At 46.9% G+C, this 72,089-nt stretch overlaps 1 long non-coding RNA gene across 1 annotated transcript; it reads right to left on the bottom strand.

Moving 5' to 3' along the window:
- Positions 1-12,003: 12,003 nt before the first annotated feature.
- On the bottom strand, positions 12,004-50,861 carry LOC142491129 (uncharacterized). The gene is made up of 3 exons (XR_012800294.1): positions 50,705-50,861; positions 49,062-49,180; positions 12,004-12,073 (listed from the first exon to the last, which is right to left on the bottom strand). It is a non-coding gene; the product is annotated as an uncharacterized LOC142491129 (long non-coding RNA).
- Positions 50,862-72,089: the final 21,228 nt, after the last annotated feature.

Below are 72,089 nucleotides of genomic sequence, written 5' to 3'. Positions count from 1 at the left end.
TATACAACCTTTCCACCAAATACTCAACCTATTCTTACCCTATTTAGAAATACTACCTATTACGGATTTACACGCCGGGTATATCAGCTAGTATATATATATATATATATATATATATATATATATATATATATATATATATATATATATATATATATATATATATAGTATATATATACACATGCAGATGAGCATACAGTTGTATTTACATTTGCATATTTGCTTTGCTGTGGAGGGTTTTTGTCACTTTTTTTACTCACCATAACTTAACTCAGTATTATGGTTGGCCCATCCTTTAGCTTCTTTGCATACCCAGTTAATCAACCCCACACTGATGAGACCAATTAAGGTCGAAACAGCTGTCTGTGGGTGTTTTTCTGGGTATGCACCTTAACCCCGGCTGTGCTCAAAGCTGTGACCATGCAGCAAGCTTAAGCCTATAGGGAACCATGTTAAAAATGGTTTTTGAAGCAAAAAGTGGCACTGTGTGCTCATTTGCATGTCATTTCCCAGAATCCCTTGCTGCAGTGGAAGTGCTGTGTGCTGGGTGATAATGGGGAAAGGCGGGGTTGCAGACCTGCCTAAGACATGCAGATGAGCATACAGTTGTATTTACATTTGTATATATATATATATATATATATATATATATATATATATATATATATATATATATATATATATATATGTTAGGTATCACCTAATACTGAAGAACACACACACACATATATATATATATGTGTGTGTGTGTGTGTGTGTTCTTCAGTATTAAGTGATACCCAACTCATTTATTCTGCACTGGACTAACACGGCAATTTTCGTTTTATACATATACCGTATATATATATATATTTTTTACAAACATTACAATACAGGAAATATTAACACAGGTGGGATGTGTGTCAAGACAAAAATGAAACATTGGGAGAAAGGAGTCCCTTTCCCAAAGAGCTTACAATCTAATCAGTATGTGGGGAGACTAACAGAAACAGCAGGAGTAAATCTGAGTGCAGTGGTTAGTGTGTGTACAAGAGCACATTGAAGTTTAGTGAGCAGTGTCACCAAGGACTATTTAAACACTTGTTGAACAGGTGAGTTTGCAGGTGGGTTATGACGTTAGGAGAGAAGGTGCTTGGCAGACATTGGGAGGGAGTTGCAGAGGAAGGCTGCGTTCCCGCTGGCGCTGACCGCGCTCATGCTTGAGAGTTGGTGACGTCACCAACTCTCAAGCATGAGTGCAGGGAGTCCTGCCTAATTTTGTAATGTGTGTATATGGGTGTGTGTGCCTGTGTTCTGTGTGCACTTACCTCTGCTGAGCGCGCTTCAATCTCACATTTTTTGCCTGTGCACGAGCACGCGCGCGCACCGCGTGAGCGGGGACGTCCGAATTCACATTGGAAGAAGGAACCTCTGCAAGCACCGTGCGCTCAGCGCCAGCGGGGAAGCAGCCTAAGCCTGACACGGGTAGGGAAAAGGCCGTCCGAGGCAGAGAATAGAGAGTGAGTGGGGTTGGGGGTGGGGATATAGTGAGAGATTAAAGTTGAGATAACAATAGGGCAGAAGAAGTGGAGAACTTTGAAAAAAAGAGAGGAAGAATGTTCTAGTAAATGTAGTAACAAGAGTTTTATAGGAAGCCAACAGAGATTTCAGGGGGAGAGAAGCAGACTGAAGGAGAGAGAGTAGGGTTACCCTCACTGCAGCATTTTGGATAGATGCAAATACTTTGTTACAGAATTCTATTGATTTTGCCGAATAAAGGACCTTGGTTTCCTCTTACATGTATATTATGGTACATACAAAACAGACCTATAATCAAATGAAAGCAGTCAATTAATGTACGAATTAAGTTGGCGTATAAATAAAATAATATGTACAATGCCAAAATAATTGATTTTTAAAATCTGGAATAGTAAAAGAGACAAAGAAAATGGGTTAAAAAACGGCAAAAATGCAAAGTCTAGCCTAGGTGGGAGATACATTCGCACCACCCTGCTCAAAATAGTGTGTTTTCCAAATTGGTGACTGAAACATGGGATGATTCAAGGTGTCCAAGTTGTTCGTAACTACAGTAAATACAAATTGAGGCTATTTTTTTCAATGAAAAAGATCACTCCGGATAGGTAGGGTCAGCAGCACAGTCTGATTCAGGTTTTGTTAATGTTTTGATTAATTTCTCAAAGAATCATGGTATTTGTATCATTTCCATTCAATGAGAAGTCTAAAAACTGGACTGGGTTAACCTGGGCTGCTGACCTGAGTTAAGTTGCCAAATCTCATTGCATCTTTAACCTTTTGGCATCCTGAGAATGGCATAACGCGAAACAGCCAATAGAGCTGGCAGGATTCCCTGCACCAGAATAGATACAATTGGCGCGCTCTGCACACCACGCCAGCGGAAGGGGAGCTGAGAGAGAAAGGCAGTGTGCTTCCCTGGACTAGGCCTAGCTTGCCCCCTTAGGCCCCAGGTAGGCCTTTAGACACCATAAGATTGTGGATGCTTCAAGGACAGCCCCTCTAGATAGGGACATTGCCTCTGTAGTGTGTATAGTGTCAGGGACAGAGCAGCAAGGCCGCGCAGTGATTGCAGCCTGTGGTCTGGGACCAGCCTACCACTGCAAGACAAAGAGACTCTCTTTACGGTGGGACACTCCAGCCGGAGTCCAACCCGTGTAGAGGCAGACGCCACCACTGACAGCGTGGGACCAGACGGGCCCTTTCATCAGCTGGTGGTACCAGAGCATCCAGCAGGTATCCCTATCAACAAGTGCACCAACTATAACACACAATTCCTGTTGGTAGCACAACAGCACACTTGGGGTGGGATTGCTCCTGTGGCCACCAGGGTGGTTAGGTGCCCTGGGCATCTCTGTACGTTGAGGAAACCTCACCAGGGTATGGACAAGGTGGTGGGACAGTGGGGCACTGTGTGTGGGTACGGCCATGCGAGGTCTGCATAATATATATGTTATTGTGTTATATTGTTACATACGTTCAGTAAATTAGTTACTATATACAAATGTGTGTTCATTATATTGGGTCCTGTGAAAGGGTTATACAGTGCTGCTAGGATCCCTCACAGGTGGAGGCGCTGTCACCGAACGAATCAGGTACAACACAGGCTCCCTGCAGCGGAGGATCAAGCCTCCTGTGAGCCTATCTGGTAAAGCGCACCACACGTAGTGACCCTAGACACGTGGAAAAGGGGGCTACATCTGTATGGCATGACTTAAGGATGCCTCATTAATCCCCCCACCCATCCCCCTAGTCCTCTAAACCAATAATAGACACCAACACAATGATACGCATCACTTTCTGGGGTTTAACGGCCACAGTTTATTTATATAACAACCATCAGAACGCAACCATTAAACACCATCCTGTGCCGGACTGCCCCGTTCCGATGTCTTGAGTCCACAGATACATGTGGCCAGATAATCAGCTCACATGATATATATTACCTTGTGAGACCACCCATTCCATTGGCCATACTGGCCATTTTACCACTTTCACCAAGGTATTAACCCACATGCTTCCCCAGGCACCAGTCTGGCAACCTCTAAAAGCCCCGCCAGCTGTGACAATAATTATACCGTCAATCCATATTTCACACTTATATTGAGAGAGTTCATATAATGCCATTAGGTCTACTGATAGATCTGAGTTACCGGCTAAGTCCAGAAATAAACTTATCATTGGAAAGTATAGGGTAATCAACAGCGTATCTGATAATAAATGTACTAAAAGCAGTGCAAAATTCAACACTAAATATAGTGGCTACTCTAATAAAATCTCCAGTGTCCTCAACCGACTTTGGAAAGTCCTCTTGTGTGATCCACATTTAAAAACGCACCTCACAGTCAGCTCCTGTTGTTTTTCGGAGAGCCATGACTATTAAGAATAAACTGGCACCGAGTAAACTTTGAGAACCGGGTACAAATGCCCTACAAAATGTGGTAATCATAAGTGTACTAGATTCAGATGTCTTATGTGCAAATTTAGCGCTCCCCTTAACTCTAGTGTTTCTTCATCCAATGGCTCTGTGCACCCCGTTAAGAGTTCTATCAATTGTTTGACAACACATGTTGTCTATGTTCTTTCTTGTCCCTGTATCCTTCAATATGTTGGATGTACTAAATGTCCTCTTCACGTTAGGTTTCTAGAACACAGGCGTGCAATTTTGAAAAAAGTACTCACACATAGTGTCCCTAGACACTTTTCAATTGCACATGCTGGCAATCCCGCTAGTGTTAATCTATCTCAATTTCCAAATTAGATGGGGATAGATTTAAGTTGCTTTGCATTCGGTAATCCTATTGGATATACTGTTTAGACACACTTGCTCCTTTAGGTCTCAATGAGTGTATAGACACTAGCACACTAGTCTGAAACACTCAATACTTGCCACTGCTGTTTCCTTTTGTTTTCCAGTCTATACCGGTCAATTAGTGACCGATGTTCTTTCATTTGTACAACTCTCTCATGTTTATTATGTTCACTCCATCAATTTAATATATTGGTTTTGTAATATATATACCAATTTTTTTTCTCTCCTTCCAGTTCTAGTTATACATGCCCCGTATATTTTTAATTAGCAAATACATCTGCTTTTGTAAAATGCAAGGAGTCGCCCCGTGACAAAACGCACTACGTCACTACGTAATTGGCGCTGCTCCATGAGGAACGGAGGTTCAGTGCTGAGTCTCTGCCGGATACCGCATACACTGCGGGCTATTGAGTGTCTTTTAAGAGACGGGACGTCTGCTGGGAAGTCTGCTGCCCCCCTTTGAGGTACTGTCAAGGGGAAGACTCCTGGAGTAGGTAGGACCTCGTGGCCGGAACAGCGGGGAGCAGGCAAGGATTTTTGGGGTCACAGACTGAGGTCGGAGGCAAGCAGCAAGCAGGATCGTTGGGGTCACAGGCAGGGTTCGGTGGCAGTCAGCAAGCAGGATCGTCGGGGTCCAGGCAGGGGTTGGCAACAGGAAGGCAGGGCAGAGGAGCAGGACCTGAGACCAGGGAGCCGGGACTGAGACCAGGGAACAGGGACTGAGACCAGGGAGCAGGGAACAACTGGGACAAGCCGGATCATAGGCAAGGGCCTTTAATAAGAACCAGACTCAATACAGAACAGAACTGGGCAGAAGCAGAAGCATGGGCATGGGACTCTGGACACAAAACAAAGGCAAGGGAGGAACAGGACACAGGAAACTATAAGGACAGAGGACAGGAGCACCAAGAGGAGACAGACATACAGAGGAACCCCAGAGCAGACTGAAAACAGCAGCACACCCGGTGGACAGAGAAAGGAACGGTGGCTGGGAGCAAGATGTCTAGGAGACCCTGACATTTCACCCCCCTCTCAAGAGCGTTCCCCGGATGATCCTCCAGGCTCTTCCCAGAGACCTTGATGAAAGGCAGACTCAGGTTGACCCACCTATGGTGGTTTGTTGATGGGCAAAATACTTGTCCCCACCACGACAGCGCAGGAACCAGTAACCGGTACATCGGACGTTGCAAGGAACTTCCTGATGGGTGCGTTTAACTTAATCGCAGGGGCAAGGACATCAGTAACATGGGCATCAGGAATGTGTGCATCAGGCTCTCCATACAAGTCAGTGGGGACATAGAGTTCACTTTCCGTGGTCTCTTTTTGTGACCAACATATCTGTTATAGTTTTGGAATCTCTTTCTCCAACTTCATATTTTCAGACTCCAATTTAGCACTAAATGTCTGTTCCTTGTAACTCTTGGTCAGGTCTAGCAAAGCCTCTGCCAGCTTGCTTTGAATTCTGTCTGATGTCTGGAATCTGTTTCGACTGTCGCAGTCTCCTGCTGTTTCGTGGTATCACTTAATGAGCATTTAAGACCAGCTATTTGAGTTTTTAGCTCATGAAGCTGTCCTTCTGCATTTCCTTTCCTACTCAATGCAGTTGCTAGTTCAGCTTCTTTGGAGTTGAGTCGCGATTCCACATCTCCCAGCTGACTAAGATAAAGGCTTAAATCTGTTTCCTTTTCTTTATTTCTGACCTGCAGCTGTTGGTACTCCTCCCGGACCTTGTCCAGCTCCAGCAGCAGCCGGGCCTTCTCACAGTCTGGGTGGTCCAGCAATTTGTAGGCATCGGCCATTTTGACCTCATAGCGCAGTGTCAGGCCGGCCACTTGACGGATGGACACCTCCTCTCTCTCTTCCTTTTTGGCGAGCTGTATCTTGAGCTCAGTGATCTGCGCCTGCAGCGCTGTGAGTTGCTGGGATGTGTGTTCAGCTGCCAGCTTTAGCTCTTCCACTTCTAGGCTTGGCTGCAAGTTCCACTCCTCAGCGAGAGACCCCTGTTTCTTGAGTGTATCTGCAATTCTCCTCTCAGGGCTTTCATCTCTTCACTGTGCTTGCTCTGAGTTGGCTTCCACGCATCCTTCATTACGTTTTGGACCTCTGCCAATTCCTTCGCTAGGGTCCCAGCCGCTTCCCTTTTCCAGGTTTCTTTCTCCTAGATATACTGACTGTTGGGGATGAAGCAGTGTCTCTGCTCTTCTAGTTCTTGCTTCAGTTTCTGGACCGCCTCGTGCTCCCTCTCATACAGAGTTACCTTGCCTCTAAGCTCCTCCTCCAGCGAGGCTCTGTTTATTCTCAGTGTTGCCCTCAGCTCCTCATGCTGCTCTTTGGGGACACACTGGATACTCAAATGCTCTTGCAGCATTATTACTTTGTTAGCAGTCTGGATACTTTCTTCATGCAGAACTCGCTGCTTCTCCTCAGCATTCACCTGTTTCTCCTTGGCGTCCTGCAGACTCACACACAGTTCTTGTAGCTGGCTCTGCAGAATATTCTCTGCTTGTGTGCACTGCTCCAGGGAGACACATTCTTCTTGCAGCAATCTCTCTGCATTTTGCAGTGCTGCCAGTACGTCTAACTTTTCCTGGGGCCAATTGTTTCTTCTCCTCTTCTAATTCATGGAGTCTCTTATCTCCTTTACTGGATTGTACAGGGAGGGTCTTGCACATTTGGTTTATAGTTTCAAACCAACTATTCATTTCTTCTAAGGCCTCTCTCATAGAACATCTCTCCTCCCGAGAGTGTATGCATCAGTGTATGCCTTCTCCAGCTTACTTGACATGATCACCATGTCACTCTCCAACTGATGCTTTTCTTTCTCCTGTAGTACGCATTTAGCAATTGCAGTGGACAGACACTTTTGTAGTGCAGCCTTGGCCTCTTGCTCTTTATATAGTCATCCATAGAGGCAATCAATGTCTTTCCCTGCGGATTGAAGTGCCTGAGTTAAGGCATCTTTACCTTGGTTAAGGGCATCCTCTTTCTTTTCCACTACTCCTGGAATAATTCTGCTGGTCACCAAAGGCTGCAGCATATCTCGGTCCCTTTCTAACACAGGCTTTCCTGATGTTGAAGGGTCATCCTTAATTCCTTCTGCAACTTCCACTATAAGTGAACAGACATCCTTCTTCTTTTTCTTTCTATTTGCCTTGAGAAACTCTGAAGAATCAGTGGTACTGTGTTCATATTTATTGCTCAAGACTTTTTTCAAAGTGGGAGCCATAGCTTCAGACATGGGGAACCAAACTTCCCAAGAAACCAGTAAAGAGGAAATGTGTCTTTAAAGCAGAAACATTGGAATGAACAACAGAAATATTAGGCACAACATGGAGACAAAGATAGGAGAGCTGACCTTTAGATTTTAGACCTTAGCATCAGTCACAGATATATCACAAATTGCAGGGAAACCCATAGACCGAAATTTGCATTTACATCTGAAACTTTTAGAATCAAGCGTAGGAATATCACAGATTACAGTGAAATCATGGCGTATAGCAACAAAACAATGGGAGTACTCTTGTTTTTGAAATGGGAACCCTGTGAACAGATGTGGTCCAACCAGGGAAAGCAGTAAATCAAGGTAACACAAGTCTGTTTTAGAAATACAAGTCTGAGAGTCTGAAGTGGTGACACCAGGTACTGCAGGGAAATACAAGATGATCTTTGGAAAAGGGAACGTGACGGTCAGAAGGGGTTAAACCTGGCACGGCAAAAATGTCAAAGAAAGGTGCACTGGTCTCTGCAGCAACTGTTCTAGCCTCAGCAGAAACGTTTATGAACACAATAAGTTCTTCCCTATCTGTACAGGGGTTGCAGTGGTGGGTTTGCTTTAGAAAAACGGAAAAAAAAAACCCTTTTAGCTGAAATTCCCACAAAAAAGAAAAAGGGAACTCTTCTCATGGACAAAAATCAGGATCAAAAATGCAGACTGGTTAACAATGTAGCCAGACTTACCTAACACCTCAATGATGCACAAGGGTTAAACCGAACCGCAGTCAATGCACTTCTTGTTGTGTAATCTACACAGTGATGGGTTAGTAGAACATTGATATCAAATTGATATAAAGCATAAGTACTCACACGGCCTTGTGTGAGTGCAGGATTATCAAAGGTTTCTTTTCTTCTGGATCGTGGGGTCTCTCCTTGTCCTCCAGTGTGGCTCCTTCTTGCCAAGTTTTGTTGAATACTCTCCCCAAGTACCAGTGAAATACAGAGAGAATGGAAGGAAACCACTTAAAATGTATTAACATACAAACAATAGTACACACTTACATATAAAACCTCCCGTTGGGTGCAGCAAAGTCCATGGGGCTGGTTACATCAGGGCGCTCTCTGCTTCCGTGTCCGGGCAGCAGTAGTTGAAACGCACCCACACTCTTCCGCTACGGTGGCCTCAGGGGGGAAAAAGGCTTTCGAATTAGAGCAACGCGTTAAGCTATTACAGCTTCCTCAGGCTCTCTGAGCGGAGGAGTGTGGGTGCTTGAGAAAGGGATGTATAGCCCGAAACGCGTGGGAGAATTTTTCCTGTCCTGTCCTTAGTGTGTTTTTTGTTTTTTAATGTAGTATAAAAAAAGTTTTTTTATTTTTGCAATTAACCTGGTGAGTTGATCAGTGCTTTTTCACTGGATTTGGCTGTTTGAACCAATCTTTTTCCTTATCATCTGAGATCTGACTTCAAAAGACTGTTCATGGTCCCAAGGCTCAACAAAGTATCCGGCCGCTCCTCCTCTTACCGTGCACCCTACAACTGGAACAAATAACCAGAGACTCTCACATCCACCACCAGTTTAAGTTCTTTCAAAACTAAGGCTTTCTCACATTTTAATCTGGTCTGTAACTGTTTCATACGCCCATAATATATATTATCTTTAACTGTGCATGCAATGTCTTGTACAGTATATAATGTATACCCTGTTCACTTATGTAACTGTATTTGTAACCATGTATTATTTGTCATCTTAACTCTATGCCCAGGACATACTTGAAAACGAGAGGTAACTCTCAATGCATTACTTACTGATAAAATATTTTATAAATAAATAAATATACACCAGATTCCAGTGAATAACTGGCAGAAACGCATGAAGCATAGAGCGTAAACACTGAGAAAAAATCCTAACCTGATGAGCTTACAGTCTAAAAGACATTAAATGGCTGGATGCTTTCACTCTATTCAGACTCTGTTTATGTTGTGAAGACCAAAAAGTCCTCATATGTTTATAGACAAGTAAGACAAATAGCTGTTTCTCTTCATTAAACCCCATTTGCTACCAGAGGGACAAGCATCAGTCAAAACGTAGAGATGATGTAAAAGCTTGGATGTGCTCTGAAATAATACCATATGTAACGGGTATTCCCCCACCCAATCGCATATAGAGTGCATGTGAGGGGGAACCTATATGTTACCAGGTGTGCTGCGTATACCTGCAGGTTCACAGGTCTGAGCCTCCGCTGATGGGAACCTGGGGTGCTTCTCTGGAACGTTCTCGTCGGTCAGCTCCTCCACCTATGTAGGATTCTATAGGAATGTAGAATGGCCCTAACATAGGAACCCACCCAGAAACCACATACACAGGGTTATGGCTAAAAGGTTTACTGGACAAGCAACACAACACAATAGTATCATATATAACAGTGCAACATCATCAGCATACACAACCATATATATGCCACCCTCTGCCACTAGCTGGCAGCTAGAACCTTGCCCCTTAACTGGGCTGTAACCTTCTTAGCCCCTAACTGGGCTATACCCTTACACCCCCTTCCCAACCCCGTGTCCAAAGAGTCCAAGCCCACCCAAGTGTGTGAACAGGCCTGTCACATGTGAGGAGCAAGTTAAAGTTGGTGCACGTGTGGAAGGTTGTAAATACCTGCCCAGGTGCTCCGGCACCTGGGTGTCTTCGCAAAGGGTCGACCGGCGCCGCTTGGTCCAGCGCTGATCTGTACCTCCGCATGGGGATGTGGTCCCGCCGGACGTCCCACCGTAAGGACAGTCTCTGGATCAGCAACACAGCTTACCGGAACATGCAGCAAACCCTTTCACTGGGTCCCTGCACTAAGGAACTACACAGCGGAAGGGGCACAGGGTCCTTACCTAAGGGCCTGTCCCTATGAACACCCACCCTCACTAGTGGGGAGTCAGGGCCTCAGCTCTAGCCTGGGGATTTCTGGCCTAGGGCAGAAGCTCGCAGCTCTCTGTCTCTGCTCTGCAGAGAATGATTCCTTGTACACTGACCCTTCTTGTCAGAGCACACAGCACTGCAGCTGTGTCACTGACTAAACTGACTGCTAACAGGGCAAAGTCCCTACCTAAGGGGCCTTCCTTAAAGCAGTCACAAGCTGAAGTGGAGTGGGGTCTAGCTGGGGCCTAAGGGGAGACTTCTGGCCTAGTGCAGTAGGCTACTTTCCTCCCTGCACAAACACACCCTCCCCTCTGTGTCCCAGCTCCTAACTGACAATCCCTGTCTGCACACAACATTGTATCTTCTCCAACAGGAGAAGCTGCAAGCTCTATTGGCTATCTGGCTGTCTGGCTGCCTGTGACCAGGGTGAAAGTGCAGTCCCCAGAGGCTGCTGGGAATTGTAGACCTTGGTACAGCTCTTTCCTATGGGGACTGCGTGCACGATCTTTACTGCGCATGTCTGAAGCTGTAATGGCCGCCCCTACTCTTAACTGAGCGTGCGCAACTTCCAAGAGCTCTTGCACACATGTAATGGCCACCTCTATGCTTGCCAACCTCTGTGCATTGCACTGCACAGGCGCGAACTCCCGCGCCAACCTCATCATGGCCGCCGCAACTGCTCTGCTTACGCGCAAGCCTCCGCACATGCGCGAACACATTAAACATGACGGCGTCCTGCCGCAACTGCCAACGGGAGCCCCTGGGAACACGCTCGCCCCCGCAGCAGCACACACGCAAGGGGGAAAGAAACCTGCAGACAGGGGGACCAGAGGAACCCTGGCTACACATACAATATGCATTTTCTGGGGATCCAATTTAAAATGTCAATCTCCAAAAATATATCATTGTATGCTACACGTTCTAATTTTTACTCCATACAGAGATGTCAACTTCAAAAGGTTAGTAAGATGTTAGGGGACAACATTTTTACATTTTATTGGAGAAGGGCTGACTTCTATCAGAGAAACTCCATTAAATGTATGATAAAAATCAGGTAGACTTCCAGAAAATCAGATAAGTCTCTCTGCAATTACTAAGGAGAGGCCCAAGCATAGGGCCGTCGCCTCCATAAGAGCTGCAATGGCCTGATCGGACTATCTGATCAGTCGCCCCCCCACCCCCTCCACAGTGACTCACCGCTCTAAGTGGGCCGCTAGGACAATGGGGCGTACGTAAGGGGGGAGGGATCAAAGGGGTATAAAGAAGGGGTCTCCACAAGCCTTCTGTTACAGAAATTCGACTTTTCTTCACCTCAAAAAGCTCTCTCTCCTCCTGCCTCACCCTAGCGGGCAGGGCTGGGTTTTTCCTGCTCTAATCACCAGTGGGCACCTTCCCATCTGCCCAGGACTATCGTTGAGACAGTTTTTGTCAGCGGTCACAACACCCCTAGCCATCCATAAGCCAGGATTGGTTTCCACAGGCCGGTGCACCTGAGCACAGCCACCGCCCACCACCAATACCACCCCCCCCCCCCCTGGCATCCAGGGTAACCTACGGGGATGACAATGTTACAGGCGATCCAGCGGTGTGGCCCAGCACCTGGTTGGTTTCCCCATCACGGAACCTGGTAAGGAAAAAAAAATCTTATGTCATCTTCTGATAGTTATTCTCATAGCAAGAGCGATAGTTCAGATTCAGAGATATTGTTAAAGGTGGAATGCTGGGATTTTAACCAGAAATTGTGCACAAGGGGAGAGGATTGCAACTTCTGCCATGCATACTCATTTTCCTGTGGGGGCACTCATCCAAAAAATGTTACAGAAAAGCAGGGGGCCCCCAGCCAGCAGGGTTACGGCACCCCTAACAATGGCATCAACGCCAATTAAAATCCAAAGCATGCTTCAAGCCTACCCCTAGCGGGAGAAGGCGGCTTTTCTAGAGAAGAGTTTTAGGGAGGGTTTCAGTATCCCAGTAAGGGGCAATTTGCAATCTGAAATCGGCCATTACATACAGGCACGTAGTATGGGAAATATTGACAAGGAGGTAAATTTAAGACTCATGTCACTCCCCACCCATACATAATCAGAGCCACCTTCAGGGGGTGGGTCCAAAAAACACCTGGGAAATTCAGGCTAATTTAGTTTCTATCGTATCCTATGGGCAAATCCATTATCAACATGATCGATCAGCAAACATAACATGTCCAGTATCAATCATTTGATAAAGCCATTGACATAATCAGGAAATATGGCAAAGGGGCATTGATGGCTATACTGGACATCGAGCCAGTTTCAGCTGTTGCCCCTACACCCAAGCAGCTTCAGACTCATCGGTTCCAAATTTGAAGGCTCCTATTTTGTAGATATGTGTCGCCCCATGGGGTGCGCCATTTCATGTGCCTATTTCGAGGTGCACTGGTGTATCGAGCAGAAAACAGGGATTGATACGATAGCCCACTACCTGGACGATTTCCCCCTGATGGGACCCCCAGTTCCACAGTGTCCAAGAGACTTTTGGAGCACAGCGCCAAGCTAATGGGGGACCTAGGAATACCCATAGCAGAGGATAAAACTGGGGGCCCGGTTAGCACCTTATCATTCATGGGTGTAGAGGTCGAAACAGTGGCCGAAGAGTCACGGCTACCCAGGGATAAGTTTGCGAAGCTGTAGGGCATCAGGAATGCAAGCGAGCTAAAAAAAAGTCACGCTCTGACAAATGCAGGTGCTGCTTGGTCTCCTAAACTTCACCTGTCGAGTCATACCTGTAACCCCCATTTGGGATTACTATGGCCTTAAGGCATTTACTGTGGGCCCACAGAGAGTAACGCCCCTTCCACCTTAACATGTTGCTGGGTGACTAGGCAGAATCATCGCTCCACCCTCGTCTGCCTAGTGATAGTGATGTCATTAGGCGCAGCATTTATAAGGATCAGGTGAAATATGTAGATGGGAATGTGGATAAGCGGGTTCACTTTGTGGGGGTAATATGGTCCACGGGTGGGAGGGGTAATATGGTCCAAAAGCCTGACCCTGTTCATTACTTATAGGCCTAATAATTCCAACTGAAGGTTCTCACCATGTTTTCACATATGGGTCAGATATGCTGATTCAGGTCAGTGGTAGACTCCTATGTTAATGGCCTCATATAGGCCCGGGAAAAGTTACCCTACACGGTAGCCCCGGTTAAGCGCAAGTTGAGATGTGCGTTCTTGTAAGGGACTCCAGGGGTTAAATTCCCGTTACAGGGCTGGAAACTGCACTGGTGTCGGGTTTCCTACCTGAACTGGGAGGTGGAGGTAATTAAACTCCTGATTGAACAGGTATAAAAGCCAGGAAATGAGAACCTGTCACTGTCCCTGTTTGGAGGATCACAGACAGAGCTCCCGCCCGCAGGGATCCAGGCTGGTTGACCAGAGGATTGTGCCCGGCAACCGTGAGGAACCCAAAGTCTCACACACCAGAGAAGCCTACACACAAAGAAGGGCAAAAGACTTCCTGGGAGCAGCAAGACTTCAAAACTTGCAGCTTGAGACGCCGGACCAGGAACGCCGGACCAGCATCATTGTCAGATAAGACTTTCAATATTGTTCCCTGTCTTGCTAATATTGTTTATATGTTTTGGAGTTGGTAACCAGTTTTGTTGGCCAGCTGCCGTTAGAAAGGGCTGCACGCAAAGTGTAGTTATTTTCCGTAACGAGAATAGGTATTTATTTTATGGTTTATGTTTTGCCTTAAAGGGGCTGTAGTCCCAATGTTTTTGTTATTTTTGTGGCCAACAAAATCACTTAACGTTTGGTTTACCCTGAAAATTGCATGTGTGGAATCTGATATGACCTCGCCTACAGGCCGCTCCATCACAGTTCTATATCACTGATTATATATATATATATATATATATATATATATATATTAGTGGGCACCCTACTTATAGCACTACCCACTACGGTTACCGTTATATGTGTGACCATGTTAAAATAAAACTATTGTGTTGGTATTAATGTCATGTTTTATGCCTTCACCATGTAATATTTCTGCTACACCCTGTGAACATTTACAGTAGATAAATGGCACGTTATAGGTTGTAACTGCCAAAGGTTTGGGTGCAGCATTGAGGCCCCTAAGTCCTGCATAGACTCAGAAATAGTACTGTGCTGATAAGGACTGTAATAGGGCATGACGGGTACGATGTCCATAGTGCCAGTATTCTAGTATTACTCGATATATATATATATATATATATATATATATATATATATATATATATATATATATCTATGTGTCTGTGAGGATACCTAGAGATCCAATGTACTGGCACAGCACAAGTGATAATCACATAAAATTGGTTTATTGGGTCCAAAATGCACACATATGCCCGATGTTTCAATCCCCAGGGGGACTGAAACGTCAGGCATATGTGTGCATATATATTTGTGTCAAAAGGAGTGCTGTTGGGTGTGACCAAATGTATACAACAAAAGACAAAAATTCCAAATGCTACATCCAGTATGACAAAAAATATATAGCTAAATACTTAACTGTATGTCTTCTCATAAGTAATGGTCATTTAGTTAAACTCTTTCACCAAAGCGTTACAAGCCTGCAGCCACGTCACAGCATGACCACTCTGTATGTCTTAACGCTACCTGTGAAAATTCTCATTTACCTCTGTAATTGAGGGAGCAATGTCTTGATAGACAAGTCTTCCACCGGTGCATAAAAAAAACTGCTACTTAAAATGTGGGAGAAGTGAGCTTAAACCCAATGTCAACTGGTAACACTTGTTTGGAGGTTAGTGACTCCTCCGTTTCATAGCTCACCCTTTCCACTTTTTAAGTTGCAGGTCTTTTTATGCGCCTGTGGAACATTGGTCTATTAAGACATTTCTCCCTCCATTACAGAGGTAAATGAGAATTTTCCCATGGTAGTGTTAAGACCTGCAGAGTGGTCATGCCGTGACGTGGCTGCAGGCTTGTAATGCTTTGGCCAAATAGTTTACCTAAATGACCATTACTTATGAGAAGACATACTGTTAAATATTGAGCTATATATTTTTTGTCATACTGGATGTAGCATTGGGAATTTTTGTCTTTTGTTGTATACATTTGGTCACACCCAATAGCACTCCTTTTGACACAAATATATATGATATGATGTAGTGGGTTTTGGGGTTAGAGCTTGCAGGGATTGGGTATGGATATAGGAGAGGGGCAGATGATTCAGTAGGGAGTTCCAGCATGGCAGCAGAAGCAAAGCTTCTGAGCTTAGAGGTAGGGAAGATGTTCCCCAAAGTGTAAGTTTATGTCAGGCTTCCCTTCAGTATTTCAGTCCTTACTTCATTAGTAAGGATCCTTTAGTATGGTCATATTAAGTAAGTACATGTCCCAACAGAAGGGAATACAGACATGCCTAAGTGGGTCAAGCAGAAGTGCCACCAGGATGTCTGGGGATCAGCCCTATAAATCCGATCCCCATCCACAGTGTTCAGTACACCCTGAGGAAGTGGCAGGTCCAAAGCAGGAGTAGGGAAGTAATAGTATTGTTCTACAGATTAGGCCAGGATCTCAGCAGGGGCCCACAGAAAAAGGGACTGCAAGGATGTTGATGAGAATGGAAGGGGGCCAGACCCACCAGATGAGTAGTACTGAAGTAACCAGAAGATGCACCTCCCATGTGTGTTAAGAGTGGGCCCTCAAGGAAGACTGTATAAGTATGAATATCAGTATGGATGAAAAGAAGTGCAACAATGTAAATCAATATGTATTACGACTGCAGTGTTCTCAAGTATGGGAACATTAGTAAAGATTGAGGGTGCCCTAGAAAAACTCCTGCACCCATTTTTTACACCGTCCAGCAGACCACCGACAGCCCCTGAGACAAGGTAAATGAATATGGATGCCTGCTATACCATTGCACTGATGTAACCTCCTTAGGGAGCCGGGAAAGGAGGGTTACAATTTACGCAATCCTCTCCTTTGCGGCCCTCTAATATTTGATTTAAGTGTACCTATGTTTATACTTTTACTTTTGCATCCTATCACGATAGCATTGTGTAGCTCAAAAGGGGGTGTGACTGCTTCCACTCTCATCTTGCACGGGGGGAAAATATTACATATTTACTGTTGATTTATTAGGTGCTATGTGATTACACAGAGTAGTCCTGTATAAGGAGACACGGGTATCTATATCTGTATAGATATTTTTCTACTGGGCCTATAATTTTTACCCTATATACACACACCATCGTTATACCTGTTGGACTGTTACACAGGGAATTATTCTCATGATCTATTATATATACCCCTCTACCTGAGATATGTGTGCATAGGGTGCCGGTGCACACCTTATATCATTACCTCTGCTCTCAGTACACTATTACCTCTCCCCTACATGGGCTTGGGTTACTCTCATATTTATGACAGACTATATGTCAGCTATCCTAGTGCCGAATTTTTATTATATGTTTGTATATCTCACATTTTATATTTATAACACGCGGTATGTCTTCCATTTGGATTAAAATAAGTATTTAAGACACTTTTTGTTTATGTGATTAGATATGTCACTGCTACTATTATAGCAGGAGGCATCAATTTGATCTAGCCATCTAGATTTTCTCCTTTTTTATAGCTATTCCAGCTGTGCTGTACATAGACAATAAGTCTCAGGACTACTTACGTTCCATCAATTACTGTCAGTTTGAGTGCAGTATTATGTGGGGGCTTTTTGTGGATCCCGTCCGAGAGGTCAACTTTTGTCTCTAACTCTCTCTCTCCCCCTTATGCACCCACCCATTATACACTTGAGATTGAGATTCAGGTTCACAGTGCCATTCACGTGAAGCGTACAACGCTACTTTCGGTGACGAGTATTGCTCCATTGACATCTTCTCTGGCAGAGGCTGGCGGGATCATTACTCCGTTAAGCCTTGTTCTGCTGAAGAGCCGAGTGGAGCACTGGTTGGCTAACTCTGCTCTCAAGTGATCTCTGTAAGTAACCCCTGCGTTATGAGGCTCTTCCGCTGTGCAGCCCTTAAGAACATTCCATTCTAAAGGTTTGCCTGCTGGAGAGCAGAGAGGAAACCTTGTTAGGTTGTGCTGTTGTCCAGGGGACAAGGAATGACACTTGTCAGTCAGCAGGTAGCAGCAGACAATGCACCAGTTAAGGGGGAGTCTCCTAGATGTGGCCAAGCTGTGGAACTGGCAGAGCAGGTTAGAGGAGGAGGCTCTGGTCACAGATCTGGTATTCATGCTGGTGTCAGACGGTGCTGCAGGATCATGCAATATATTGCATTTCATTGTCCTCCAGCATTGGAGGGTTAATATAAAATACTTGGATTGATACAAAGACATATATAAGGGAACAGTATGTATGTGTAGTCATGCCTAACAATGCCTACAATCATCTCTCCTGCTGACAGTAAAACCTGATAAGTTACAGGAATGCTAGCAGTAATCATGGAGGTTTGCCTTCACACCCTGGTGAGGTGCCCTATGTATGGATGGGAGTGGCTACATGTTCTGAGTCCATTATTAGTGACCTCAGAGATGTGCCTGCCTCCTGAGGTATATAAGGTACTGCACTGCCTAATGTTAGTGAGGAAGGTTGCAGCGTGTGGTTGCTGTGAGTTGATGGTGCAAGGTGAAGCAGCCAGTTAAAGGTGCCCACTAGTGCAGTAACTAGTGGCATCAATTTATATCAAGCCAGAGAAGGCCAACTGTGTCCAGGGACCTGGCACAGGGGTGATCTCCCTACGGGGAGAGGGAATCCCACTCCATTGGGAGGGCATACCTTTTAAAGGGAATCACGGAAGAATGTGCGGCTGAGACAAGGACTGTGAGGGGCAGCTGGCCCTTATCACCACGCACAATAAATATGGCTTGTTTACCAAGAACCCCATGGTGTGAGTCTGCAATTACTCTCTTGGGGCCCTCACCACCAAGAAGGAGTTCCTCATCAGGACCATCTACCTGCATACGCATAGATCCTAATGAGGTGGAGGCGCTGCACGTAATGTAAGTAGGACTCGTCACCCACTACTTCAGATACCTGTCTGGCTTGACATCCCCGAATACCATCATGCGGGAGACTCAGGAGTCCTGTTGCCTACAGGTGCACTACCATACACAGACATGTAACAGGGCTGGATAGACCACAGGGGCCAATGTGAGATTGGGTGGGTCAGACCAGACATGAACAAGCGTTACAGTTGGAGGCGCTGCTGAGAGACCTGTCAACAGGACAGGCTTTTGCTAGGCTCACCAGGAACGAGAAGAGTGTCTGCTGCCACTTTGTGCTGCGTGGAAGAGGAGCCAGGGGTAGTCAAGGGAGGCCGCGGAAGACGTGGAACGCATAGACGCCCTGGGATTCTTAGGTCTGGAGCCGGGTTATAGCTGTCCGAGTCCCTTGAGTTAGTGCTAGTGGTAAGACGCCTAAAGGGATAAACTGGTAACTTAGAGCAGGAATCCTGGAGAGGGTCTGCGCTAGACTAGCAACAGTAGGTAGACGCCAAAGTATTGCATGGACGAACCAGAGTACTCTAGCCATTCCAGACCAGTGGACAGGGAGCACAGACTGGGAGGAAGGAGATACAGCAGACACAGCAGGAGTGACCCTAGCCTGAGGTAGTGCAAACACGAGTCAGATTTACATTAGGTACACAAGGTGGTGCACAAGGCATTTTTATTGTATCGGTGTGGCAGCTGCCCCGCATAGTGGAGCTCCATGTACAATAATTCAAGACACAGTATTCTAATGTCGACCGACAGAATGGAGAATTTGCGCAGTGCGGAAGCTCAAGTATGGCTGATGGAGGCCGAAGAGAGAACGAATATGAGATGATGTATGAGGAAGAGGAGCCAGCTACAGAGGAGACTTTTGTGAGCCTGTTGTGGAATGGCGTGAAGACAGTAGTAGTGCCGTGTATGGCCTGCTTAGGACCTTGGGGTACTGACCCTGAGGATAGTGAAGGAGAAGGAGACAGTGTTGTGAAATGGGAGGCACGAAATGGACTTATTTGTCATACAACATACAAACAATCGAACGCTACCTCAACAATGAATCTGATTGACAGTGCAATCCAAGATGGTGGTTCCCGTGTCCCTGGGAAACCGCGTGGGCCAGTTGCAGAGAATATTGCAAATGCTAAATCTGCAGAAAGTTGGCCAGGTGTGGCGCCAACAGAGAGACCCCGCCCTATTGGGGGGTATGGCGCGAAAGCTGGAGCCGCGCCCACATGGACTGTGACTAGTTCCGCCCCTGTGCTGGGCCAGCCCCCAAGTTTCAACCAGGGGGAGTGGTTTCCTGTCTTGACGGATGCGGATGGAGAAAGCTGGAGGAAGGGTTGGTGACCCAGCCCATGCCCTTCAGTTGCGAGGAACCAGCAAGCCGTACAGACCACTAGTGCGAGCACCTCCATTAGTGACTATGGCTTGCAAACAAGAACAAGGGCCCTTGATAACAACGCATCCCTACTCGGCTCCAGGAGGCTTCCTGATTCTCCAAGTAGAGGGCGTAGAGCCTGTTGCATGCCTATGCTTGCAGTGTCGACTGCCGGGCGGAGTGGTGAGCTCTACCGCACGATGCGCCCAGTGTGGACTACAATATCTGCGGCCCATACCAACCTTTGTGCCGATTCAAGCAGTAGAGGCGGCGGAAGATGCCGCTATGCTGGCTGCGTAACTTCCTGGTGCGCTCTGGAGGGAGGCTACGAGTCCCAGTGAACAGGGACCCGCTCCGGTAATTAAAACAGAGCCGACCGAGAAAAACGGTCAATGACGCGGTGATAAGAGGGGCCCGTGCCGCAAATCACCAGGCGGAAGGCCCCGGCTAAATGCCAAATTGGAGTCCTCGGACGAGGAGTCCCTTAGTATTATTGCCGTTACTACCCGACCGCCGGCGTACCATAGTAGCAGTACGACTAAAAGAGTGCCACTTACCGGTGTTGGCGAAGAACGGAGCAGAGTGTCGCCCATTCCGCGGCGAAGTCCCACGGCCGTGGTGAGCAGCGGATCTGATGGCGGCAGGTCCACTCCAACGCCCCGGAGTGGTAAGCAGAGTCCATGCTTATCCCAGGCCTCCAAGATGGTGGTGGCGGAGGAAGGAAAGAGCCAGGCCCCGGCGGCGCCACGAAGGAAAAAGGCGTTGCCGGATATCGTGGTGGAGGAAGAGGTCCCGCTTGGGGACCCATCCCAAGATGGCGGCGGAACACGTGCGCGTCCGGACATCAGTTCCGGGGGAGTTGCGCAGGAGATGATCGTTCCCCGTCGCTCGAGCAGTGGAGGTCGGATGCCCAAGTCCAAGAGGAGTGGGTGATCGACACAGCGATCGAGGAGTCGGGAGACCGGAGAGACGGAGAGTCCCTGTGGCGGAACTGGACCAGGTAGCGGAGACGAGCGGGTCCTAGCCCCGCGGATACCGACTGTGCAGCCCTATCCCCAAACCCCAGTCCTAGCTAGACCCCAGGCCCTAGTTAAAGTTTTAGCCCCATTCACTTTCCATTTTGGGTCATCATCTAGTTTAGGGATGTCAGGGGATTCACGGGTCGCTTCCGATGAACGGACTGGGAGCCTGGACTATGGGACCTCTGATGATGGGTCAGTGGGAGGAGGGAGGATTACACGGCAGGTATCGGTGTTCAGTGACTGTCCCAGTAATGTGAGCGTGACTATTGGGAGCCAGAAAAAGGGTTCGGACAATCAAGCACCGTCCGAGTGTACGTCGGGTATATCGTCTGGGGGTGTACCAGAAGAGGGAGATCTAGAGGAGGAATCGCTAGAAGAAGTTAGGGAAACCCGATGGTGGGCCCCCTTATTTGAGGGATATGTGCCCTGGATTGATAGAACCCGGTTCATCATAGATCGGGATGGGGTGGTAGATCATTGGTGGGCTAAAGGGGAGTTTACGGAGGAGGATCACCTCATGGAGATTCAGGAGAGGTGGTACAAAATTGGGCGAAGATTAATAGAACCCCTGGGTCCCGATGGGTTGGATGATCCAGTGGATCCCGAGGAACCCCTGTCATTGGTGTTGCCGGGGAGAGCGGGCAGTGCTAAGCTGACCAGGGCCTGTCGAGCAGAACAGTCATCTCTCCTGCTGGCAGTAAAACCTGATAAGTTACAGGAATGCCAGCAGTAATCATGGAGGTTTGCCCTCACACCCTGGTGAGGTGCCCTATGTATGGATGGGAGTGGCTACATGTTCTGAGTCCATTATTAGTGACCTCAGAGATGTGCCTGCCTCCTGAGGTATATAAGTGTCATGTGACCCTGCTAGTTAAAAAAATAAACAAAAAAAATCTGCACATTTAATACAGTGAGATTTTTTTTCCCCAATTTTTTTTATTAAATCAAGGGTGCGTCTTAGAATTGATGGCGTCTTACAATCGAGGAAATAGGGTATATGTATATAAGCAGATAACCGCAATAATGATAATGGTAACACTACTGGTTACAGCTATACCTCCGCCACGCAGGGCCTTATCCCACCACCGTGTTACCCACACCGTGTCCACCGTACCTGAGGGGCCCTGGGGCACCCAACCCCCCTGGTGTCCACAAGGATAACTGCCCTAACCTTATATGTGGTCAGCGCTGCCACTATGGTGTGTGTATACTGTTAGTGCACTGTAGGATAAAGGTACCTGCCAGTTGCTCCATCCCTGGTGTCATGTGGTTAGCAGCCCCAGTGGCTGCTGGGTGTTGTAGTCCTTTGCGGAGCCCTTTCCGATTGCTGCCACGTGCGCTATCTGCACTGCGCATGAGCGATGTTGGGAAGGCCCTGAGCTACGGAGCGACACATATGCCAGTCCGCGATCCCTGTGATGGCCGCCGCAACCTTTCTGCGCATGCGCGAGCACCTTAAACATGGCAGTGCCCTGCAACGGGAGCCACCGGCCAGCCCGCCGCCCCCACAACAGCCCCTACAACAATGGAGGTGAGGGAGGGGGAAACGGAGAACCGGGGAGCCATGTAGCAGGGACCTCAGTTGTCCTGGGAGCTTGCATTCTTCTCTTAGTACACATTGTAATACTTCTAATTTAAATTAACTGTGCTTATGAATGTGCTAATCTATACTATGTCTTAAAGCAGGGGTGTGCAAACCTTTGGCCCTGCTCCCCCTGCCTGCTCTGCCCCAGTGCTCACGCACCCCCCACCCGGTATCCGGCGTCAAATGACACCGCAGGTCATGTGACGTCAGGTCACCTGACCCCACTGCGTCATTTGACACCGCATTACCATGGCGATGCGTCGACCGAAGCCGTCGGAGATCAGGTGAGTTACAGAGGCCTCACGCACTCCCCGGCTTTTAATTGAAATGCTTTGGGGAAGAACGCTGGACCCTGTAACCTGTAACCACCACGCCCCCCCCAAAAAAAAATTCTCACGCCCCCCAGTTTGCAAACCCCTGTCTTAAAGGTCACAATAAATAACCCTCCACAAGACTTTTTCATCCTGTCACCTTCCACCATTAGGCCCCCCAGATAATGTCAAGCTAAATCAACATCTCTCAACTGGAGAAGTATATTTTGTTATTAAATTCCTAAAAAACGATAACGTTCCAAGGCCCAGGCGGCTTCTCTGGATTATATTATAAAAAGTTCCAGAAAATCATTAACACCTCACTTAACCAAATTCCTTAATAGCCTATTGGTAACAAAAGTAAGGCTACGGCCCCGCTGTCTGTGCTGCACGCGAGCCTGCCGGGAGGCGCGTGCAGCCGAATTCCCCGGTCTGCAGCGAGGTGCAGGGGGAAAGACAGGGGGGCGTGATGGGGACACGGCCATAATGTCACCTGGCAGGTTCACCGGGGGGCGTGGCCTAGCGCTCCGTCGCCAGTGTTAATCTCAATTTTCGGGCCTTGCAGCGGGCCCGGCCCCATTGAGGGGCGGCTCTTGTCCCCGCAGCCAGTGGGGACCAAGCCTAATCCCCTTTGTGACATGCTTATGGCCACAATATCACTAACACATAAAGCAGGTAAAGACCACACTGATTGGAAATATTACCATCCAATATCCCTCACTCAAGGAAAATCACAATCCTGTTCCAGGACAGAGACAATGTTATTATTATTAGATGTCGAGAAATCGTTCAATAGGGTCGATTGGACCTATCTCTTCACAACCTTACTAACTTATGGATTTACAGGTAACTTCCTATATTGGATCAGATTGCTATATTGTTATCCTACTGTATTTCTTAAGACTTCTGGGGCATATAAGAAATGTTAACCATTCAAAAACAGCACCAGACAGGGTTGTCCTCCCCCAACCCTACGGTTTACCCTGACAATGAAACCTCTGGCAATTGCTATTCAAAATAACCCAGACAAGCTTATGCCTTATATCAGAGTCTAAAATGAAATCACTTGCTTGTCTAAAAGAGCATAAACTAATCCCAGACTCTGAATTGTTGCATTATGCTCAGATCATGCATTTTATCACCCACCTTAGAACCATGGCGGTGCGAAATCAGGAAATTGAATCGTGAAAAGAATAGAACCCACCGAGCTTGTCTGCAGACAGTCTTTTAGCTGATCGAAAAAACTCAAAGTTCCGATGATTAGTAAAGACGGTTACTAGGTGTGTGGCTCAATCTAAGAGGTGTCTTCATTAAGAAAAGGTGGACTTAATATCCAAGAGTTCTTTGTTCCCAATGTTATGGTTTTTCTCCGCTGATGACATTCGATAAGAATAAAATGCACAAGGGGGAAGAGCATCTTTGGTCCAACCCTTTTGGAAAGGATAGCTCTTGTGGAAGAGTCGGAAGCATCAACTTCCACTATGAATGGAAGTTCATGGTTCAGAAGAATGAGGACAGGAGCAGACGTCAAGAGAGACTTCAGTCGTTTAAAGGCTAAATGTAGTTCCGGTGACCACTGAAAAGGAACATCTTTTCGCTTGAGTTGGGTAACAGGAGCAAATAGACTGGAGACATTTTTAATGAAACATCTATAGAAATTGGAAAAGCCCACAAACCTCTGAACATCTTTTGTTTTTTTGGAATAGGCCATTCCACAACAGCCTGAACCTTACTGGGATTCATACTCAGCCCATCAGGGAAGATAATATACCCGAGAAATTGCATACAGGTCTTTTCAAATTCCCATTTCTCTAGTTTAAAAAAACTAGAAAATCAAGATATCATCCAAATAAGCGTTCACAAGTTGGTCCAGGAGATCTCGAAGGGCATCATTGATAAAATGCTGAAAAGTGACCGGAGCATTGCAGAGACCAAAAGGCATGACCGGGTATTCATAGTGCCAATAGTGGGTACAAAATTCAGTTTACCACTCATTCCCTGGTCGAATACAAATTAGATTGTAAGCTCCTCGGAGGTCAAGCTTTGTAAAGATCTTGGCAATTCTTAACCTCTCCAGAATTTCTGGGCTTAAAGGTACGGTAGTGGGTATCTATTTTTAATTGTGATGTTGTTTAGTTCCCAGAAATCAATGCAAGGGTGTAAAGAAGCTTCTTTTTTTCCAACAAAGAAGAGAGCGGCCCCTGCAGGGGAGGTAGAAAGTCAGATGAAACCTTTAGAAAGGTTTTATTGTGGGGCACGCAGGCAAGATGGCCGCTTAACTGAGGAGCTCCTCCGATCCGGGGCACAGCACTCCTCTAAAAGAAGCAACGCAGAACTCAGACCGGCGCCCAAACCACCTGCAGCACACTCGGAACACCCGGTTAGACAAAGCATAGACCGGAGACGAGGCAAAGGTCGCGGGTAGTCTTGCACATTTTTAAAAGGAGAGCACTTCCCAGACAGACAGAAATCCAAGATGGTGGCGCCACAGAGGCCCCCCTCAGAGGTAGAAGCTGAAGAAAAAGTTGATGACATTGTCAGACACACAACTAAAGGTGATCTAGATAACTTACTGTAAATTATGGTACAGAAAATGCGTCCATCAAGTTCAACCTATGCTAAATTTAGACGATATACTTTATCCTGTATCCGTACTTATAGTATATAGATCCAGAAGAAGGCAAACAAAAAACCCCAGTGAAATATCATCCAATGATGGTAGGGAGCCGGTATTGCTGTTCAGGACGTGCTGACAGGCGCATGCGCGCGTTGCCGTTGGCCTATTGGGCGAGGGGAATCAGCGCATCACTACTACGGCGGTCTGTAGGGCAGCCACAGCACGAAGAGGGACAACGACAACGGTCAGTCAGTGTGTGTGGGGGTCAGTCAATGTGTGTGGGGGTCTGGGGGGGTCAGTCAGTGTGTGTGGGGGTCTGGGGGGGGGGGTCAGTCAGTGTGTGTGGGGGTCTGGGGGGGGGGGGTCAGTCAGTGTGTGTGGAGGTCTGTGGGGGGTCAGTCAGTGTGTGTGTGGGGGTCTGGGGGGGTCAGTCAGTGTGTGTGGGGGTCTGGGGGGGTCAGTCAGTGTGTGGGGGGGTCTGGGGGGGGGGTCAGTCAGTGTCTAGGGGGGTCAGTCAGTGTGTGTGGGGGTCTGGGGGGGTCAGTCAGTGTGTGTATGGGTCTGGGGGGGGTCAATCAGTGTGTGTGGGGGTCTGGGGGTGTCAGTCAGTGTGTGTGGGGGGATCTGGGGGGGGGGGGTCAGTCAGTGTCTGGGGGGGTCAGTCAGTGTGTGTGGGGGTCTGGGGGGGTCAGTCAGTCAGTCAGTGTGTGTGGGGGTCTGGGGGGGTCAGTCAATGTGTGTGGGGGTCTGGGGGGTCAGTGTGTGTGGGGGTCTGGGGGGGTCAGTCAGTGTATGTGGGGGTCTCGGGGGGTCAGTCAATGTGTGTGGGGGTCTGGGGGGGTCAGTCAATGTGTGTGGGGGTCTGGGGGGGTCATTCAGTGTGTGTGGGGGTCTGGGGGGGTCATTCAGTGTGTGGGGGTCTGGGGGGGTCATTCAGTGTGTGTGGAGGTCTGGGGGGGGTCAGTCAGTGTGTGTGGGGGTCTGGGGGGGTCAGTCAGTGTGTGTCGGGGTCTGGGGGGGTCAGTCAGTGTGTGTGGGGGTCTGAGGGGGTCAGTCAGTGTGTGTGGGGGTCTGGGGGGTCAGTCAGTGTGTGTGGGGGTCTGAGGGGGTCAGTCAGTGTGTGTGGGGGTCTGGGGGGGTCAGTCAGTGTGTGTGGGGTCTCGGGGGATAAGTCAGTGTGTGTGTGGGGGTCTGGGGGGATCAGTCAGTGTGTGTGTGGGGGTCTGGGGGGGTCAGTCAGTGTGTGGGGGTCTGGGGGTTCCGGCACGCTCAAGCTCCCCCCTTCCCCACCCCCAGGCGGCGCGCTCAAGCTCCCCCCTTCCCCACCCCCCGGCGGCGCGCTCAAGCTCCCCCCTTCCCCACCCCCCGGCGGCGCGCTCAAACCCCCCCATTCCCAGGCTGTTAGGAGCCGGCGCCAGCCTCCCTCCTCCTGTCCATCGGCATGGCAGCGGGCGGGGAACGGCGCAGCTGCTAGCCGCTTCTGCGCATGCGTGGCGCGCGGCATGGCAGCGGGCGGGGAACGGCGCCGCTGCCAGCCGCTTCTGCGCATGCGTGGCCGCTCAAGCTCCCCCCTTCCCCACCCCCCGGCGGCGCGCTCAAACCCCCCCATTCCCAGGCTGTTAGGAACCGGCGCCGGTGCCAGCCTCCCTCCTCCTGTCCATCGGCATGGCAGCGGGCGGGGAACGGCGCCGCTGCCAGCCGCTTCTGCGCATGCGTGGCGCGCGGCATGGCAGCGGGCGGGGAACGGCGCCGCTGCCAGCCGCTTCTGCGCATGCGTGGCGTGCGGCATGGTAGCGGGCGGCGGAACACCGGCAGTTAGGAGCGCGCAACTGGGTGTGGGGTGTGTGGGAGGGTGAGGGGTGCAGCGGCGATTAGGAGCGGCGCCGGCGGCTATCGCCGCCGCCACATGTAACAGGGGACATGTGAGCGGAGCGGCGTCCATTACGTGACGTCACTTCCGTTTCACATTTCGCCCCACATCCATCCAGTTTTATCCCATCACAGGTGCCACTAAAGAAGTTTCACTTCAAAAATTACATCCTGCTCTGATTCTATTACCTTACACAATTTAGAATCATCTGCAAAGATGGAGACTTTGCTCTCTATGCCAACCTCAAGGTCATTAATAAACACGTTAAAAAGCAGGGGTCCCAGTACCGATCCCTGAGGTACTCCACTCACGACTTTAGACCAACTTGAAAAAGTTCCATTTATGACTACTCTCTGTTGTCTATCCTTCAACCAGTTTTCAATCCATATGCAAATATGTTTACTAAGTCCAATTTGATTTATTTGGTACACTAACCTTGTGGGGAACTATATCAAAATCTAAGTAGACCACATCAACGGCATTAACCTTGTCTAAATTCCTACTTACTTCCTCAAAGAAACTAATAAGGTTAGTTTGGCATGATATATCCTTTATAAATCCATGCTGACTATTACTAATAATTGTGTTTTCCATGAGATATTCCTGAATATTATCCCGTATTAAACCTTCAAGTAGCTTCCCTACTATTGATGTCCGGCTTACAGGTCTGTAATTCCCCGTTTGTGATCTAGCTTCCTTTCTAAATATAAGCACCACAACTGCTTTACGCTAATCTTGTGGTATTGAGCCTGTGGAAGTGGAGTTCTTGAATATTAAATGTAATGGTTTGGCTATTACAGAACTTAATTATTTGAGAACTCTTGGATGTATGCCATCGGGGTTCGGTACCTTATTTACTTTAATTTTATCAAGCCGCCTCTGAACTTCTTCCTCAGTTAACCAATTGTTAGTTAATATAGAGGTTGTGGCTTCCTCCTGCGGCACTGCTATTGAAATGGATTCTTCCCTGGTAAACACAGAGGCAAAGAATTTGTTTAATACCACTGATTTTTCCTTATCTCCAATTATCTGCCTGCCCATCTCAACAGTGAAAGGGTCCTATATTTTCTTTTCTATTTTTTATGTTATTAAGGTACTTGAACTTTTTAGGGTTGATCTTACTTTCTATTGCAATTCTTTTTTCATGATCAATTTTTACTAATTTGATTACTGAACTTAGTCTGAACTAAGACAAGATTTACATGGACTGGGGGAGAGAACTGACTGTCGGGAGGGCGTAGCAGATGATCTGATCTCAGCCAAAAGTGTTACTGACCATGAGATAGTAGCCTTAAAACCACAAATAAATACTCTGACTGAAGCGCTGGAAGACACAAAAAATCATGCCAGACGAAACAACCTGAGATTAAGAAATATCTCAGAGACTGTACTCCCAGAAGCGCTAGAGGAATTTGTGCGAAAGCTGTTTCGGACCCTGCTTCCTGATGTCACGGAAGAGAAGATGCTGCTAGACAGGGTGCACAGGGCATTAGTACCAAAACAATCTGACCCTAACAAGATGAGAGATGTTATACTGCGGGCTCATTAATATACATTCAAAGAGGGTATGCAGGCCTCCAGGTCAAAACCCTGTATAGAATTTGAAGGTCATCGGATCCAGATATTTAGTGATCTCACCCCCTCCACTCTACTCAAAAGAAAGGAACTGCAAGCAGTCACAAATTAAATATAAGTGGGGTTTCTCGTTCAAACTAGTAATTTGGCGTAACGGATCGACATTAGTGGTGAAAACTCCAGAGGAAGGAGAAAGAGCACTAATTAAAGGGGGACTAAAATAAAGAGCAAAATCACCACCGCCAACTGGATCATCTAATCGATCATCACATACACCCATCTGGACGCAGACAAAGTCGCAGAGAGAAAGCAGATACAAAGATTGGGTAGAAATTAAAAAAGCTTCGGGCGAATGACCACCTCATCACATCCGAAAACCTGTCAGAAAGTGTAAATCTTACAAAGATCATGAAAAAACTGTACAACTGGTCAAGTCAGAGGACCTTGACATCACTCCTGCCCGGGAGTCGAGAGAGGTTCGTTGGCCTCTGCATTGAGAGACATCGGTGCCAGCTGCCAGCTGCATCCCACTTCCAACACCCTAATCTAGAAAGGAAAAGGACTTTAGGAGCTTTAGAAGCCCCTATAAGTTATTTTTGGTTTTATGTTTAGGGTCCCATTCTGTTCTCCCTTTTACCTCATCCTCCCCATAATCCCCAGGACTAGGGAATACACCGGAAGTTTATCCCCCCTTTTAGAAAAAAAGGGCAAAGGGAACCCACACCCTCAGAGGAACCCCCTCAAACCCCTACATCCCCCAAGGGCTAAGTTGTACAGGGGTACATAGTTACATAATAGACGTTGTTCTCTTTTTGTTCCCCTCCCCACAGTTAAGGCAAGAGATATGTTATGAATATAGCAGAATAAATGTTCACTTTATATACAAGGCAACAAAAATATTTATTAAACACATTTCAATTTTTACATTTTAGGAAGCAGACGAGTATACTATCTCAGATCTTCCAGGAAAACGTTCGACATGTTCTAGAAATGGAAAAACTTACCACATTCATGAGAAACTCTATGATTACATTCGAGAAGACCTGGAGTCACTGGATAAGTGCCTTTACAGAAGACATATCAGCAATGCAAGATATACAAATGTAAAGGCATTAAGGGAATAGAAGCGGGTCCTTGAAAGTCCTAAGGTTATTAACCAAATTCTATTGAAGGTACCGAGAAATGATTGTGACTATTATTGTCTCTTGCCTCCCCCTTCCCCCTCCTACTTCCTATTTTATTATTGTCATTATTATTATTGTATTGTTGATTTATGTATGTTGGCTGTTCTATTACCTTTTACCCACCCTGTTTTTTCTTTCTGTACCCATCCCCCACCTTCAACATAATGTAAGAAAACAAATAAAATTGTTTGGGGGAAAAAAGAAAGGTTTTCTTGTAAATATTCTCAGAGAACTTGTAACTCAGGTTCAGAAAGGGAATACATTCCCCTAAATGGAATGGCAGCTCTGGGCAGTAATTCATTTGTACAGTGATATGGTCAGTGTGGCGGAAGTTTGTCTGTATTTCTTTTGTCACACACCTGAAATTCTTGATATTGTAGTGGTAGCGTACCTGAACGGGTGGAAGAAATTCCATACATGGTGACCTGTCCGGTAGGCTGTTTAAAGTAGGCAACAGAGTTCACAATATTGTGAGGGAAAGGTGATGGCTCTGGTTTTCCAATTGATTTGGGGGTTATGAACCACGTGCCAAGTAATACCTAGAATTACCAGAAACTGGAGCGAAGGAATAAGGTTGAAAGAAATTTCCTCTTGGTGACCGGGCTCCACAATGAGAGTTAAAATATGGGTTCATGGGTAACAGGACCACAGCTTAGTGGCAAAGCATTGACTACTTACATCTTCAGAAGAGAGGCTTTAGGTCTGGACAGGAGCAAGTTATCTTTGGCAAATTTGAGGTCCATAAAATGCTCACCCACACTAGAATCAAACATATAAAGATAGTAGAGATGTGGCGAGTACCTTCCTTAAGTGAACAGGAAGCGAGGATGCTCGATAGGTAAGTTACTATCCTCTTGAGTAGTGAAGAATACGGGTTGTGACAGAGAGTGCAGCTGGTCACAGTGATCAGCATTCACGGTATTCAATTTGTGTAGACCTTAAGTGGACGAGGGTCTCCTACGCTTGTTAGTGCAAATAGCTAGATAATGCACAGGATTGACACAATACAAACATAAGTATTTAACCCACTTGCATTGGTTTAATTTCTGGAGCTGGGGAAAGTGGCATTCTTCAAACTTTTACAATTGGGAAAGTAGCATTCTTAGGTCTATCTGGAGAAGTGGTTTTCATCCTTTTTTTATTAAGGAATCCCAGAATTAGATTGTGACATTCTGGGGAACCCCAAACCTCTTCCCCACTTCTCTTGCCCCTCCCCTGTTCCCACCTATCATCCCTATCTCATGTACCCCCCCCCCATCGTTCCCCATCTATCTCCCCCATCTCTCGTGTCTCTCCCCCTCACTCTCCCCCTTACGCTCCCTCTCCCCCTTACACACACCCTCTCTCGTCTATACACACACATACACCCCACCCCCTCTTTTTTAAACACACAAACACTTCCCCCTCTCTCTTCTATACACAAACACTCTCCCCCTCTCTCTCTTCTATACACACACACACAGACACACACGCTCCCCTCTCTCTTCTATACACACACTCCCCATCTCTCTTCTATACACACACACACACACTCACTCCCCCTCTCTCTTCAATACACACTCTCTCCCCTTCTCTTCTATACACACATACAGTACACACACTCTCCCCCACGTCTATACACACACACACACACACACACACACACACTTTTTAAGGGAGCTGCAGTGAGAGCTTTCACTCTTACCTGATCCTTCCTCTCCCTCCAGTCAGCCAGAAGTTGAACGTAACTTCATGCACGGACAGGAGCAGGGAGAGGAAGGATTGCAGTGCTGCTGCTGCTGAGCTCAGGAGCCGCCGGGTCACTGCTATGTGGGGTGTCGCCGCACCGCCAGGCCTGGAACAGCTGGGAGAGTTGTACCAGCTCCCCCCATGGCTGGCACGGAAACCCTGAGGGGTGCTTGCGGAACCACGGTTGATAATCACTGATCTAGATACTGTGGCGAACAAAATCTTCCAATGCCGTTGGAGCAACAATCCAAACAAGTTCATCCTTTATCTGATCAGACAGGCCTCTGTGAAAATGGAATCTCTGTGCGGTTCATTCCAGGTTGCGTCATCTATCCATCTTCGGAATTTCCGTGGCATATTCAGCAGCTGTACGCCTCCCTTGGAGGAGGTTTATCAGAATTGCTTCTGCCATAGCGCTGCGATTAGGATCATCAAAAACAAAGCTCATAACATCCACAAAATCTTGCAGATTCCTTAACAAAGGACTATTTTGCTCCAGAATAGGGGATACCCAGGAGAGGGCCTCATCCTTTAATAAGAGGACGATCTGTCCTATTTTAGCAGCGTCCGTAGTATAGACAGTGGGCTGCATCTGAAACTGGAGTCTCCAATGATTTAGAAATCCTCTAAAGTGATGCCAGTCACCCCGAATTTCTCTGGGAGAGGCAGACGGTAAGCTGACTGGGCGTGTAAGACTGCCTTGGAAGCACATAGGTCCTGCAGCTGAGCCTCTGCATCAACAATATGACTATATATGCGCAGAAATACTGTACATACTACCTGCGCTCCTCCCTTTGTGAAGTATGTAGCTGGTAAAAGGATTGGCCTTACATTTATGGAAAACAAAGGACAATTTCTGCATTCCTCCCAATTGGGCTAAAATATACTAGTGACATGTTTACATTTAGAACCTAAGTCTGTGTAACAAAGGACTCTTTTGGTTGCATCTTTTGATCAAAACATGATTCAAGCCTGCCAACCTTGTCATGGTAAAGTCCGCACAACTTGGTCTTGCAGAATCGAGGGAGTAGCAGGGTTAGCATGTAGTTCCTGCAGCTGAGTTTCTGCATTAACAAGCCGAATAAGTACATGCCCCATTTGGTCCTGCAGGCCTGTAATAACGTGTGTCATGGAGGTCACTTGCTGAGCCGGAGCGAATCCTGTACCAGCGGGATCCATAATGGTCAGTTTATTCTGTCACGGGGAGTGACTGCGGGGCTGGAGTTCCGTAACTGGGTGGCAGGCAGGTAGCGATGGTAAGGAAACCTGCTGTGGTTAGGACAAAAGAAGAGCAACGAAGTAAGGTCCGAATATGGTTCGTACACAACAGTAAACGACACAATGAGGAAGCGAGCTTGTTTACTGAGGGAACCACAATAAAGAGGTAACAGCAAGTAGAAAGGGGAAGTCTTAAGCCGCGTCCATGTTAGGTCTTGCACTCACATTTGGTGCTTATAATGTAAGCATTGATGTATAAGGTGAACCTCCTTCTTTGTTTCTGGTCACAGGGACATGTTCATTGAGATTGTAAGAAAAACAAAACAGGGCACACATATTGCAACATGTATAATGAACCTTTAAAATTTGGTCAAAGTAAATTAAAAACACTTACAATATGGCCATTCTTTAAAGCATTGATTTTAAATTAAAACCTGTCAGTGCTGTGCAGGAGAGAATCTTTGCCTCACGTGTGTTCCCTGACGAAGTGTTTGATACACGAAACGCGTTGGACTGAATGAGGGCGCATTCCCCTTGCATCAAAAAGAGGTTTTATATTGCCTTTATTTGCCTTTGTACCACTTTACCACACTGTGGTTCAGGACTGTATATCTGGGACTTATTTACCACTCACACACACGCGGTCTGAGTTTGTGCCTGACGCCGCTTGGCGCCGCTTGATGACGTCACTGGCGAGCGCCCTGTGATCCAGCGCTGTGGAGCAGAGAGGAGCGTGCATCCGCGGCGGTAATAACATCGGCTACACCCAACCCAGCCGGGGCAGAGGGATTCCCCCTCTGCGGTGAGCCAAGTGGGCACTGTGAACCGGAGAGGAGCGTGTGTTGGTAGCGGCGATCGCATAGGCTGCACCTGACCCGGCAGGGACAGAGGGAATTCCCCTCTGCGGTGTGACAAGCCAGTGGTGTGAACCGGAGAGAAGTGTATACCCGTGGCGGCGACTCCATCAGCTATACCTGATCCAGAGGGAAATTTCTTCTGTGGAGGAGAGCTGTTCCCGGTGATCCCCATCTGAGCACAGAGTGGTAACATGTCCCTAACATGTCCTGCTTAATATTACTATATTGATGGATGTGCAATACTCACCTGATTTTCAATACAATATTGTTATTTATACTACACAATGAGGTTTTTTTGCGCTGTCTTTCTTCTGTTTTTCCTCACGTGTGTCTGTCTCAGATGTTAGCGTCTGACGTCACTTCCGGTCCATCGCATCTCATCCGGATTCTCACGGAGTCTCCTCAGAGTCTCTGGTCTGCAGTCCCTTAAACTCCCTTCCTCCCTCTGGGGAGCAGGCGGGTCACTGACGCTTGGGGTGCCGCCGGGCCTGGGACAGTTGTCCCAGCTCTCCCCCTTGGAGGCCGTGGAACCCCTAAGGGGTGCCCACGGAAACCCGGTTGAAAATCACTGATCTAGCAGCTGAGGGGTTAAGCGCCTGCTGATAAAGCAGAGACAGGACACATTCTCTTGCTATGAAACCATTCCCTCTTCCACCGCTGCAGGAATCCAGCTATCCCATGCAGGGGTTTTTGGGGTAGGGTTGGGTATGGAGCCCTGCCAAACAACTATGTATTTGTCTGCAAAGCACAAAATTAGGCAGAGGGATTGTTAGGGTTGTCAGAGGCAAAGAATATGTATTTTTTGTCATTGTTCCAGTTGGGTTTGGACATAAAAATGCATTTGTATGTTAACATCTCTCTATGTACAATGCTTTTTCTGTAACTGTCCAACCACACATATTGTGTATTATATATATATATATATAAAACTGAGGGAAAAATTAGGCATACATCACATATAAATTGATATAGCGTAGTCGAAATACTGCTTACAATACTTGACAAAGTATCAAATCACATACAAATCTTAAAGAGAAAGAGATGTGGTGTCTGCATCTCTGATTTCCTTATACTATTTTTGGTATAGTGTCTATACCAAACTCTGGCTTCCATCTTAAGCTATCACTGCAAACCTTTATTTCAGGCCTGCGTTTCTGAGGAATAGGAACTGTGAAAAACACTGTTTATTTATTGAGTCGAGCAGAACATGTTCGTGCTGTGAAAACATTTGTTATGACTCTTTTTACCCTCGAGAGCAGGGGTGCGCAAACATTTGGTGCTGCACACCCCTGCCTGCTCTACCCCACTGCTCGCACCCCTCTTACCTTTGTGCCGGCGTCAAATGATGCAGCGGGGTCATGTGACATCACATGACATAATTTGACTCCGCGTTGCCATGGCAACACATCGCATGAAGCCAAGGTAAGGGAGTTACAGAGGCCTCACGCACTCCCTGGCATTTAATTTAAATGCTTCGGGGAAGAGCGCGGGGCCTCTGTAACTGCCGTGCCCCCCCTCCCAAAAAAAAATCTCTTTTGCTCACCCCTGCTCTAGATTGTCTTCTGTTTTGAATATTGAAACGAAATAGCTTTTTTGGCTATTGACAATGCTCACAAGTGCTGAACCCCACGTCTTCCTCTGAAGCCTGCTGGACACTGCACATATCCTCACATACATTTGTATATTTGAGCTATTGTGACTCTTTTTCTGCCTTACCGATGTTCAGCGACTGTCCATGAAACTCTAGTGGTGTGATGCATAGTGAATTCTGACGATGGGGAGGATTTGGCCCGGGATTAAAGGGGTTACACCCCAATTGGCCACCCTCTAACCTCACCAGGGAGACAAGGGGTTAACTGGGCTGAGGCCCAGAAATGTGATTTAACCCGTTATAACCTGAAAATGTGTATTCCCCTGTTCCCCTGTTTTATTGTTATATCAGTGTCTGCATCACACACTAGGATTCATCCGGGAGTACAAGGGTTAATAGTTCTTTAATGATTATAGCCCTTTGTGTAATTTTCCCGCCTTTTCAGGCACCATTTTGCAGGGTTCCATAGGCCGCCATTGGAGCTCCATGTGTTTCAATGGCGAATCTTGCTGTTTGGGTCCTGTTTCCTGTGAAGACCAGCAGATGGCGTCCGAGAGGAGGAGCGGCGGTTTCCTATTGTAAGTCAATGGGCCCATTGACTTCAATGGAGAATCCTCGAAGGCGCTTTCCAGGAACGAGTATGCTGCCGTCCAAACCGCAAAACCGCAAAGCGGATACATTTTCAATAAGAGAGCTTTGATCACTTAGCAGTCAAGTTCAACGAAAAGTGGCGTGGGAATAAACAGTTCTAGAGCACTTAGAAATAAAATTCTTTTAGCCCCTAGTTCCTAGGCCTCCCCCCACTCGACCACAACCGGGTCCCCGAATCCTGGACCCCCGATAAGGGTCGAACCGAGAAGAGCGGGTCGCGCCATAGGTTCCAATGGCGGCGGCAGAAACAGCTCAAAAAAGCTGCTAAGTGTCAAAAGCTGAAATTTGATAATCCATAGCTCCGGTTCCGGAGGGTCCAGAGGATCAGGGTTTGGGGTACCTGTAGTCACTGCTCCGGCATCACTGCAGAACCATCCTTGACCCTCTTGGACCAACCCGACGGAGTATGGACCCCCTTGAAAGTTCGGGACTTTTCCCATAGACTCCAATGGCGGCCAATCTCCATTGACCGGCTATGGCGGAAAACCCCCATTGACTTCAACGGCAGCGCAGCCCCGTTGAAAGTCTATGGCGGCAGATTCCCATAGCCGCCAACGGTGGCGGTTTGCCATTGAAAGTCTATGGCGGCGGAGCCCGTTGTTTTCAATGGGGATTTAGTGAAAAACCGTGATTTAATTTACAGCTGAGTTTTTTGTATTAAAATAGGAAACGGTTTAAGGTGTATTTGTGTAACTCCGGTTCCGAAGGTCGTAGCAAGTCGCAAATTGGACCATAGGGTGTCCCAGTTCCGGCATGGAGAATTGGGAAGATTGGACCTGCTGGACCCAACGGAACCGGATATTTTAATATGTTTGTGTTTTATCTTGCATACTGTGTCCCAAAGCAGGGATAAAACCCAGAGGAAATTCCTTTGCATACCAGGGTAGCATATGGCCAGAGAGGCGACCCAATGTCTAGGACTTAAGTATGGTTCACAGGATTTTGTCACCTCCACTGTTTACATGAGGGCGGCGATTACTCAAACCAGAGCAGTCTTTAAGTGTCCCATTTAACACCTTACAACAAAGAATATCCTGCCAGGAATCCAATCTGGTAGACTAGCTGGCATTCCTGATGCAGATGAGGGGCTACAGAAATGAGACCCCAGAGTTCTAATGCGCATGTACCAGCTAGCAGGGGGGCATGTATCAAAATGTGTTCCCACGTTAATGAGTGGCTAGAGGTAATTGAAGACCAATCACCTGTACTTAATGTTAAGGATAGTGTTACAAAAGATATATAAATCGTGGTAAGCCCTATCCCCTTTGTCTTTGTCTTCTGATATCATCTGAATTGTTACCTGATTGCTGAGAGAAATGCTATGCAATGTCTTGGGATGATGAAGATTTGCTGTATGAACTGCCAGTCCAGATGTGACTGTTTCATCATTTCCATCTTTAAGTAAGTGTCTATATTTTGCCTGTTATTTGTATAATCTGTTGTGTTCACCTTTATCAAGGAATAAATTATATTTTATCATATTTAAGTCTCTGTTCCCAGTTCAACCCAGTTATAAATATATATTATATATTATATATATTTGGTGTAAATTACAGCCTGTCATAAGTCACCGTGACAGGCCTGTAATTAACTGGTGGCAGCGGTGGGATTGAACTGGACCTGTATTACTAGTAATCTGCGGGATACTGTAATATAGTGGAACTCGATGGTAATTACGAGTTCCTGGGACCAAAGATATTGAACACACAGTGTACAACATATAACGCAAGATATGGCACCTCCTCACTGTTCCCCTACTTGTGAGAAGCATTGCCTCCAGAATCAAAGTGCCGGCCATCCGTCTGACTGGAGCCGGGCACCGAGACCGGAGGAGTGCATCAAGTCAGCGCGGGGACCAGCAGCCAGCAAGGCTGAGAGAGAGACAGCGATCGGTGAGCATGAAACTCGGCAGGCTGAGCAAAGATCCACAGCTGCAGCCGCTGTAACCATCAAACCGCCCGGAGAGCAGGGAATGGACCCAGCTCTGGGACGGCAGAGACTTGTGGAGGGAGCGGGTGGTCCCGGAGACCACGGAAGTCTTGCACCAGGAGAGGTAACGGCCGTTGTGGCGGTCCGTCCATTTTCCCTGAAAGAGCTAGCACTGGTGTGTGCGTTGGGCAGGATGTGGTTCCCAGCGAAGTGGACCCAGTTCCTGGCGTCGGTACCACACCGACCCGCTTATCCCCTCCCAGAGCCCGGCGCTCAAGCAACTCCGCTATGGACTCCGTTGCTCCTTGCTGGGGTTAGTCCACCGGCGGCGGAGAAGCTCTGGAATGAGCCCGGCGCTTGAGCCACTCTGCTCTGTACTCCATTGCCCCTTGCTGGGGTTAGTCCACCGGTGGCGGAGAAGCTCCGGCAGGCTCTGCGGCACTGCCACCAGACGGGCCACAATAATGCCCGGTGCCCTGACCGTGTGCGGTCGGGCGAAGAAGCCCCCCAGGGCCAGCGCTCACGAGCTGCGGAAAAGATGACCCAGTTAGCGGCATCCTCTGATGGCTCCCGCCCAGCCGGGGCGACAACCCTCCTCGGGACGTCTCCTGGAGAACCTGGACGGGCTGCATCAGCAACAGCAGCGGAGAGCAGCGGCCATCCACCTGATCCCGGCGGAGAACCGGTGGCGGCGGCGGAGAAGAAGCCGCCACTCCGGCATCCTGCCGGCGGCAATTTTATTTGGGGGAGGGTTGGGGTGTGCGGGAGGTGGGTGTTTCACATGGTTTGGTAGAGTCGGCAATTCCCAGCGACGACCAGAGCCCCACAATCCATGCCGGCGACCCTGCATCAAAGCCGGGTACTGCTGCTGCAGCTACCCGGGGCTCGCCCATGGCGGCGGCGGCAGAAGAGCCGCGATTCCGGCAAAGTGCCAGAGCCCTTTCTGAGTGGGGGGAGGGACAGGGATTGCGGGAGGGGGTTATGTTACCTGGTTTGCATGGAGCTGTGTTTCTCCACAAAGACCTGGGACCCCAGTCCTGCATCGTTTCCCCTGTGCCAACCCCGGGCGCTGCTACGGCGGCGACCCGTTGCTTCCCGGCCCAGATGATGCCGGCGGCGGCCACTCCAGTCCCCCTGCAATTGGGACCAACGAAGGCGGCGGTCTCTGCGGGGACCAGCGAGGTAAGCCAGATCAAGTCGCATACTGACCCTGACTTATTTGTTCCTATGACTGTACCCTGTTGTTTCACTCTAGGGGTGACTGGGGGGTGGCAGGAGATAGGGGTACCAGGGGAGGGGAAGGAAGGGCAGCTTGTAGGGCAGCTAGACTTCCCCATTACCCTGGTGGAGCAGCAAGGGGACTCTCGGTTAAGAGCCCCACTGTTGCAGCCTTGCTACGGGCTGGAGGGATCAGGGGTTGTGGCAAAGTTAGACCACCCCCAGATTACCTGCCAGCCAGGAGCTAAGGTGGGTGCATCTGCACCAGCAACCCTGAGCTCATCCCCGGTAATGGGGAGACAGTGTCAGGGAGATGTCCTCACTCAGGTAGCCCTAGGATCCAGGGTAGGATTAGCTAGGGAGAAGCGGAGTGAGGGGAGGCTGCAGGTAGGTAGCCAGCATCAGTTCTCAGTGGGAGAAGAAGGGCTAGTGGTAGCCGGGGAGGGACAGCAGCAGGTATGGCAGCTAGAGTTTCCCATTACCCTGGCAGAGCTTCAGGGGGTTTCTCAGATCAGCAACCCCCTGTTGCAGCCTAGCTATTGGCTGGGGGTATCCTGGGCAGTGGCAGGCTTGTGCCACCCCAGGGATACCTGCCAGCCAAGAGCTAAGGCGGTTGCCTCTGGAGAGGTGCCCCTGAGCTCATCCCTGGTAAGGGGGAGACAAGGTCAGGGAGGTAGGTGCACTCAGGTAGCTCCAGGGTCTGGGTTAGGATTGCCCAGGGGGGAGAGGAGTGCAGGTGGGCTGCAGGGAGGTAAGCAGCAGGCTGAGGTGCTGGGCCTAGGGGAGGCTAGGCAGGGAGACACCGTGGAGCAGGGGGAGATAGGAGGTCAGTGGGGTGTTAGGCAGCTGGCAGAAGCTAGGGATGGGCTAGGTAGGCAGAAGGTCCCTTGTTCTGACTGGGCAGGAGTGTCCCCTCTGACAGATTCCCCAGGGTTCCCAAAGGAGGGGCTGTAGGTAGATAGGCAGCCAGGGAGGAGAGTCAGGAGTATAGCAGAGCAGCTACAGGTGGGCACAGGGCCAGGGCAGGAAGGGTCCCTACAGGGTAGTGACATAGCTCTTTCCCAGACTTGGTTGACAGGAAAGCGACGGTCTGTGCTGGATAGCTGGTCTCCTGCAGGTGCAGAAACATGCCAGTCTCTGGGCAGTGTGCAGCCTGGTCTGCAAAGGGGCCCCTTCACCATGGACTGGGTTCCCCAGGCACTGGGTGGGGGCAGAGGGAGGCAAAGGAGAATGCCCGGCGGCCACGGTGGAGCCCTGCTCCGCAGGATCTGGACTTTACAATCCACTGTGGCCAGGACAATGTACTGGACAATGCCGGAGGACAATTTTGCCAGGCCAACCCCTCAGGACTTATTGAGTGCATCAAGGGTGCCAGTGGTACCCCAGTGCCCGGGGGAGGCAGCTGGGGCACCAGGCACCCATTGAGCAGGGGAGGTGACGATGGGGAGGATTTGGCCCGGGATTAAAGGGGTTACACCCCAATTGGCCACCCTCTAACCTCACCAGGGAGACAAGGGGTTAACTGGGCTGAGGCCCAGAAATGTGATTTAACCCCTGTTATAACCTGAAAATGTGTATTCCCCTGTTCCCCTGTTTTATTGTTATATCAGTGTCTGCATCACACACACACTAGGATTCATCCGGGAGTACAAGGGTTAATAGTTCTTTAATGATTATAGCCCTTTGTGTAATTTTCCCGCCTTTTCAGGCACCATTTTGCAGGGTTCCATAGGCCGCCATTGGGGCTCCATGTGTTTCAATGGCGAATCTTGCTGTTTGGGTCCTGTTTCCTGTGAAGACCAGCAGATGGCGTCCGAGAGGAGGAGCGGCGGTTTCCCATTGTAAGTCAATTGGCCCATTGACTTCAATGGAGAATCCTCGAAGGAGCTTTCCAGGAACGAGTTGGCTGCCGTCCAAACCGCAAAACCGCAAAGCGGATACATTTTCAATAAGAGAGCTTTGATCACTTAGCAGTCAAGTTCAACGACAAGTGGCGTGGGAATAAACAGTTCTAGAGCACTTACAAATAAAATTATTTTTGCACCTAGTTCCTAGGCCTCCCCCCACTCGACCACAACCGGGTCCCGGAATCCTGGACCCCCGATAAGGGTCGAACCGAGAAGAGCGGGTCGCGCCATAGGTTCCAATGGCGGCGGCAGAAACAGCTCAAGAAAGCGGCTAAGTGTCAAAAGCTGAAATTTGGGAATCCATAGCTCCGGTTCCGGAGGGTCCAGAGGATAAGAGTTGGGGGTACCTGTAGTCACTGCTCCGGCATCGCTGCAGAACCATCCTTGACCCTCTTGGACCAACCCGACGGAGTATGGACCCCCTTGAAAGTTCGGGACTTTTCCCATAGACTCCAATGGTGGCCAATCTCCATTGACCGGCTATGGCGGAAAACCCCCATTGACTTCAACGGTGGCGCAGCCCCGTTGAAAGTCTATGGCGGCGGATTCCCATAGCTGCCAACGGCGGCGGTTTGCCATTGAAAGTCTATGGCGGCGGAGCCCGTTGTTTTCAATGGGGATTTAGTGAAAACCCGTGATTTAATTTACAGCGGAGTTTTTTGTATTAAAATAGGAAACGGTTTAAGGTGTATTTGTGTAACTCCGGTTCCGAAGGTCGTAGCAAGTCGCAAATTAGACCATAGGGTGTCCCAGTTCCGGCATTGAGAACTGGGAAGTTTGGACCTGCTGGACCCAACAGAACCAGATATTTTAATATGTTTGTGTTTTATCTTGCATACTGTGTCCCAAAGCAGGGATAAAACCCAGAGGAAATTCCTTTGCATACCAGGGTAGCATATGGCCAGAGAGGTGACCCAATGTCTAGGACTTAAGTATGGTTCAAAGGATTTTGTCACCTCCACTGTTTACATGAGGGCGGAGATTACTCAAACCAGAGCAGTCTTTAAGTGTCCCATTTAACACCTTACAACAAAGAATATCCTGCCAGGAATCCAATCTGGTAGACTAGCTGGCATTCCTGATGCAGATGAGGGGCTACAGAAATGAGACCCCAGAGTTCTAATGCGCATGTACCAGCTAGCAGGGGGGCATGTATCAAAATGTGTTCCCACGTTAATGAGTGGCTAGAGGTAATTGAAGACCAATCACCTGTACTTAATGTTAAGGATAGGGTTACAAAAGATATATAAATCGTGGTAAGCCCTATCCCCTTTGTCTTTGTCTTCTGATATCATCTGAATTGTTACCTGATTGCTGAGAGAAATGCTATGCAATGTCTTGGGATGATGAAGATTTGCTGTATGAACTGCCAGTCCAGATGTGACTGTTTCATCATTTCCATCTTTAAGTAAGTGTCTATATTTTGCCTGTTATTTGTATAATCTGTTGTGTTCACCTTTATCAAGGAATAAATTATATTTTATCATATCTAAGTCTCGTCCCAGTTCAACCCAGTTATAAATATATATTATATATTATATATATTTGGTGTAAATTACAGCCTGTCATAAGTCACCGTGACAGGCCTGTCATGTGAGTTCAGCCCATCTGTATGGCTGTGCGATATTGCAACTCTCTGTGCCTTGTAAATAGAAGAGCACTAGTTCCGCTTCCATCAGGACAATGGTTCGCAAACTATGGTCCCTGAAGTCTTTCAAAATTCCTACCAGGCACCTCTCTCCTTCATAAACTAACTATTCCAAGCAATAGGAGCTGTTGACAAGGAATGTGTACTATAATATCATTATATTGTGTGACATATGCATTTTTGGGGAACAATGGTATTTTTCTCCTCCTGTAAATGAAATGCTGCTTCTATCAGATTGGGAGTTTACTTTAGTCCAGGGCTGTCCAACTGGAATTTATTCTCCACGGGAATATTATCATCTACGCTGCAGATGGTAAAGTTGTGCAGGAAAGTGGTACAGGTATCGCTCACCAAATGACACTTGATTTTGGGGATGTGCTGTACACTTAGCTCTGACAGCTGATGTGTAAGATGGGGGCTGTAAAAAGTACAAACCAGGTGATGCAAGGCTGCAAGAAATGTGAGGATACTAAATATTTCTAGTATACTGGGGCAAAAATAGGGAAGGGGAGGGAGGAAAGGTAGCCCTCGCTACAGCTCTACAAGTGGGTGCTACTATCAGGGGCAATGATAGAGACATACAAGAGAAAAGAATCCCCAATAATGAGAGCACTCCAGACAGTTATTAAATCTTGTAGAGGTGGATAGAGAAGAATCTTCTCTGCCAGTGCTCAAAGTTAAATAATGTGCTTCTCCTTAGAAATATTTAATAGCTGTATAGCATGATCATCATTTCAATTGCACCATTGTTGGAGGATCCAGGGAACCTAAATAAACCAGGGACCCTGACCCCTATCTAAATAATAACTCCAAAAGCAACCCTTAGAGCTAGACCATATAGATAAGGAACAGTGTCAAAGACATGTTACTCACGACCCTTGTAAATGCGGTCCTTCTGGTCCTGGTGTGCTCTCAGCCCGACGTGTATAGTAGTAGAAAATCACCCTGGATAGGGGGAAAGATGGCGGTGCACAGCGTGCCAGCAGGTGCCTCATGCGTTCCGGAAGCAGGAAGTAAAACGGAAGCTGGATGGCGATTTTCAGTACAAAAATTTAATGAACAACAATGAACAGCAAAGACATCAATAAAAAGACAAAATCATCTTGGGAAGGAACTCTGACGCGTTTCGTGCATCTACTGCACTTTGTCAGATCTACGGGAGACTCTTTTCCAGCTCATCTACATATGACATATTACTATGATTTATTATCTTGAACAGATTCATTTGAAACATTCAGTTTTTATTAGGGTTTGTTTATGCATGGTTTATCCTGTCTTAATGTGTATATACACATCTCTTACATTAACTTTGTTTTTGCTTATTATTTTATTTGTAGGAAATTTTTAATCTGTCATTTGGGGGGATCCCAAGTGACCCCTTGCTCTGGCTGTCTGTGTGGCCTGCCCATCTACTGCTGTCTCCTGTGCTGATGTCACTCTGATGTATTCCTGCTCCTCAAATGCTTGTATGGACTGTGGGGATGATCAACCCTCCGATTGGAGCTTCAACCAGCCATTAAAACCCTGTGATATGACCCTCCAGTCCACTGCGCATGCGCAGAGTACTCCGTTGTTGATATTATGGACTTTACCCTGTGCGCATAGTGCGCATGCGCGCGCACAGCACAGCTGATTTCTGCAACTTACTGAAGAGAGGATCGGCGTCACGGGACCTTAAGCAGAGCCCACAGCTGATGTTCATGTTGGGATTGCGATCGTAGCGCTGATAGATGACGTCATCCAACCTTTATCACAGCTCTGGCATGGGCAGTTCTTCACAGACGTCCCCAGCACTTGACAGGAGCAGGACTGCTGAGCTCCATTTAGACTGTCTGTGGTTTGCATTTCTTGCCTCACACTATTTATCCTGCTCCGTTTGGGTTTTCTCTTGTTTGCCATTACACTTATTATCTTGGTTGTGCATTTGTATCTTAATCCACTATTTGTGTGGGGGTTGTTTAGTCTTTTATTGGGACCTGACGTTGTTGTTGTGGGTCTGGGGGACAGGGAAGTACCCCTCTGTTCTATTGGAAAGAGGGGGAACGGGCCTGACGAAGGGGTGGGCTCCGAAACGTTGCCCCCCTGCTGCTTCCCCACTATTGTACCCACCTAGGTGTTGTCTTGTCCTTTTATTGTATTTCTGTCCACGTACCTCATTATCCACCCCCTCCCTTACTCATTCTATTTTTGTTGATTGCTTTCTACCGTTTTTGATGTAGGGTATGCGTTCTGGTATTGGTTGTTTGTGTTACACATTAAATCACATTTTCTTTTGGCATTATCCCGTTCATTTGTTTTATTCTCTACAGACAGTGTGTGCTGGGCTATTTGTTGTTTATATGTATTATTATTAGAGGAATTGGGTCCTCTTTAGTCCTATGCACCCTGCATTATTTCTGCTGTTCAGTGAGTGCTGTGTATCACTTTCTCGTTCAGTTATTAAATCTTAGTAGGTGACCAAGTGGTATATATTTGATAGATAGCCAGGGTATATACCTCAACAGACCCGATTGAGAGTAAAGTGATGTGATTATGACTTAAAAACAGTAACTTTATTATGAGTTATACTCGGTTAAAATGAAATGATTGATCGCGAACCTTTTTTCTGTCATTTAGATTCGCGATCAATCATTTATTTTAACTGAGTATAATAATAAGATTTAATAACTGTCTGAAGTGCTCTCATTATAGGGGATTCTTTTCTCTTGTATTTCTCTACAAAATATTTCTGTTGGCTTTCTTGAACTGCCTACACACAAGAGCCCCCCAAAAGTAACTGCTGGTAACCATTTTGGCCTTTCACTCCTGCAGGTTGGCTTTGTAAGATTTTCACTAATATTCATATTTATTATATTGCAATTAGGGTTGATTGGAATGTAGGAGCCTTACAAGAATTATTCTGACAAGCAAATGAATGTTCTTTAAATCTTTTTACATAGAGCGAAAAAAAACAGAGATGCACACAGTGCACATGGGGTTAATAAAGAAATACGCGACACCGTGCGTGTTCAGAGGTATTGTGTACAATAAAACTATACAGCCCAAAAGGTGATTATTTAAAATCACCAATAATGTGAATGAGGCTCAAAAGAGACAACAAACTATAAGTAGAAAGTGTAACACAATATTTTTGATACATAAAATAAATACACTCTAATAAAATATGTGTAAGGGTAATTACCACTAATGGCACAACCACTGAAATAGTACAGAAGGATGTAATAAAAAAAAACTACCGTGAGCACAGAACAAACAATTAAACAATAACTCAGTTGTGAACACACACAAAAACAAAACAACAGATAAACCACACTGTGGGATGCCAAGATACTGACCGGGAATATTGAAAAGCGGGAATGCTGTGTTGTTGTAACAGTCCGGACTGCACGATCAACAGCTGATCTTCCGTCCGCTTCAGCACCTCGGCGATCTGGCACCAGCCAATGGGTGTGCATGCTGAACAGCCTCACGTGACCTCTACGCGTTTTGCAACAGCGTCCCCTGACGAAGCACGCTGTTGCGAAATTCAAAAACATTTTGGCCAAGAATATAGATCTAGATTCAAAGATAGAGCCGTCCCTGCGACTATAGGCGACTATAGGCCTCCCAGGGGGGATTTTCCAATCTCTTGCGGATCTTAGGCCTTGTTCAGGGTGTCAGCTGCAGGACTCGGAGGGAGGGCGTGAGGGAGGCAGTGCTGCGGTTTGCTGGGCGACATGTGTTTATCCCCCAGCAGACTTTTCAGCGTTGGGGAGGGGGCGGGGTTACACACGGCAGGGTAAGTATCCAAGTTGCAGTCATGAAATCATTCTGAAGAATGATTTCATTGGCTGCCTTGGTCCCTGTGACGCTGCTGCAGCTCCAAAAAACGAAATTTTCGTTTATTGAAACTGTAGTCAGCTTCAACTCCTGGCTTCGGAGACAGGGCGGTTGCTACCTTGACAACCAGTATTCAAATTGAATACTTTGTTTCTCACGGCAGCACGCACGGCAGCACGCCCTCCCTCCGAAGCCTGCACCCTGAACGAGGCCTTAGGGAGTGTATAAAACACGGGGATCAGCGGATCTTCCACCGTAAGATACAATCGTAAATGTTTAGATATGATTCCCTGTGTTTCGGTAGCTCCCAAGATATTCTGAATGTTGGTATTGATCCCAGATGTAGGGTCGCCCTTCAGTAGCCTATAATTCTCCTTATTAGCTAACTGTTCAAGGATCTCTGCTCTATACATCTTTTTGTCTTGGACTACAATCGCTCCTCCCTTGTCCCCACAGGCTTTATCACTATAGATTTATTTATCTTGAGACTCTCAAAAGCTAGACGTTGATTCCTAGTGAAGTTGGGGCGTCTAGCACCACCTTGCACCACCCTACTTTCCACCTGTAGCCCACCTAACTCCTGTGTAGTTAGTTGGATGTAGGTGATGATCTTAACACATCCTTGCCGACAATTAGTTTCACTCTATATCATGGTTTGTTTTTTAGATACTAAAGTGTATAAGCAAGAGGACAAGATTCAGACTGATCTTTTCACCAAGGGTACCGATCGCAAATGACAGATAAGTTCAAAGCACAGGGATATCCTGGGACAGAACTTAGTGGGGAACTGGAAAGAGTTAACAGGGAGGCCTTACTTACACCTAAACAAACTAAAGCCAAAATCAAAAGGATTCCATTTGTAAGAACATTTAGTACAGCAAGCCCAAGGACAAGCTGAATCCTCAGGAAACCCTGGCATCTAATCGATTACGACCCATTACTAGGTCAGATACTCACAGCTCCACCGCTCATGGCCTATAGAAAGGCTCCTATAGAAAGGCTCCTACATTGAGGGATGCCCTGGTTAGGGCAGATCTGGGTTCTGGAAAATCTATAGGGTCACGCTTTAAAGGGGAAGTCATTCGAGGTACCTTTCCCTGCCTCTCATGCGCACAGTGTGGGAATGTGCAGAAAGGCCCTACATTTACTCACTCAGGTACAGGTAAGAAATATTAAATCAAAGACTATGCTATTTGCAATTCGGAATTCTTGGTGTACCGCCTAAAGCGTCCATGCGGGTTGGCATACGCAGGGGAGACTATACATAAAGCCGGGAGCTGGATTCGGGAGCTGGGCACATTGCATCCAGGTGGCCTAAATAAGAAGTATGACCTCACTAATATAGTGTCATTTGTATTTCTTTAGGTGGAGTCCGGACCGGAGAATATCATTAGCCGAAGAATGGTGTGCAGCATCAAGGGTGAGTGTCAGGTGCCGGAGGATGCCTTTCGGCTCTATCCTGGCACTGTTGATGCATTTCGGCTCTATCCTGCTGCTTGTGACTCGGTCTGGCTGTCAGCCAGCAGTGCTTCAGGGGCCTGCCTTTTTATACCTCTTGTCCTAATGGTAACTATTTACCTATTCTATTGCCTCACCTCGCTGTAGCAAATTACCCCCGGTTCACCGTAAGGTGCAGATGTTGGCTCTTGGGCTACTATGGATACACCAGGGAGCGTAGCCTGATTGTCACAATGCAAGTACATGGGTGAGTAATCTGAATAGGACTATTTAGGACCTATGTGCCGGCAACGAGGGGAGATGCGGGAGCAGCGCGGGGAGATGTTCCGGCAGCGGGAGGGGGGGCGGGGGATGTGACGGCAGCGAGGGGAGATGCGGCAGCAGCGCGGGGAGATGTTCCGGCAGCGGGAGGGGGGGCGGGGGATGTGCCGGCAGCGAGGGGAGATGCGGCAGCAGCGCGGGGAGATGTTCCGGCAGCGGGAGGGGGGGCGGGGGATGTGCCGGCAGCGAGGGGAGATGCGGCAGCAGCGCAGGGAGATGTTCCGGCAGCGGGAGGGGGGGCGGGGGATGTGCCGGCAGCGGGAGGGGGGGCGGGGGATGTGCCGGCAGCGAGGGGAGATGGGGGATGTGCCGGCAGCGAGGGGAGATGCGGCAGCAGCGCGGGGAGATGTTCCGGCAGCGGGAGGGGGGGCTGGGATGTGTCGGCAGCGAGGGGAGATGCGGCAGCAGCGCGGGGAGATGTTCCGGCAGCGGGAGGGGGGGCGGGGGATGTGCCGGCAGCGCGGGGAGATGTTCCGGCAGCGGGAGGGGGGGCGGAGGATGTGCCGGCAGCGAGGTCTGCCAATTTCTGGTGACATATAATTTTGTTAATGAAAGTGCATTTAGCATGGGGCCATGTAGCGCGGTGCCATGTACATTTTTCATCAAATGCCTACATCAAATTAACCACAGGGTGGCAGCAGTTCTCTTTATCTGCACGGAATACTGGGACTTGATTTATCAATGTATGTAGGATACTTTATTTAACCCTATGTGTTCTAGACATACCTGTTGTGGTCTCCTCTGTCTGTTTGGCAAATGATTCGAGCATAATTAGTCTACACAGAAGGATGATGAAAGAGAGTAGACACGCACCTTGCTTGTAGATACAACAGATACAAACCTGTCTGATTACAAAAGAGGTCAAAGATCATAAATAGGTTGCTGCCAGGTGTCCAGTATTGAACCGGACTGTCCTGTATTTGAACGCTGTCCAGTAAAAAATGAGAGCTAATATTGGACATGTATGTGTACACCGGTATTACCTCTCTGGACATGTATGAGTATACGGGTATTACCTCTCTGGACATGTATGTGTATACCGGTATTACCTCTCTGGACATGTATGTGTATACCGGTATTATCTCTCTGGACATGTATGTGTACACCGGTGTTACCTCTCTGGACATGTATGTGTACACCGGTATTACCTCTCTGGACATGTATGTGTACACCGGTATTACCTCTCTGGACATAGCAACCTGACCGGCTTAGGGGTGCCGCGGGATTTTCCTAAGCAGAGTGAGAGATGGGCTGTTGCTAGGGGTCTAGGCTGCTTCTTCCATCCTGATTGGCTGTTACTTGGTAATGCAGCCAATCAGGAGGTGCCAGGAGACTAGGGGTGGGGCCAAGTAGAGGAGGAAACAGCATGAAGCAGAGAGAGGGGTGTGTGTGTGTCTCGACAATGTATGTGTCTCGAGCGTGTGTGCGTCTCCAGTGTGTGTCTCAAGTTTATGTGTCTCGAGCTTCTGTGTGTGTGAGTGTCTCGAGTGTGTCGCACCTTTCACCATTGTGTCCAGGATTTTTGGATAGGCCGCCTGGTGACCCTAATCAGAAAACATTTCAAAGAATTAAAGTTTTAGTAAATTATTATTTATAAATACTTATTAATGTATTTTTTTTTAACTAAAAGGTGCCAAGGTAAACTGTTACTAATCTGATGCCACGACTTAGTCCATTTTGGTTCTTAGTGTCACTGCCTGTTTCAAACTTTTTCGGCTGGCAATTTTCCATTGCACAAACAAGTGTAGCACCCCTGTGGGATGTCTATTTAATCTAAGGGGTAAAAGGGATTTAATGCCCTTAGATAATACGTTGCGATGTGACCAGGCATGGGCCTGGCCACACCTTGTTTCTAGAATGTGCTGGAAGGGTCACCTGGTCCAGCGTGACTCAACAGAGGTTAAGCTCCACCCTTTTCTGCCCAGAGACAGGGTAGGAAGAAATGTCATAAATAGTATGGGAGAAGAACTCTCCCCTCAGATCCCAGGTGGGGGTCTCGCCTGTAAATATGTATTTACAGTTTTGTAGTAGGTAACTAGGGTAGAAGTCCCTTTGTTATTTTCCAGATAGGGAAATGTCACTACCAATTTTAGGGACCCCTTATATGACCATCAGGCGTGTCCTACCCACAAGACTACATGGCTAGGCTCCTCAGTGATAGGGTCTTAGAGTATCACTCCATGGCTGCCAGAGGGATAGGTTCCCAGCTGAACTAAACTCAGAGGGTAAGCACTTAGCTATGTTATGGTGATAGGGTGTGTATCATCACCCTGCCAATGGGTCCCAGTGGAGGTGGGAGACAGAGACTTACAACATTGTTCTGACTCAAGCACACTGTGGCAAGTGGTAGAGGCAGGCAGATTACTCACCCCCCATAGATGCACACAGAGTCCTTCTTTCTTTTGTGCTTTTATTGTAAAAAGGAACAATAACAAAAAGGGGGGGGGGGAACTGGGCAGGTGGCAAAAGTGAGGGAGAGGTAAATTATGATAGCTTTTCCAGGAGATGGGACCACTGACTGCTCCTGAAGGCTGCTGGTTCCAAAAGAAAGACATGCTTACCTGCCCAAGCAGGAACAAGAAATGGGGTAAACCACTAGCAGGGGAGGATAGCCAAACCATCTCAGATTTCAGCAGAGGGGGTTGCCAAGGCAACAAGCTGAGATGCCTCAAGGGAAAGCAACAATGTTGCAATTTACACCAGGAGTGCTGGGTAGCTTCAGAACAGAGAAAACATGCAATCTGGTTCCAGGACAAACATACCACACTACAAACAACATATAAACAAAAATGGGGAGATAAGAGGGAAGCAAAAAGGGAGACCAATAGTGTAATATGAAAAATAAAATATATTGGTATAATACAAGAATCTCACTCACAAGTAGGCCCCAATAAAAAGCATGGCAGCTATCTCTCGCCTCCTTTTCTTCTTTGTTTATGTTATTTATAGTGTGTTGTATGTTGTAAGTCTCTGTTCGGTCTGTCCTGTATGTCTAGTACTGCTGTAGATTAGAACACGGGTGCTCAACTCCAGCCCTCATGCCCCCAACAGGTCAGGTTTCCAGGATATCTCCCAGCTTCAGCACAGGTGGCTCAAGCAGAGTCACCTGTGCTGAAGCAGGGACTGATTGAGTTGAACCCTCCTGGATTAGTGCACTCTCTTGGACTGTATGAATATTTAATTGCAGACCAGAACCCTTCTGATTTACGTTCAATAATTTGTTCCCTTGTTCTTTAACGTGTTTTTTTAATTAATTAATTGCACTACAAGACATATATACATTTTTTCTGTTGTGACTTGTTTCATGACAACGTATGTCTTTTTTATTTGGCGCAAACAGTGTACGCAGAGCTTTACAAAAGAGACCATACAATATAAGGAATCATAATACAATAAGTGAAACAAACATTAAAATCAGACAATAGGAAGGGAAATCTCTGCTCCGGAGAGCTTACAATCTAAGTAGTATGATGGGAGACTTACAGAGACAGCAGGTGAGGGAATAAGTGCTGTAGATGGCAGCGCTTGGCCACAATGGGTGGTAGGAGCGACCGTGGGTTTGTGACAGTAGCAATACGTCCAGGCTTTAGAAATGCTTCATACAGGTGTTTCTTTAGGTTTGACTAACAGATGGGGATAGTCTGAGTGAGTTCCACAGGTAAGGCACAGTGAGTGGCAGTGAGGGGAAAGGTTTAAAGCAAGAGAGAGCATGACTTCCAGATTCCTCCATTTTCCTGCTTTCATAGGCCATTCCACCTAAATCCAAATAACACACTAACACCAGTTTGGATGTAAAATGGCCACAGGATTTATTAACATCACACAAATTTGCCAGCAAACATTTCCATTACTGAAACTGTTTAAACATACTGTTGAACCAAAACATATCATGCCAGCCAATGACCAACAGGGCGAATGGGAACGCATCACCGTAATGTCCAAAAGTTAGCGCAAGGCAATCGGCATTGCTACTACTTCATTTCCCTGCTTCCTTAGGCCATTCCAGCCAAACCTGAATAACACACTAACAATACTGTCCTTTCCACCAGTTACTAAGGACCCATTATCAGTCATCAATAGATGTTTACCTGAGCTCCTAGAGTGGATGAGTGCTAGTTGGTTGAGTTTGAATCCTGATAAGACAGAAGTGCTTGTGGTTGATTCTCACCGTTGGAAGACAACAAGACTGCAGCTGAGTCAGAACACCTAAGCTTAGGAGCTCCCATTTGCTAAACTCTGTCCATGTGTGGAATCTTGGTGTTGTCCTTGACCAGGCCTGCACAACTTGTAAAGCGAGAAGGGACGAACTGCTCCAAGGAAAACAGATTCGGGCCGCACGGGTAAAATCATCATCATCATCATATCTCACCCAGCACCTCTCATCATCATCATCATCCTCATATCTCCTCCAGCACCCCCCATCAATCTCTCCCAGCACCCCTCATCATCCTCATATCTGCCCCAGCACCCAATCATCCTCATATCTCCCCCAGCACTCATCATCTTCATATATCTCCCCCTGCACCCCTCATCATCAACCTTTGCGAGACTCACCCTCTATCTCACACCCTCATCCATACACAATACTCCCCCTCCACATAACACACAATACCCCCACCCCCCTGCACCTCACCTCCCTCTCCCCCCTGCATCTCACATCACACCCCTGCACCTCACATCACCCCCTTGCACCTCACATCACCCCCTGCACCCCCTGAAGGGAGGGGTAAAACAGAGAGATGTGAACGGGGGGGGGGGGGGGCAAACGGAGTGCTGGTGTGGGGGGGGGCAAACGGAGTGGTGGAGGATGGGGGGAGAAGAGAAGGGGGGAGAGAGGGGAAAGGAGAGAAGGGAGGAGGGAGGGGACAGGAGAGAAGGGGGTAGAGAGGGGACACTGCCCCGTTTGCCGTATATTATTAAACAATGATAACAATCTTGATAGATCATACCTAATTGTCACGCTGTGCAGCCCGCAGACCAGACCAGTCCCCTGTACTGAGGTGGGATGTAGAGTATACGCACCGACAGCAGAGGGGGCGTGTCCGGGATGTGGCGTAGTAGCGTAGCCAGGCCTGGATGTAGATAAAGAATGGTCAAGTACTTGCCGAGGACATAGAAAGTTCCGTAGTCAAAATCCGTAGCAGAGTCTGAGGGTCTTAGAGGTTAGAGTGGTCTGTAGGAAAGCCGAGTTCAGGAGCCAGAGGGGGTATTCAGACGAGCCGGGTCAGTAGCTGTAAGAAATAAACACAAGAGAGCACGGCACAGGTTCCAGGCAACACAGGTAGCAAGGAGCTAGGCAGAGCAAGGAAGTGAAGGCAAACCAGGATATTTAAAGCGACAGTGACCAATCCGGTCGAGGGGCATGGCGGAGGCGTGTCGAGGAGCTGCTCGTGAGTGGCTGAGAGACCAGGAAGTAGTAGAGCACAGCTGAGAGTCTGTAACACCAGTGCAAGAATCCAAGATGGCAGCGGCAGAGTTCAAGGTATGCACTGGGCGGCGGCATGGGTAGCGACGGGGGGCAGGGGCAGCAGCCGCTGCAGTACTAGTAGTGGGTAAGGAGGTGTCACGCCGCAAGGGACGTGGCCCCCGATTCCTTACAGTACCCCCCACCCCTTCAGGATCGACCTCAGGACGATCCATCCAAGGCTAATGTGGAAATTTCTTGTGGAAGCGATTGAGTAGAGCTGGAGCATGAATGTCTTCCCTTGATATCCAGGAACGCTCTTCTGGACCATAGCCCTTCCAATGTACAAGGAACTGTACTTTTCCCCTGGATATACGGGAATCCACAATGGACTGTACCTCGAATTCAGAGTGTCCTTGGACCGTAACAGGGTTGGGTTTACGGGCTTTTGCAGGGAAGCGATTGCTCTGAACGAAAGGCTTGAGCAGGGATACATGGAACGCATTGGGAATGTTCATGGATGACGGCAACTGTAAGCGGAACGTGACAGGATCGATTTGTTCCTGAATCAAGAAAGGCCCCAATAACCTAGGCGCCAATTTCGGGGTAGGAGTCTTCAGTCTTATATTCTTTGCTGAAAGCCAGACTCGGTCCCCTGGCTTGTAATTGGGAGCCTGTTGACGACGACGATCTGCTTGAGATTTGAACCTCTGAGCTGCCCTAAGGAGTGCGGATTGGATCTTGATCGATGAGTTCTGTAGCGTGGTTACCCGTTCATCGGCTGCTGGCACTCCTGAGGGAGTGTTGGAGATTGGAAGCCGACTTGGATGAAAGCCGTAATTCACGAAAAACGGAGATTCTTGCGTAGATTAATTACGGAGAGAATTGGAAGCAAATTCCGCCCATGGTAACAGATCAACCCAATTATCTTGGGTATCAGAAATAAAGCATTGTAGATACTGTTCAATGCTTTGATTAAGTCTCTCAGTTTGCCCATTAGTTTGGGTATGATAGCCTGAAGAGAAGGATAAGGCCATACCAAGCCTCTTGGAGAAAGCACACCAAAACCTTGATATGAATTGCGATCCTCGGTCAGAAACTATGGACGTAGGGATCCCGTGGATACAAAACACTTCTTTGGTAAAAAAAATATCTGCCAGGGTGTGAGAGGAGTGAAGACCCTCGAGGGGAACAAAATGGGCCTGTTTTGAAAATCGGTCTACTATGACCAAAATGGTAGTCATACCTCTGGAGGGCGGAAGATCTACAATAAAATCCATTGAAATATTTGACCATGGACGCTCAGGTACTGGAAGAGGCATGAGTAATCCAGAAGGCTTTTGATGAAGAGTCTTGTTCTGTTCACAAACTGGACAAGCGCGTGTAAATTCGTGAATGAGTTTTGCCATATTAGGCCACCAAAAGGTGCGCTTAATGAGATCCAAAGTTCTCTTGAAGCCGGGATGGCCGGCTGATTGGACGGAGTGACAGCATTCCAAGATCTTCTGACGAAACTTGGGGGCGGCATAAAGAGTTCCTTCCGATACCTCTAGACCACTCGGAATCTGTGACTGGGCTTCTACAATCTTTTCAAGAATATCAAAAGAGTTGGCGGAGACTATGCATTTCGAAGGTACAATTGTTTCTGGGATTTCTTCAGATTTTTCCTCAGGGGAAAATTGTCTGGACAAGGCATCAGCTTTTATGTTCTTCGTGCCGGGGATGTACGATAGAGTATAATTAAATCTTGAAAAAAAAAGTGCCCAGCGGGCTTGACGAGATCCTAGACGACAGGCACTTTCGATATAGAGAAGATTCTTATGATCTGTCAAAATAGCAATTGGTTCGCGGGAGCCTTCCAGGAGGTGTCGCCACTCCTGTAAAGCCATCTTGATAGCCAGGAGTTCTCTATTGCCGACATAATAGTTTTTTTCAGCAGGGGCGAAAAAAATCCACATGGGTGCAATTTATCTTGAGGGGAGAGAATGGCACCCGCACCACAATCAGAGGCGTCCACTTCTAACGTAAACAAAGACTAGTATCAGGATGACGAAGGATGGGTGCCGAAACAAAAGCTTGCTTCAAGGTTTCAAAGGCGGAGACGGCCTCCGGGGGCCACACAGATGGGTCGACTCCCTTCTTAGTAAGCGCAGTGATGGGAGCCACAGTGGTAGAAAAATTCCGGATGAATTTCCTATAGTAATTGGAAAAGCCCAAAAAACTCTGAATGGCCTTAAGAGAATTGGGCAGGGGCCAATCCAAAACAGCCTTAAGTTTTTCTGGGTCCATCGAAAATCCTTTATCCGAAATGATATAGCCTAAGAAGGCGGTAGAAGATTGATGAAAAAGACATTTCTCGAGCTTTGCGTAGAGATTATTGACACGGAGACGAGAGAGGACAAGTCTAGTATGCTGGACATGATCTTGAAGATTCCCAGAAAAAATTAGAATGTCGTCAAGGTAAATAATTACGAAGGAATTGAGGACATTCATAAAACCTAAAAGACTGCTGGAGCATTGCATAAACCAAATGGCATCACGAGATACTCGTAGTATCCGCTTCTTGTATTGAAGGTGGTCTTCCATTCATCGCCTTCTCGAATACGTATGAGGTTGTAGGCTCCTCGGAGGTCTAGCTTGGAAATTTTTTTGGCCCCTTGAAGCCTATCAAACAGTTCCGAAATCAGAGGCAGGGGATACCGGTTTTTGACAGTAATGAGATTGAGGCCCCGGTAGTCAATGCATGGTCTCAGGGATCCATCCTTTTTCTTCACAAAAAAGAAACCGGCACCGGCAGGAGACGAAGAGTTGCGAATGAATCCCTTCTCAAGATTCTCTTTGATGTAGGTTGCCATGGCTTCAGTCTCTGGGAGAGACAAGGGGTAGGACTTAGACTTTGTCAGGACAGCACCAGGGACCAGATCAATGGGACAATCATAGGGTCTATGAGGAGGCAGGACGTCTGACTGAGACTTACTGAAAACATTGATGAAATCAGCATATACTTCAGGAAGAGTGGAGTTGCTATCAGAAGGCGTTTACATTCCCGCGATAACTGTGGCAGGAGCTATTGACCGGCGAGGATGAGGCGTCTGAATCTGGCTCCCATTGAATTGGTTTGCAGTCCCTTCAGTATATGCGTAGGGTTGTGATGCTGTAACCACGGTAACCCTAGGATAACTGAAACATCAGGAGAGTGTATTACGTCAAAGGAGATAATCTCGGTGTGAGAACCGGCAGATAAAGTGAGAGGAAGAGTCTCTAACGTGATAAAAGCAGGTTGCAAAGGACGTCCATCAATAGCCTCGAGTTCAATTGGTGCTTTCTTGGAGATAAGAGAAATCTTGTTACGGGTGGCGACCTCTTGGTCCACAAAATTACAACCGGAGCCTGAATCAAGAAAAGCAGCAGTAGTTACATGAAAATTCGGGCCTTCGAGCGAAACTGGTAGCATAATCCTCTAAGGGAGTTCCTCTTTAGAGAGGGAGCAAGAAGAAATTGATCCGAGGGTAAGTCCCTCTTGCATGGCTGGTCCCGTTTGTTCCTTGGGCCTCAAAGGACAAAAATGTACCACATGATCTGGTGATCCACAATAATAGCATAGGCCTTCATTCTGGCGGCGAACCCTCTCAGCCGTCCTGTCGGGAGTACGGATCCGCTGACTGCCGATCTGCATGTGTTCCACAGCGTCAGGAACAGGCCGAAAAGCCGGAGGAGGCCTAGGATAAGGAGAGTCAGTAGGCACGAACCTGGGACGTTGGCGTTCGTGACGTCGTTCCTGGAGGCGCAGATCCACGCGTATGCACTGTGCGATCAAATCCTCCAATGCTTGGGGTCGGGGCTGGACTGCAAGTTCATCCTTTACAGATTCGGACAAACCTTGCCAAAATATAGCAGAAAGTGCCTCTTCGTTCCAACGAGTCTCTGCTGCAACGGTCCGGAATTCCAGTGCATATTTGGCTACGGACCTACGACCATGAGACAAATGAACTAAAGAAGAGGCAGCAGTATCTTTGCGAACAGGAATATCAAATACCTGCTGGAATTCCTGGCGGAAAAGCTGGTAATCCGACGTGGTCTCCGGACGCAGCTCCCAGATGGGAGAAGCCCAGGTCAAGGCATCCCCTGTTAAGAGAGAGTAAACATAGGCTACCTTGGTGCGTCCGTTTGGAAAGAGGCTTGGAGATATTTCAAACTGAATTTCACACTGGTTCAAAAACCCTCGACAGGCCAGAGGGTCACCCGCATATGCTTTAGGCGTAGGGATTCTTAAAGGTGCGGCTGCTGCTGGTGGCGGAGTGGGCTGTAGTGAGAGAGTGGATAGTTGTTGAATCAAACAGGTAATCTGCTCTCCAAAAGTTTGGATGCATTGTGCAAGGGACGTAATTAGCTCCCCCACCTCAGCCAGGTCTGCATTTTGGCTCTGCATAATGTCACGCTGTGCAGCCCGCAGACCAGACCAGTCCTCTGTACTGTGTACGGTGGGATGTAGAGTATACGCTCCGACAGCAGAGGGGGCGTGTCCAGGATGTGGCATAGTAGCGTAGCCAGGCCTGGATGTAGATAAAGAATGGTCAAGTACTTGCCGAGGACATAGGAAGTTCCGTAGTCAAATCCGTAGCAGAGTCTGAGGGTCTTAGAGGTTAGAGTGGTCTGTAGGAAAGCCGAGTTCAGGAGCCAGAGGGGGTATTCAGACGAGCCGGGTCAGTAGCTGTAAGGAATAAACACATGAGAGCATGTCACAGGTTCCAGGCAACACAGGTAGCAAGGAGCTAGGCAGAGCAAGGAAGTGAAGGCAAACCAGGATATTTAAAGCGACAGTGACCAATCCGGACGAGGGGCATGGCGGAGGCGTTTCGAGGAGCTGCTCGTGAGTGGCTGAGAGACCAGGAAGTAGTAGAGCACAGCTGAGAGTCTGTAACACCAGTGCCAGAATCCAAGATGGCGACGGCAGAGTTCAAGGTATGCACTGGGCGGCGGCATGGGTAACGACGGGGGGCAGGGGCAGCAGCCGCTGAAGTACTCGTAGTGGGTAAGGAGGGGTCACGCCGCAAGGGACATGGTCCCCGATTCCTTACACTAATAGAGTTAATTAAATCCACTATTTTTATTTGCCCTAAATCATTACCCCCCCACAAAGATCACTATAATAATTGGGACCTTTTCCCAAATTACCTTCTTTCAGCCCTACTTGACGCCCAAAATATGTTAGAGTGCCTGTAATCCAAACCCCCGGAGTCAGCTTTTCTGCTTTAAACAAAATGGGACACAATATTAACAAACCAAGTTTGGGCGCACATCATCTTTATAAACGCCTTGATTCCCATCCCCCAATCTTCATCCCTTCCTTTTTCAGACATACCGAACTTGGCAACCTCTGTTGCAGCCCCAGTCTGAAACAAGTGAGTTCCATAATCACCTGCACAAAGCCCACCTTTGCTAAAGCCATTTTCAAACCTTTATCAAACTGGTACCGTGTTAATGGTAAACCACTTACATGTACTAACAGGGCCCCTTCCCCTTCTGGCTTTATTTTCATAAATAACCTTAGTGATGCCCACGTACAGCATATCCCTCCCATTGCAAAAAAAGGGACTCCCATATGCCCATTCCATCCGTTTTAGATCTTCGTATTAGGAAACTCGCTCCTTCTGCTGTAAACGTGACGTCACCTTTATGAATACCACCAACCTTCTTTTTGCTCATAGCTACCAAATCGCCTATTCGCATTGCTCCGAAGGCAAACGTAAAAGTTACTCGAAACAGGGACACTTCATACTCAATTACAGATCTCTCCCAGCGTTAGCAATAACTTTTCTAATTAAACAAGCGTTACTGGCCTTCTCGCATTCTGACACACTGCTGCATTTCTCCAACCATTTAACATTTTCCATATCTAAAACTCCTTTGTGATATCAAATCTACGTAAGTACCAGCACTCACTGTCTAATAGCTAAATGATGAAAACAGTTGTAATGCAGAATAAACATTTAATAATAAAATGAACCAGAAATAAAGCAAATGTGTTTGCAGAAACCAGTATCATAAATGGGCATGTCACAAAGTGAGGGGTGGGGGGGGGGGGAAGGAAAAGGGGAAAAAAACATGAAACAAAAGGAATATACACAAAAAACAGAGAACGGAAAGTATGCTAGGGGGGCGACGTTTCGAGGGACTACCTCTTCATCTGGCCCATTCCCCCTGGTCCAAAAGGACCGAGAGGTACTTCCCTAAGCCTCCCTTCCCCTATACCTGGTCAAATCAGACACCCCTGAAAATAGATAGTAAACATACAGTGTAGGCTAAATACAGCTAAACAGCTAATAGCAGGGCAGCAACGTCGCCCCCCTAGCATACTTTCCATTCTCCGTTTTTTGTGTATATTCCTTTTGTTTCATGTTTTTTTCCCCTTTTCCTTCCCCCCCCCCCCCCCCACCCCTCACTTTGTGACATGCCCATTTATGATACTGGTTTCTGCAAACACATTTGATTTATTTCTGGTTCATTTTATTATTAAATGTTTATTCTGCATTACAACTGTTTTCATCATTTAGCTATTAGACAGTGAGTGCTGGTACTTACGTAGATTTGTTAGTACTATACAGGGGAATAAGGGTCTCCTTTTGTTCCGTGCACCCTGCAATTGCATATATTTAACACTATCAGAGTGCTGTCTATCGTCCCCTTTTACCCTTATCCTTTGTGATATCCTTCCATCCTAACAATTTCATAAAAAATACTAGTCCTGCAAATTTCTTATCTACCTCATACCCTGATACACCTGTAACCCTCTGTACAGTGTAAGCAACACACTCACACTGCCCCGTGTCAGGTTCCTCTCCAGTGTGCCATGGACATGTGACACATGATGGACTTAGGATCGGCCAATAGCAAAGGCCGTGGAAGAGGTGGGACTAAGGGGAGAGGAGCCTTTAAGAGGGGCTGGCAGAGCACGTGAGGGGAGATCTGCACGAGTCGGAGAAATCTCAGTACTGATTGGAAGTGGCCCGAGTCTAGTCTACGGTCCCACTGGTGGGCGCTGAGTTGAGGGGAAATAGCTAAGCTTGCAGGGAACCCTCGTGGATCACCGGAGTGAGAGCAGCACGGAGGAACGAGCACCGTCAAAGGGGATCCTCAATGACGTTCATCTAAAGTGGTACCGAAGCGTTTAGCGAAGTACAGGCCTGCTACACGTATTCGTATTAACGAGCTCAAACGGTGCACAGGCACCAACACACAGGCCTTGATACTCAGGATTGGGTGTCAACAGCAGCAGCAGCAAACACTGACATACACACACGCAGCATTTAGAGGGCATGTTATGTTGATATAGTGATCCTTTGTTAATGATCACAGGGTACCTGTAACGGGCGTGCTCTCCACAAACATGGACCGCGAGGCTGAGGTGCGGATAGGTAAACACCGACCTGAGACCGCGAAGCCAGGTCCTGATTACGGATTCCGTTGTCGTGGGTAGCCGGGCCGGGGTTGGAGAAGGCAGGGTAAACGTTATCCAGGCTGGGGTCAAGGCAGGCGGCACAAGATTGAAGGTCGAGGTCACAGGCCGGGGTCAGTACCAGGAAGGCTTCAGCGAAGAGCTTCAGCGTAGGCACTTCAGCACAAGGGAAAGTCTCCAGAACAGAGCAGCTACAGCGCAGGGGATCCAGCGTAGATGCTCCAGCATGAGAGGTCCTCAGGAACAAGGAAACAAGGTGACTGGAAGCTTCAGCACAGGGCTTCGGCACACGCAGGCCAGGCGGGCCAAGCAGGGTTGATTCTGATAAGCACAGATGCAGTGCAGGAAGTGATGAAGGCCTCTGGAAGCAGGGTATGCAGACAGGCCACAGTAACCAAGAAGCTTTAGTGCTTGGGATCCAGCGCTACAGCACAGAAATGGGAAGACCCAAGGTAAGTCAAACAGAGATGCTTGTAGCAAGCACAGGTTACCAGGAATACAGTGATTCCAGAATTATGCTCAGCCACTTCTTGATGGAAGGGCTGAACCTAAATAGCACGGGCAGCCAATAGTGACAGAGCTGCATAGAAGGCAGCATGAAGCGGACTGCAGTGTAAGTCCCGAACCAGGTGATTCCAATTGCCCAGTACAGGGAGGGATTTGCCTGGAAGCTCTATAACCCTGTAAGGGTGAGTTCCAGCCAAACCCAAGACCGGAACCCTTACAGTACCAGAGTATTCACCAATATCTCCTATAAAAATAGTTATATTATAAACATTACTGTAGTCGTTCTTTTCTTCCGTTGGCACTTCTACAGCACGTCCTCTGGGGACCCTGCATCAATTTCTATCTCCTCTCCAGCCCCATGGTGTGTTCAGGCCTCCGTCCGACTCCTGCGCGTCCGCAACACTTGATACCGACATCCTCTTTGCTCTGGTCCGCAATGGACATCCCCAGCAGCTCTCCGCCTGCTGTTCCCGCTCTCCACTGATCTCGCACTCGTCCTCCACCTGTTGGTTGGCCTGTAGGTCTGCCACATTCTGATGACTCCTGCCTCTCTCCTTCTGCGCCGCTTCGCTTCCGCCTCCCACCATGGAGCCGGCTCTGACAAGGCCTACTGCTTCCCTGGCCATTCGTCTTCTTCCACGCGGCCCCTCCACAATCACTGTTGGCTGCTTTCTCCTGACCGCTGGGATAGGACTGGGGCGTAATCTCTCTGGGAGGCCTAGATCTCCTGACCATCTTTGTGATTGGGTTAGTAGTTACGCCCACTTCCCACATTGTGGAGCCCACGGATCGCTAAACCCCTCACCACAGTAAATTAGCCCCTTAACCAGGCCCCTCCATCTTGTAACGCCTGCCCTATGATCTGATCTAACAGGGATTCCAACTACCTTGGTGACATACCACCCTGAGCTTGGGCTCCCACCTACACTAGCTACCTCAGCCCTGCTTCTACGGTACCCTGCACTTTACAAGGTAAGAAAATACGCAGAAATGTAAAGGCCAAAACTAAACCTGCACTGCATTGAAAATTGAACCTAACCTGTTCCCAGTGATGTATGTATGTATGTATATCTTTATTTATATATCGCCGTCCAGGTACATATCGTTTTAAAATACACGTAATATTATAACACATAATGAGAATAAACGCTACAGACAAAACAATAGGAAAAGGAGCCCCTGCCCCGAGGAGCTTACAATCTAAGTAGTAAGTGGGGAGAACTTACAGAGACAGAAGAGTGTTCTGGTAAGTGCGTCTGCAAGAGGTCAAGATCAGTGCATATGAGATGTATAGTATCAGCCAGGGGAGCAAGCCGTATGCTTCGTTAAAGGGGTGTGTTTTAAGAATGGTGGAAAGAGAGGGTGCCAGTTGAATATTGAGTGGAAGGGTATTCCAGAGGGGTGAAATGGCTGCTCCTACAGCTTCTTTCCTGTCTTTTTGACACTCTGCTAGTCCCACCCCAAACCCTTGCCCAATACCTGGCAACCTACTGCAATATTAAAAAAACCTTAACCCCTTAAACCACCCCAGCAGGGTTCCGTCACTGTAATCATGGGCCCTGTTCCTTAGCATCCATGGCCCAGCTAATCGTGAAAATAATTTTAGCTGCTGAATATTGGATACATTGAAAAGGAGAAAGTTGGGAGGCTGGGGGCCTGTTAGCAGTAGGTTGCAACAATACAGATGGGAGAGAATAAGGGCATGTGTTACAATCTTAGCAGTAGATTAACATGAAAAGGTGGATCTTGGCAATGTTATGGAGGAATAAGCGACAAGTCTTAGCCAGATTATGAATGTGAATGGCGATAGAAAGAAAGGAGTCAAATGTTACATTGAGGCAAGGTGTTTTGGTATCATGATAGGTTCTGTTTACTATGACAAAAAATGGGGATACTGGACCAGTTACAAGGAAATATAGGAGCTCAGATTTAGACATACTGAGTTTGAGGCTATAGCACATTTCAACACCCACTTACTCTGCATAAGAGAAATTCCATTAGTTTGTTTAGAACCAAGTTAAATAGAACTGTTGTGATGATCATTTGTCGACAACGCACCAGGTAAAGCGGGAACTGGCAAAATGGATTGAAAATGCCTAATAATTTTGGAGGATTTAATTTATTTTATACACCAAGTCCTTTTGAGCAGTAATATATGCAAAACATTGTTCAAACGTTCATTATATTGTCCACAGTCTCTAAACTGGAAAAAGTACAGTACACTGCATGGTACTAATAACATGACTTTAATGCTGCATAGACTAGACCAGTGATTCCCAACCAGGGTTCCATTGAACCCTGGGGCTCCTTGAAGCAGTCTCAGGGGTTCCTCCTACGAACCAGCGGGGTAATTGACGGAAGGTAAGGGCGAGTGAGAGAAGGGAGTGGGGCGGGAGGGAGTGAGTGAGGAAAAGAGGGAGTAAGAGTGAGACGCAAGGGATAAATACATGCAGGGAGGGGGGAGAGTTAGTGAGACGGATGGGAGAGGAATACATGGGTAGATTGTAGGAAATAGAGGTGGCTCGTGAGATGTGAAATTTTGTGACTGACCCCTGTCGAACCTATTATGTGTCAGCCAGATAGGGGTTCCCTGAGATTTTTCTAAATACTTCAAGGGTTCCTCCAAACAAAAAAGGTTGGACATCACTGGACTAGACTGAGCACTGTTGCTTGCCTTGGAGCACCCTCTAATGGTGTATTTACGTACTACTGCCTCATTCAGTACACGGGAAGCTGTGAACTCTGCCTATACTGTATTTATATCTCATGTGTAATAGACAAACACGGGGTGCAAGGCAGGGCTATAGTGCAACCATAGGGGAACAGTGCTGTGTATCAGTTGGAGGACATGAGACACAGTGGCAGAGTTGTGTGCATTAGGACAGTACTGGCACTACAATAGTAGAACTGCAGTTGTGTGGTGGCCAAGCTTTGTGTGTGGGAAGGGTTTGTAGTAAAAGGTTTGGATACTGCTAGCAAATACTGTGGTGTCAACTGCACAGCTGCGGGGAGGTGCTGCATAGCAGGGCTACTGTTCCGTTTTACAGCTGTGTGTGTGAGGGGGAGGCTGGGGGGTTAGTCAGCAATGAGTAGGTGAGAGACAGAGATACACAGACGTCTCTGTGTGTGAAAGTCTATAGCAGAAAACAGCAGCCACGCTGACCAAGCTGTGAAACTCATTTTAGGGAGATTCGGTTGGAAAATGCAGGAAATCTTTTCTTTTTTTTTATTGACTTCCACGAGGTTGGGGAATAGCAATTTCAAGTAGACAGTGGGAAAGTAATACATTGTTTCAGCAAATGATAAGGGAGTCTCTGCCAAATAAGGAGGATTGGCCAGGGTGCCCGGTGCAGATGCTGCAGAGCGAGCTGGTGATGCAGAGACAGAGGTGACTGCCACGTGGGGGGAGATGCTGAGGGGCCGGACACAAGAGAGAGAGGCTCAGATCCAGCCCAGAACTGGGTGTGCCCAAGGCTTGGTCTCAGGATGGTGTGTGTACATCCCCAGCCTCCTGGCTGCCCGCCCAGGGGGGTATCCTTGCAAGAGGGTGGAGAGATGAGAGGCTGGGCGGGGCGGTGGAGCAGCAGAGGAGGTGTTGTTGAAGAACTGTTTGTGTTCATGTTTGACACATGTCAGAGAGCTCACTCTGTTCAGGCATCTCAAGATGGACCGACACTAGACAGGGCTGAACACACCGCTTGCAAGACAGCAAGCGGATCCCATGGGTGGCAGAATGTCCTTCCTGTTCCCAGGAGATGGCAGCCAGACTGCCAGACACATTAATGGACAAATACTCATTTGTATCAGGGAGACTCCGTGGAGTTCTGAGACCTCTGCTGCTAAAACAGACTGCAAATTAGTCAGACAATCACAGGAAACCAGTACAAGGTCTGCAGTGATAAGGTTGGGAATCAATCTTGGCAAATGCGTGTATCATTTTAAATGTAATGCAATGTACTTCATTTCGTGTATTGCATGTACTACTGCAAATTTATTTCATCACCCATATAGTAAGGGGGTTAGTCATCAAACTGGTATTCCCGAACAGGTCTTTATTCATTATTACGCAACATAAAATAATAAAATTCATTCTTTTTCTAGAATGTACAAAACACTTTTGCTAAATACATACAAGAACTGACAATACAGTGTCAGGCCATATGGTCCAACAAGCCCAGTATCCTGACTCTCCCTGCTTCCAGATGTGTCCATGTTGCTAATATCCATTGATTCACTTCCTCTCCAGCAACATATTTAGTTCTCCATTAAACGAACAAAATCATATATTGATATGATAATAATTCCCTGGTCTGAATAACAGATCCCTATTTATTCTCTCTATCCCATTGAAGATCTTGTTCAATTCTATCACGTCTCCAGGTTAAATAGACTTAATGTTTTCAGCTTCTCCTGAAAAGGTCACTTGCTCCTTACCATTCATCATTCTTGTCACCATTCTTCCGTGCACCCTAAAACTGGAACAACCTACCAGAGACTCTTACATCCACCACCAGTTTAAGTTCTTTCAAATCTAAGGCTGTCACACATTTTAATCTGGTCTGTAACTGTTTCATACGCCCATAATATATATCATCTTTAACTGTGCACGCAATGTCTTGTATATAATGTATACCCTGCTCATTTATGTAACTGTATTTGTAAACATGTATTATTTGTCTTAACTTTGTGCCCAGGACATACTTGAAAACGAGAGGTGACTCTCAGTGTATTACTTCCTGGTAAAATATTTTTTAAATAAATTCTTAGCACTTTCTCCAGCTCCTTTATGTACTTTTTGAGCTGAGATGACCAGAACTGTACACAGTATTCTAGATATGGGTTAACCCAGCGGTGCGCAATCTGTGGGGCGCGACCCCCAGGGGGGGCGCGAGACTGCCGACGGGGGGCGCGGGGTTTACAGAGGCCCCGCGCGCTTCCCGAAGGCACTTAAATTAAGTGCCGGGGGAGCTGCAGGGCCTCTGTAAACCATACTTACCCGTGGCTCCGGCGGCTTCCTCCCGGCGTCGCCATGGCAACGCGGCGTCAAAATGACGCTGCGAGGTCATGTGACGTCACGTTGCTATGGCAACGTGACGTCATTACGCCGGTGCGAGGGTAAGTTGGGGTTGGGGGGGGGCGCGGGAGTGAGGGGACAGCCGGCAGGGGGGCGCAGGGAAAAAAGTTTGTGCCCCCCTGGGTTAACCAATGACATTATTATATTTTCTGTTTTATTTTGAAAACCTATTTTGATTTCGCCCACTTTTTTTTCTTCTTTTGCCTTCTTGATTGCTGCTGAACATTGATGAGCTGATGTTTTAATTGAGTTATATATTGTGTATATCTATATTCTGGATTTTTTCGTCAAATGTGCATTACTTTACATTTACTACTTTGCAATTAAACTACCCAGTCTCCTGGAAAGAAGAACCATTTGTAACTCTTCACGTTCTGATTTTGGCCTATTTTGTGTTGTCTGCTAATTTTGCTTCCTTGCTATTTAGTGATTCCTTTAGATCACGTGTGCCCATATTAAATAGTATAGGTCGCAGTGAAGACCCCTGACTAACCCCACTGTTTACTTTTTTCCAGTGTTAAAACTGACCATTAAGTCTGTCTTTGTTTCCTGTCCTTTATCCAATTGCTGATCCGCGGATGGATGTTTCCACTTATTCCAGCACTGTGTTACTAGTTACAGTATTAAGAGTCCTTAGTGAGGGAATTCATCAAAGGCTTTTTCAACATCTAAGTACAGTATACTGTGTCTGCTGGAACTCCCTTATCATGTCCACATATGCAGCACAACCAGTCTTAAGTCACTATAAAATACTTATTTATTATATTAACTTTTCAGTGTTCTTTCACACTCTCATCAGGAGTTGATGAACATCTATGTTTGCTGACGCCCACAAAGATCTCTGATAAAAACAATGCTAATTTATCCCTCAAATTCTGTAATTATCTTGGTGTTTAATAACATTGTTTTAATTTGTTTCCTACCTGGTTAAGCCAACTGGCCAATGTCACCTTTGGGACCTTTTATTGAAGATTAGCATTACATTGGCTAATGTCCAGTCATCTAGTAACCCTTATTGATTATAGTGAGAGATTTCATACTAATGTTAGCAGGCAATAACATCTGTACAAGTTCACGTTAAAGTTATTTTGGAACGCTGGAGTATATACAATCTGGACCAGGTGATCTATTTACTTTATATATTACGGCTAATACCCTATGCACTGTTACATGAAACTGAGTAAGTTCCTCAGATGTGTCTAATGAGGTATTCCATTGACATTGACAGATGCACACTACCCATTAAGTGGCTGCAATGGCCAAGTCTTCCTTTACTGCATCCCTTATACAGGCAGTCCTCGTTATCCAACGTTTCACTTTACAACGAATGGCATATCCAACGCTTTACAATGCAACCCTAAGGGCCACTTTTCTACTCCGGAATGCGTTATCCGACGCTCACCGCCACTGATTAACATGACTCACTTTACAACGGTTTCACTATCCAACGCTACTTCCAGAACGGATTCCATTGGATAACCAAGAACTGCCTGTAAGGTCTTCATCAAGGGGCCCCACTGTCTCTTTTACTATTTTTCCACTTCGGATATACTTCAGGGAGATTTTATTGTGTTTGACTTGCCAGTGTTTATACAATATATACACCAGCATATGATTGGCTGCTGATCTTTAGACACACAATCCTCTCTAATTATATTTTATTTGTAGTGTATGAGTGAAGTAGTTTGTCTTTTCAAAAAACAGCCGCGTGATTGCGCGCACTATGGTGGCCTTATAGGGAATCGTACTGGTCTTCACGGCGCGCAAGCAATATGGCCCGCACTATAATCCCAGCCTAAGAGGAGTTTCAGCTCGGGTAAATAATTTGATGGGAATATGCAAAACAACTTTTGATATGAACAGAACAAAATTTGAGATGGGAGTAGTGGCCTAGTGGGAGAGGCTATGGACTTTGAAGTGTGAAAACCTAGTTAAAGCTGGAGTTCAGGCAATATCCTGCATGTGTGTTTTTTTTTAATAAATCAGTTCTGTAGTAAGAAAAAATACTTTTAGCATTTTCTGTTTTTAAAAAAACAACTTTGAAAGACCAATTTTCTTGTTTTCTATTTTAACAACCATTTACTAAGGCACTGCCCCTTCATGTCCTGTCACAAGCCCTGGCACACCCCTTTGTGAGCCCTGCCCTCCCTCTTGCACATGTCAGTGCAGGAGTGCTCATGAATATTCATGAGCTTCCACTGAGTGACAGAAAAAGAGGAAATACTTTCCCCATATTTAAAGATGTCGCCAAACTTTGCCGATCAATAGACGGAGAACGAATTGACCAGCAGCTATGCAGTTCTTTAGGTAAGTAGAGATTGCCCACATGAAACTATTGAAGTAAAAAAAAAACTATAAATGAAAAAAAAAAGCCTGAACTGCAGCTTTAAGGACCATGGCCCATATTTATTAAGCAGTGCTATTCCATAAGACACTTTCTGGTGCCAGAGTCCAGAAGACATCTTACAGTGGGGAAGCTCTCTGTAAAACAGCAATTACTGCTCTAAAATGTAATCTGTGATACTTTATTTTAAATATAATATAATTTGGGTGATTTAATGCTCCTTTTCTTCTCTAATGTGCCATGACCTGTAAGTCATTATTGCCTTTATCTGCAGCAGGGACAGATTTCCCATAAGGCTGACAAGGCTAAAGCCTATAGCGCCATTTTTTTGGGGGCGCCAATTTGTGTATGTGTGTGTTTTACCTTTGCCGGGACGGGCACTCTCCTGTAGCATGTCAATGACAATGCGGTGTCACATCCTGACGTGATGTCGCGTTGTCATGTGTCGCCATGACATTGTATGCGGAGGAGTAGAGCCGTCCTCGAGCCGACAGGCGGAACAAAGGTAAGTCCGACCTTGATCTATAGGTATTTCTAAGTTGTTCCTTGCCAGAATTGAGTCTCCATCAGATAATTCCACCTTTATTGACTAGTAAGCTTAGCTTTACAGAGGCTAAACGCGAAAGCAAGTAAATGTGACAATACAACTTTAAAAAGCTCTGGGTTGTTACCAAAGATAGTAAAAACTCAGAGATTGTTATAGCTCATATAGTAATTTTCTCCGAATATTTTTATAGTGACAGTAGATAGCTATGTCTTGTTAAGTTTGCTCATACATAAAATGATAGCAGTGCTAATACAGATCCCTCTTATTGCACAGATGTCAGAGAAAGAGAAAATAGGTCCTTCAACTAAACACGTCGGCTTCTCTCATCACAATGGTAGTGACACAAATCTATCTCCAGTTGAGTCTGAAGGAAAAGGAGAAGGCACCTATGATCACCTTGTATGTTTCTCTAGTATCAAAATAACCTCCTCACTGCTGACATAACGAATGTTTATTAACAGTTCTGCCTCCAATTGATTTACTGTACCCAAAGAGACCATTCAGTGTGTGGTACTGTATTTATAACGTGGTGTGTGACAAAGTACCAACGCAAAACCACTTTGCAGAATTTGTATTATGAAGAGTCCGTTTCTCATATTATACTCAAGAGATGTCAAGAACCGGATATGGACCTCTTGCAGCAGAAAGATTTTAATTTCTGTCGATATGAGTGTCTGTCAAATGGTACGACATTTTTTTTTAAATCACGTTTCTTAAAATTGTTGCTAACCAAGTGAATTAGTGACACTTGTTAATCAGAGGCAATTATATGATCTCTAACGTCACTTTTAACTGAGTTTTTTAACACTAAGAAAAGGAAATGACAGAGAGAGATGCAAAATGTAGTACATTGTATAGTACAGTAATACGCTAATGGGTTAATTACGTCCTAACTTGTCCTATTAAAACGTCCCAAATTACAGGATGAAATTAGTTGAGCAAAACAGGAGTAGAGAACTTATGTAAATGAACGTGACAGACACGTTTTACTCCTCTTACAGAGTGAACAGAGGTTTGTAACACAAATATAGGACAATAGTCATCAGAGATCTTTAACTACCAGAGGCAGCAAAATGGTTAATGATGTCTCAAGTGTATTTTTGAAAATGTTAGGCCAGGGACTTTATGTATACTATTTCTGCACTGGCCATTCATTCCTATTTATCTTCTACGCATTATTTTTCCATGTCTGTTAACAACTCTGCAACGCACTGTATACCTGGTAGCAATATAAGCATCTAAACTGAATAATATGTAATTAGGCCACACAATGTAAGAACCTGAGTAGGGGTAGAAATAGCAAGTAGGAAAATGAAAATACCAAAATGTACAATTTTAAGATTATCTTTTGCAAGAAACAAGAACAAGTCTAACTTATTAAATGGGTAGTTTCATATAAAGTGCATTTAATTTATATATTTAAGGATTAGCAGACGTGCATGCTGATTTGGAGTCAGACTCACTGATTGTTAGTATAAGTAGTCTCATAGATTTTATTTGTGTCTCAGATCGAAACGTTTCCATTAAAATGACATTTTTATATCCATCACCCCTAAATATCACTCGTTTTGGCCCGTTAGGGTTGCAATCTCTTTGATTGTACTTTTACCCTTTTTATTGGCTGAGGGACCTGCAACTTTACTGCGTCTGTAAACTGATGCTTAGAGAGGTATTTTTTACATGCTCCAGTAACTTTGGGCCTATCTTGCCCTGTGTCAGCTTGTGATTTACAGATCATTAATAGGATATAGAGAGTTATATGATGCACACATCACGATAGGATGTATCATATCGCACTTACCAGAACGCCCTCCTACTGTCTCTGTACGTTCTTGCTACCTAACAATTAGATTGTAAGCTCTTCAGAGCAGGGACTCCTTTTCCTAAATGTTACTTTTATGTCTGAAGCACTTCTTCCCTTTATGTGTTATTTGTTATTTATATGATTGTCACGTGTATTACTGCTGTGAAACGCTGTACATTAATTGTGCTATATAAATAAAGACATACATACATACAGTACTGAGTTTTGATCCGTCACTTTTTTTTAACACATTATTATACCATCAGAACAATCTGTCACGACTGCGCTTGTAGCTAACAATCTTGATAAACGTGATAAACACGTTTCCTGTATTTGGCCTATGTACTAAGATATTAAAATATTTATTGAGTGTCAATTTGAGTGCTAAACTGTAGGTTAAACCTTCATAAAATGTGCATTGTATGTATGTGGGTCATTATGGGACTTTATATATCGATATATATAGATGTATATATCTATATAGACATATACGCATGGTTCTTTGTTTTGAAATTATTGATGCATGGAATATTGTTGAATGCCTGATTGATACATTTTAAATTAAAACAACTGTGTCTTTATATTTATTAATAACTAGTTTGTAAATATAAATATATT

The sequence above is a fragment of the Ascaphus truei genome, chromosome 3, assembly GCF_040206685.1.
Source record: "Ascaphus truei isolate aAscTru1 chromosome 3, aAscTru1.hap1, whole genome shotgun sequence".
In the NCBI taxonomy this organism is placed as follows: Eukaryota; Metazoa; Chordata; class Amphibia; order Anura; family Ascaphidae; genus Ascaphus; species Ascaphus truei.
The sequence above is the reverse complement of the archived record's forward strand: the minus strand, read 5'-3'. Positions and strand labels throughout refer to the sequence as shown.